The 52,360-nt window shown below is 40.4% G+C and overlaps 3 protein-coding genes across 7 annotated transcripts; 1 reads left to right on the forward strand and 2 right to left on the reverse strand.

Moving 5' to 3' along the window:
* Positions 1 to 9,261: 9,261 nt before the first annotated feature.
* Positions 9,262 to 13,341, reverse strand: CD1E (CD1e molecule). 3 transcript variants are annotated; one of them, XM_037729645.1, is made up of 6 exons: positions 12,737 to 13,341; positions 12,113 to 12,409; positions 11,219 to 11,488; positions 10,687 to 10,965; positions 10,203 to 10,296; positions 9,262 to 10,072 (listed from the first exon to the last, which is right to left on the reverse strand). In XM_037729645.1, exons 1-6 carry the CDS (start codon positions 12,792 to 12,794, stop codon positions 9,910 to 9,912), a joined length of 1,161 nt encoding a protein of 386 aa, XP_037585573.1. In that variant the 5' UTR covers positions 12,795 to 13,341; the 3' UTR covers positions 9,262 to 9,909. The 3 variants fall into 3 exon arrangements, with proteins under 3 accessions (XP_037585573.1, XP_017359201.1, XP_037585574.1); XM_037729646.1 differs by lacking the exon at positions 9,262 to 10,072 and having other exon boundaries at positions 10,224 to 10,296; positions 10,791 to 10,965; XM_017503712.2 differs by lacking the exons at positions 11,219 to 11,488; positions 12,113 to 12,409 and having other exon boundaries at positions 12,737 to 12,897.
* Positions 13,342 to 20,484: 7,143 nt separating this feature from the next.
* On the forward strand, positions 20,485 to 24,598 carry CD1B (CD1b molecule). Of its 2 annotated transcripts, XM_017503705.1 has the most exons (7): positions 20,485 to 20,587; positions 20,764 to 21,135; positions 21,453 to 21,719; positions 22,406 to 22,684; positions 22,883 to 23,161; positions 23,517 to 23,610; positions 24,292 to 24,591. In XM_017503705.1, exons 2-7 carry the CDS (start codon positions 21,075 to 21,077, stop codon positions 24,311 to 24,313), a joined length of 1,002 nt encoding a protein of 333 aa, XP_017359194.1. In that variant the 5' UTR covers positions 20,485 to 20,587; positions 20,764 to 21,074; the 3' UTR covers positions 24,314 to 24,591. The 2 variants fall into 2 exon arrangements, with proteins under 2 accessions (XP_017359194.1, XP_017359195.1); XM_017503706.2 differs by lacking the exon at positions 20,485 to 20,587 and having other exon boundaries at positions 20,969 to 21,135; positions 24,292 to 24,598.
* A 9,967-nt stretch (positions 24,599 to 34,565) lies between these two features.
* On the reverse strand, positions 34,566 to 39,191 carry CD1C (CD1c molecule). Of its 2 annotated transcripts, none has more exons than XM_017503702.2 (6): positions 38,509 to 39,191; positions 37,942 to 38,232; positions 36,964 to 37,242; positions 36,456 to 36,734; positions 36,034 to 36,127; positions 34,566 to 35,882 (listed from the first exon to the last, which is right to left on the reverse strand). In XM_017503702.2, exons 1-6 carry the CDS (start codon positions 38,567 to 38,569, stop codon positions 35,861 to 35,863), a joined length of 1,026 nt encoding a protein of 341 aa, XP_017359191.1. In that variant the 5' UTR covers positions 38,570 to 39,191; the 3' UTR covers positions 34,566 to 35,860. The 2 variants fall into 2 exon arrangements, with proteins under 2 accessions (XP_017359191.1, XP_017359190.1); XM_017503701.2 differs by having other exon boundaries at positions 34,566 to 34,981; positions 38,509 to 38,976.
* Between the last annotated feature and the right edge of the window lie 13,169 nt (positions 39,192 to 52,360).

Here is a 52,360-nt window from a genome sequence, read left to right on the forward strand (position 1 = left end):
TCCCACCAGGTCCCTCCCACAACATGTGGGAATTGGGGGAGCTACAATTCAAGATGAGATTTGGGTGGAGATACAACCAAGCCATATTAGGCTGGGACTTCAAAACCTCAAACTCAGTATTCCCAACCATTTTTTCCCCCACTTAGAGTACAAGCCTTAGAGATGGTTTGCAGTTCAGGTTGCCATTGTACCCTAAATACCACCTCTCTGACTCTAATCTGAAGACAATACTTACCGCTGGGGCCCTCCTTTTTATGGGATTGTACTGGGGTGGGTAATGGAACCCAGGAGTGTTAGGGTGCTAAGATCACTTTAGAGGCACTGGGAAATCCAATTCTTCCACTCTCATCAGTGACATTAACCAGCATGTCAAGTTTGTGTAGGGTGTGACCTTCCTTTCTGGACTGGATATTCAAGTCCAAAAGATCTGGGTTAAGTAACAAGGACAATGAGTACCCACATAGATAGTAGCCTCAGGACTGGGACAGACAGCCTGGGTTGCAATACTTGGACATCTAGAACCCCAACTAGTAGGCAGGAAGGCCTCCAGCCACTGAAAGTACCAGAGGCAGGTAGTCAGTAGGGATACTAATCTCTCTCCCTTTTGTTCCTTGGTAATACCCAGTGTGTTATGGGTATAATAATGTAGTTGGAGTGCCTGAATTGACAACACGTTGGTGAAGATCAGCCCAGCAGTAACAGCAAGTGGAGATTTGAAGGGTTGTTCGATCTGCCACTCATGTATTCAGAATGTTTTCTCTGAATTTCCTCAAATAGTCCATGTGTGGCCTATCAACAGCCTGATAGGATTTCCAATGGTCATTAAAGGTTCCAGTTCAAGAGTAACACCCTCAGTGCAGTTCAAATATGCAGGGCGCCCAATACTCCATGCATGAAGCTTACTTACCTCTTCCACAGACTTAAAATCAGAAGTTAAAAAAAATTAAAGGCAAATTAAACATCACAGATAGTATGGGAAGGTCCGTACCTTGGGCAACTTTACCCTGCTACCTAATTCATGGTTAAATCAGACAAAGCTTTGTACAGTTGGACTACTGACACTTATCACAACTTCAGACATCAATCACCACCTGAGGAGGTCTGTCCTGCAGACCCTGACTCAACGGCAGATGAATAAATGCACTTTCACATCTGGTTCAGTGATTCAAGTGGGCTAGGAATGGTCATCAGCTGCTTTCTGAGGACTACTGCTGCCAGTCGACCCAGACCCCCTGTATATCCACACATTTATTCAGTAAAGATTTCATAACAGAGGTTCTAAGTCAACATGCTTGTGTATAGTTAACATGGCTAAAAGAGTGGCTTTACGAATAATAAAAGCTTTAGTTTCGGGGACCCAGAGTAAACACCATTAATGGGTAATTCCCTTTGACCTCCCCCTGAGAAGACCATCCAGCACAAAGTTTACATGAGTAAATAGTTAGTGTAGACACAAACGGATGTGAGGTAAACAGACTTAAACTGGGAAAGTCTTTTATCATCCCTATCTTTTCCCTAACTTAATGGACTGGCCGCCTTTAGTCTGTCCCAATAAAATCTTTTAGACTTCTTCTAAAAGAGTTGAGACTAATCTATAACTTTCCCTAATACATCCCTAATATTTTTCCAGCCACCCCAAGTGAATTCCAACAACAACTGCTCTCTGACCAGTGTTACATGTGCTCCCCTGGATTGTATGTTCCTCTGTAGGGCATACTATACTTCAGAGTGCCTGCACCCTCACATGGGCATGCTGTTTGGAAATGTGAAGGTCTCAGGTGTTTTTTCAACCTGACGCTAAATTGGAAGGATCCACATTTCTGACACATCACAGGGTTGCCTGAGACACCCCTGCCAGGGGGACAAACAGACAAGCTGGCTCTATTCTACTGTCTGTGTCCTCATATCCAATATAGGCATACATATCCTGGAAAAACAATAAGCAACTTGCCATTGACTATGATGGAGTTGGTTAACACTACTGCCTGGGCCATCTAAGAACAGATTCACTAATTCACAGCCAAGGGGGTGATGAATAGCTGAATAGCCCTCAGTTATCTGCTGGCAGAACGTGGTGTTAGTTGTGTTATGGCCAACATTGCTTGCTATTTACATACCAGTATTCAGGGAGGGTAGAAACCAAGCTGAATATCCACACTCAGTGAGGTGCTTGTCAGTTATACATCCACAGTCCACCTAGACTCATTTTTTACCTCTTTGGTTACCTTAATCAAAGCACTTGGGATTTCTGACGAGAACCATTCTCCTGGTTCTGCTTCCACTATCGACTCTGGTAAAGCGCTCTTTCAAAATAAAAGAGGCTCTTCGAGCAAACTGCATCTACACAAGTTGTTCAGGGGCCTCGTGGGACACAACTACACCTCCAAATCAAGGTGGGTGATTGATATGTTTTATCTGCTGTTTCAGTGGCCAGACAAGAGTTGGGATGGGCTGTAGGGAAAGGCAGTCTTATGCATGTGGTCTTCCAACTCCACAACTTGGCCCTTGGCCACATAAGAATGGGCCAAAGGCCTGGAACATTTTCTTACCAGGAGACAACCCCCACTGCTTTTGCCAGGCTTATTTTCTTATATAGGAAAATCTTTCCCTATTTCAGACTCAATGTGTGCTCCTCCATTTTGGTTAAGTGTGTGCATAAATGGCCCAATTCTGTAGCACACTCCCAGCTTTCAGTATTTCAGACTCCAAGGGGAAGAGGAAAGAGCCCTTCTGCTGCAGCACAAGAGAGATGTGTATAGACCAATTTCCCTGTGCAGGTTGCTGGGAGGGACCCACTGGCCATGGGAGACTGACACACACTATTGAAAATGACTTTGCTCTATCTCTTCTCTATGTAAGTAAAGTGTTGTTCTATCCATGGCCTGACTGTGCTGTGTTTTCCTTGGAAACTCTGATATCAGGATACACTGGGCAGAAGTGTTTGGACTTCTGTTCCTGGTGGTTGGCATCGTGATGATTTTTGCTACCCTCCATGTAATTGGAGTCCTATTCCAACACTGGTAGCCTGTGCACAGTGGTCTTCTCAACAATGACCATCTATGACTAATTGTAGGACCCCTTTTTCACTTGAAAATTAGATAATAATTGCTGATAAACAATTTTCCTGTATTGGTTGCAATATATACATTTTTGTGATTACTGTGCTTATTATTTCCTCTGTTTAGTCTTGCCTGCTTATGCAAATATGCATATAAGTAACTCATAATTAATAGAACAATATATATACACATATATATAACACTATATATTTATTTATAATTGATAAAAATTTTTATTAGAATTGATTAAAATTGATAAAAATTAAACATACTATAACATTCAAACATCTTTTGCTTTGAAACTAAATATTTTTATTTTCTATTTTAGATCCATTGTTCTTCATTTGAAGAATGCTGGTAATCTAAAATTTTCTTGACACAAGAGATGGAGCCAACTTACCTCCCTTGATGAAATTTCTCTTTTCTTTAAATGTATAATCTTGGCACTGAGGCACATACATATGATATGTAGTAGTAAGTAAGGTGCTTACATTAAGAGTGACAGAAATTCAGAATGTTTTTAGATATTTTAACAAATGTAGTTTATGTTCATCCTTTGCCACCTGTGTAATTTAATTTACTGCTATGACTTAACTGGCTGATTTGGCCAGTCAACTGAAACTGAAAGAAAAGTTGCTAAGAGATTCTTCACTGAACCCCAAGAGATGGGTGAGAGTCAGAATCTGATGTTATTGTACATAGAGGCATTAAGAAGACAACACAAGCCAAGCAACTTCTAGAACTGGTTATCAAATGAGTCAAAGAATGGAAGCATAGCTCTACCCCATGCCTGTAATACGGAGCATCCTTCCATAAAGCCATCTGAAGATGGGCAGAAGCTTTGGAGAAATAGGAGGTAGCTACCCTTGGAATAAGTATCATCTTCTTGCCATGGATACCAGCACTTATGAAGCTGTTCCAAGCAACCCTGAGAACAGCAGACAGTTGGCAAAGGGAAGCATGAGCTGGAGAGGAATAAACAAAGCAGGTGTTACTTGGTAACTGATGCTGAAAGACTGGGTTGTGAGCACAGCTGAGGCATACTTTAGTGGGAATAAGTTCGTACTAGTGAAGGTAAGCAGATTGGGATCTCTGTAATATGCTTATAGATACAATCATGTCCCATTTTGTAACCACAGATGGCAAACCCAGGTGACACTTGCGTTTAAGAACTCATCTCCTTTTGTTAACCACTGTATTAAGGTAGAATTGACATGTAAAAAGCTGCTAATGTTTAATGTATCCAACTCAATTAATATAAAGGTAAGTACATGCCCATGATCACATCACCACCATCAAAGCCATAAGTTTTTTCACACCCCATCATTAGTAGTGGTAATGTTTTGTGCGTGTGGTAAGAACACTTAACACAATATCTCTCTCAGCAGATTTTAAGTATGCAATACAACATTGTTAGCCATAGGTTCTGTGCTGTACGCTGGATCTCCAGAACTTATTTATCTCGTGTAACTGAAATTTTGTGCCCATTGACCGCAATCTCGCCACTGACTCTTCCCCTTAGGCCCTGACAACCACAATTCTACTCTCTGCTTCTCAGAACTCATCTCCTTTTACCTAACAACCACTTTACATTCATTTAAAACCCTGCAATGTTTTTTAATCACTGTGTGGTGGCCTGTAAGTCCCCTTTGTGATCTGACTCCAACTCACTGGCCTCATTTCTTACGTTTCCTGTCACTCACTCCAGCCCATCTACACTGGAATTCTCACAGGTTTTAGAAAACGGCCATTCCAATGCTGCTTTTCTTTGTAGTTCCTTTGCCTGAAATGTTCTTTCCCCAGATACTGCATGACTTGTTGTTTGTTCTTGCTTTAGTTCCCTTCTCAAAAGCCACATTCTCAGAGTGGCCCATTCTGTCCACAAACTTGGAAATAATAAATAATTTCTCTCTGATTCCTTTCCCTCGATGCAGTTATTAATCTTAATATGCCATCACCTTAATATAATATTTTTATTTACTTATTGTCTGTCTTTCCAGCCCCTCCACTGTCAATGTAAGTTCCATAAAGACAGGGTAATAGATTTATGTGTCTTTAATGCATTTCATTACCGTAATGACATTTATCACATAACAAGCTTCCAATAGTTATTTAGTGAATGTGTATGTAGTAGTAAAGCAGGGATTTTGGAGCAAAATTGCGTACATACTTATTAATTATGTGACCTTTGTCTCTTCGTATATAAAATGGGAATAACATTATATGCTCGGGATTGATAAGAAGATTATATAAGCTAATATGTATACAGTATGGAGAAGAATCCCTGGCCTACAGCAGGCCCCATTCAAATGATTTTTATTATTCATTTAGTTTTAATCATAAAACAAATACTTCTCTTATTTGCTGTAATAAGAGCTCATGCTCAATATGTAATCATCATCACATTGTTGATAATGGGTTTGGTAATTTTCATTACATTTTTGGCAGTGGTATTCACACTTGGATCTGGATCAAGGAAGAGGAAATGGAACATAAAAGAACTTATAAAGAAAGTTCTGGTAACTTGCTATTCAGGAAGAATAATAAAGCAAACAGAAGAAAGCTTGGATCTTGAAAAACTAGTAAGATAATGGAGCCATTTACATAAGAAAATGAGAATGAGATGGTTAATGAGGAAGGATTATGAACTAGTTCTAATTCCTTAAGAGTAAAGTCTAAGTTTCAAAAATCTATAAGTACCTTCTATGGGTAACCTGAAGAAGGAGTCATGTGCCCTTAACTAGGTCTCCTCCTCTGAATACAAGCTCCAGAGCAGGTACTGCATAAACATCTTCGTTCGTTTGCAGGTGATCCACTTGGAGGCCTGGAGCCCTGTTTCAGTGTAGGTTGCTCCACTTATCAAGTCTTCCATATCCTCAGCTTGCCTCATTCATTAGATAGAAGATAGCAGAGTGTTAGGTCATGGTTGATCCAGGGCATGTGGCTTCTGCACTCTTTGGAGCTTTGGCCACAGCATATTCTGATTCCACCAGTCCCACTGCATCCTTCCCCAGTTAACACTATTTCTGGAGAAATTTAGCAACCACCAAGAATACCCCCTCCATCACTTTTTCCAAAACTACCTACTCTCATTCCTACTGTATTTGTGTTTACAACAGAACACAGAAAGCTCCAGATGTGTACTGTCAGCAAAGCAGATTACCTACTTGGTTTTATACCTGGTAGGAATGGAAATTGGTATCCCTAACTATTGAAAAAAAAACTATCCTTGTCCTCTAAAATAAGTCCCATGTCCCCGAGTTTCAGCCAGAATGAAGTGGTTAATAGTACTAGGTAACACCTCTGTCTTTAGCAACATATTTTGCTCTTAAGTACTCCATCATCCAGGATTTATAATAAAATTACCCAGCCCAAATGTTCACCAAACTACAGGGATGACCCAGAGCTTTCCTGACACTATTATGGACTGATATTTAAACTTCTTCAAGTCCTGTTGAGCTGACATTTCTTAAATATGATTCTTTGTCCTGAGGCTCTTTTTTAACCCTTTTATGTCAATTTATGGGGAAAAGGGATGTTTTGTGCAGGCAGCCGAGATCTATTGTCTACAAAAGGTATAGCTTGTGCCTCACCCAAATATATGCCCATTTCTCAACTAAAGGGCCTTGTGAAAAAATGACTGAATGCATAAGGTATTTTGTTCAAGAACCCAGAGCTTCTTTAAAATCACTGTACACAACAGTCATCTGTCCCTAAGAGATTCCATGGGGATCACCAAAGTACAACAGAAGGAAAAAACAAAGTGGTATTTGTGGTTAACTGCGGTTGCTACTCATAGTACAGAGAATTCTGATAAATTGCTCTGGGGTCTTCTCCCTTCCTTCTGGGTATGAAATGAGTCAAAGTAAGAGTCCTTTCTTACTAAGCTTTATCTGTATCTTAGGATGTTGGCAGACTTGTAAAGGGAATGACTTGAAGGAAAGATAGAATTGGGCTCTTTCCTTCAAAGAGTGACCATTTTACCATCTTTGCGCAATATCCATGATTCACCTGTTTTTTTAGTGACACCAGTGCTTTGGACACCTACCAATACCTACAAATCTATGGCCTATCAGATAGATACTAGTAAACTCTTTTCCGACAAGACAAAGTTTAATCCCATTTTTTCACTCAACAAAACTTTTTAAAATCACCCACTACATGACAGGCTATAATCTAGGCACAGAGATACAGACGTGGTCAAGACGGATAAAATCCAGGATGTTACAGTGCTTACATTTCAGATGAAAAAGTCCATGAATACATAAAAGAGTAATTTTAACTAAATTAAGTATTTGAAATAAATTGAACTCGTATATGACTAAGATGGAGTGCTCTGCCTAGGCTAATCAGGGTGTGACACTTGAACTGAGAAGTCTGACATAATTAAGAGACAGAAAAAATAGTATCACAGAAGCACAATGTGCAGTGGAGAAAATATTGAACAGAGGACCAGAGAAACTGTCCTGATCCAGATCAGGAGTTCAAAAATTACTGAAACTCAAACACTAGAGTCATGGGGGGAAATCTATTTAAGCAGTTATCATCAGAAATGCATTTTCACTACATACCTTGTGCCCAAAACAGAAAGGTTCCTACTTGAACCTCTTCATTTTACTAGAGGTCTTCCCCTGTAGAGCTATACCACATAGTGGAACCCTGACTTTTCATCATTTGTTACTCCAAGTACCCCTTTAAAATTCCACCTTCCTTTCTGGACTCCAGTGACCTGACTCTAGATAGACTGACTGGATATGCCATAGGGAAGGTGACGGATTCTCAACAGTGAAAAGGCTGCCCTCAATACCTTGTTTATGAGTAAGAGTGCAGCTCGGATGTGTAATCATGGGACCCTTGCTGATTACTTGAAAATGCCCAGCATGAAGCTTATAACTTTCACTAAGAAATCTGCATAACCTGCTCAATTATTCCATCCAAGGGAGGGATTGACTGGACATGTATACAAACACTGCACCTCTACCAGCTTCCTGCTTTCCAGTAGGCTCAATCAAATGTATCTCAATTAAAGTAAGTAGATAAATATAAGAATACATATGAAAACAAACTGTAAATAATAATAATAAGCCAAGCTAATAAATAAAAACAAACATGTAGCTTAACTGGCATCCAATCGCTAGTTTGCTTCATCACCTTAGCTCTGCCTCAAACCCTACGTGCTCTTTCTAATTGCTCAAAATATGAATTTATCCCATGAATATGCACATCCACGAAGATACACATATATACACGGCTCAGGGAAGTAGGAATGCCAGTTCAAACCTGTCCTCACTTTGGCAGGAGATAGCCCTTATGTTATTATTTTTTAAATATCCCTGAAGATTCATTAACATCCCAATCACTATGGAATCTGAGGCACTCATCTGCCTCCTTCACCTCTGGTGAGAGGCAAAGGGAGAGAGGAAGATTTTATATATATATATATATATATATATATATATATATATATATATAATTGCATTTTAGGTTTTGGGGTACATGTGAAGAACATGCAACATTGTGGTATAGGTACGTACATGGCAATGTGGTTTGCTGCCTTCCTCCCCATTGCCTATATTTGGCATTTCTCCCCATGTTATCCCTCCCCAACTCCCCACCCCCCGCTGTCCCTCCTCCAGTTCCCCCCCCACAGACCCCAGTGTGTGATGCTCCCCTCCCTGTGTCCATGTGTTCTCATTGTTCAACACCCACCTATGAGTGAGAACATGCGGTGTTTGATTTTCTGTTCTTGTGTCAGTTTGCTGACAATGATGGTTTCCAGATTCATCCATGTCCCTACAAAGGACACGAACTCATCGTTTTTTATGGCTGCATAGTATTCCATGATGTATATGTGCCACGTTTTCCCTGTCCAGTCTATCATCGATGGGCATTTGGATTGGTTCCAGGTCTTTGCTAATGTAAGCAGTGCTGCAATGAACATTTGTGTGCATGTGTCCTTATAACAGAATGATTTATAATCCTTTGGATATATACCCAGTAATGGGATTGCTGGGTCAAATGGAATTTCCATTTCTAGGTCCTTGAGGAATTGCCACACTGTCTTCCACAATGGTTGAACTAATTTGCACTCCCGCCAACAGTGTAAAAGTGTTCCTATTTCTCCACATGAGAGGAAGAGTTTTAATAAGAGCACCATCAAATGATGCCGAGATCTCAGAGAAGGAATGGAGTAAGACATCACTTGATCTGACAACAAATTTATTTCAGTCAGCATTTATTGAGAAATATTACATTCAGACAGAATCAGCGATACAATTTGTGGGGTCAGTGAAAAATGAAAATGCAGTATCTCTTGTTTGAAAATGATTAAAGATTCCAAGATGACAACAGCAGAGCATTAAATCTAGCATAGTTTCCTTCAGAGCATACGATTCCATGTGTCTGCATAGGTCACATGCTTATGAAGCTGGCCCTGAATTCAGATAAGGTTTTTGGTCATGAATACAGACACAAATGCCTAAATCCTACTTTCAAGCAACTGAGATTTAAAAAAAAAAAAAAAACCAAATAACTATTATTCCGAGTAGGAAGAGATGAATGTGCCTGTGAAGATCAGTTCAATTTGGGGAGTATGGAAGAGCTCTCAATTGGATGATCCTGGGAGTCCATAAAAAAGAAGCGTCTAGATTATACTTTGAAAAATCAACAATGATGGATATGTAGCCAAAGCAGGAAAAAAAATATCACTGGAAGACAGGGAAAAAAATATTTTTAAAGGGATCAATATCTTTGCTAGTACAAGCTGTTTAAAAGTGTGCTTCCCTTACGGGACATGCACTACGTGTAAGAAGATGCAGGCAAGGATTTTACGTATAAGGTAAAACAAACATCACCAGAGTTGATTTATGCGAGTCTTCCACTTCTCCAAGAGTCTGTTTCTGATCCACAATACTTGTGCCAAGCAGAACTGATGTCTTGAATTCTTGGTGTCCTGGGTGTTGTCTCCCATGGGAAAGACAGGGCTGGGTGTCTGGGGAATGTTCTTATTTGAACTGTGGAAAAAGAGGACGATATTAATCTCAAAGAAGGGAAAAAAAGGGGAAAGGCAGAAAGAAAAAAGATGGAGGAAAAAATAATGAGTTGATTAGAGGCTGAAGAAACAAAGAACAAGAAAAGTCTCACCTCTGTTTTTTAAACCATGAGTCAAGTACAACCAGTATGACCAGGGTAACTATCACAGTCAAATAGATCAGGATGAGAAAGATGGAATATCCACCTAATTAGGGATAGAATGAGAACATCAACCCCAAAATACTCTCTTCCCCCAAGCTGAGATTGCTCATTTCACAAGGGTGGGACCTTCCTAGAGTTTTCATCTGTGTTTTCCAGAGCCCTCATTTCAATTCCTCCTGATCCTTTGTCTGTGATCTCCTCCCAACCCTCTCCCAACAAATCACTAGTTCCTCCCCCTTTTTTTGTTAGTATCTTTAATTCCCAACTTTTATTTTCTTGAAATTTAACTACTGTCATACTCTATCCTTTATTTTGATTCTCCCAGTTTTACCCTTCTTGTGCCTAGCATTCCTACCCATTTCCACAGCCCCTCACTCAAAAGCCCCAGGGCTCTCTTTCATTATTTCCCAGCAGAGCCTCAGCTTTTTCTCACCCCAGTGGATGATTAGATCATGGCCCTCTAGACTGCTGTGCTTCACCCGACAGGATAGGCCAGCGGCCTCCCCAGTCGCCACCTCCAGGGTTGCTTGGAGATACCATGTCTCATCAGCATTGGGCAGGACGTCCCCTCGCTGAGTGCCCCGCTGCTCCTGCTCACCCCGCATCCACATCACCCACACGGGCTTTGGGTAGAATCCTGAGACATGGCACACCAGCAGCAGACGACCAGGCCTGGCACTGGGGCCACGGGACAGCCAGGCCTCTGGCTTCACTAGGCAGAAGAAGACAGGAAAAATGGAATTTTGAAGGGTACCCCGGGCCAGAGCTCAGGGACTCAGGTGCCTTAATAATAATACTAAGAATGACTTAATAATCACTTCTTTCTCTGGTCTAAGAAATAGTCCTAAACCCACACATCTCACCTCCCAGCCTGTCACTATGTCTTTCAAAATGATGATGAGTGGCAAATTCAAATACGAGAGTTATAGTACTAGGAACAAGAGGGGAGAGAGAGTTAGGCTCACCTTTTCGTTTCAGTTCTGACTCCCCTCCTTCCATGAGCCCCGCCAGAAATCGAGGACAGGTGTGACCCAGAAGGCTTTGCAGTATTTCTTTAAAATCTAGGTAGCGATTGAGCTCTTTACAGACGTTCTGGGCCCGGATCCCTGCTCCTGGAGATGGCTCCCAGGAAATTCCTTGGAGACTCAGGAAATCTAATCCTTGATATGCCACGTTTAAGAAGATTTGTGGGGCATTCATTCTACAGCCAGCTGATATCTGGATCTCGAAGGGGTCTGAGAGTGGACAGAGACGAGAGATCAATATGGAAAGAACCACAAGGAAGGAAAACAATTTAAAGAGTAAAGAGATTCAAGGGAAGAAAATTTTGTTGGGAAATCATATGGAGACTAGAGCTTAATGGGAAAGGGGAAGAAAATTTGTGGGAAGAAAATTTGAAGATAATGAAGATACTTTGAAATAATTAATGGGAAAGTGATAGATGGGAAGGCTATCAGGAAGATAGAAGACTGGTCATAAAGAATTCACGTGAAAGTTGGTTAGGCCAGTCCATGTGAACACTCAGGCCAAGGAGAAAGAAGGGCAGAAACTGGGTTGAGAAAGGCTGAGTTGGAGGGCAGGAATGAAGGGCAGAAGATCCAGAGGAGACAATCATTCCAAAGAGCCAGAACAGGAAGGTATATTCGGGGGTATGTTGAGATATGCACATGCAGGCCCTTTTGTGTATATGGTGGAGTGTGGGTTGTGGTGAAGGGTGAAGCAGAGGAGGGCGAGGGAGCCAGAGAGTGACGAGTAAGGTTAGTAAGGTTAAATGATGGTCAGAGTCTATATACTATCTTCTGCTTTGGAAAATAGTTGATGTTCTCAAGCAAATTATCAGCTTAGAGCAATAAACTTACATTCAAACTGAAAATGACCAGCATAAGCTTGCACTACCCGGGTAAAACCGTGGAAGTACAACTGGAGCAGTGACTGTAAGTTTTTCAGCTCCTGCTGGCTGAAGTTTCCATGGGACCAGGGCTTCAGATAGCGGATGGTGCCCAAGGCAGTGTCCCAGCCATGAGTCTGCAGGTCGCCCAGCCATCCTGAGCCCTCACTGTGTGCCCAGCTGTGGTTGGCAAAGGAGGAAGTTTGGAGCATGCGGAAGGCCAGGGGTTCCTCTGCTGCTAGACGATAGGATTGTAGAGCCTGGGGAACTGAGAGAGAGAGAGATGACAAGTGGAGATAATGTAAAGGGACAGGAGAAGTGATGCCAAAGGAAGAAAAGGGACCCAGAGAAGAGAGATAGTTATGCAGGTTGCACATACTCCGATACGCTTTTCCCCTGGGGCCAGCTACCTTTCTCCAAAATCGGAGACAAAAACTGAGACTGTGGGTGAGAATTCTCTGCTGGGAACTAGCCTGAAAGGCATACTCCGAGAACATCCTAGAGGAGTACTGCTCCCTCCCCCGGTTCTCCCCAGAGCTTCCTCTCAGCCTCCGGTGCCCTACCATAAGTAACTTTCCACCTGTACTCTTCTTACCTGCTGTATTTTCCCCAGGACAGCAGAGTCCTTCGAAGAGGAGGAGTAGGAGCAGCATTGAAGCTCTGGTAAAGGAATGATGACTTGGCAGGACACCTGCCCTCAGAACTCAGATATCAGTACCCCTCTCCACATGCACTTGCACTGTCATCTGACTTCTCTTGCTGCACAGACAGACAAATCTCCCTGCTGACTTCGCTGTCAGAGAAACCCCCTGCCTCCCTTTGCCACAGCCTCCCACGGGGTTTTTCATTTCCCCTGTTTCTCCCACTATCTGGCTCCAGATTTTCTCACTGCCCTTGTCTACATCCTCCCAGCCTACCTAATTGCACTAACCGCTGGAAAACAGATCCTGGCTTAAAACAAAGTCTGTGGTCTGGCTAGAAAATTTGGTAGCTTTTGGCCTTGGAGAAATCAAATCCATACTTGGGCTGTTGATTATCTAATCTGTGAGAAGTGATGGTAGTCACTCCATGGTGCCTAGTGGCCCATCCACCAGTTTCCCATTTCTACCTCTCTGTGATCCTCTCCTCCACCTGTGTCTCTTCACTCTTCTCTTGATCATGATCAGAAGACAGTCGGCATCCTGGATGTAGCTGCATAATCCACAGGCAACTCTCCATAATCCAACTCTCCATGCTGCCGAAAAAGCAGAAGCAATGGCAATGCAGATTATCAGATAATCTAAAGAAAGCTCCCTCTTGTTCAGTTTCCCCAGTCAAAAACTTTCATAGTTAAAGTGGCTCATGACTGAGCTTGACCTGGAAGTGGTGAGCTAGAGGGCAGGTAGATTTCACCCATGTTTTATGAGCAAGTCTGGAGGAAATACATAGGGGCTTTGGATCCCCATCCGTACCCAAATGAAGAGAGCATGTTGGAAGTCAGTGGGCCAGCTTCGCCCTAGGTATGAAGAAAGAGTGAGGGCAGGTATGAGGCTTCCCATCACCGTTCATGGCCTGAGAGCACTGGCATCCCCTGCTTGCGTCTGGTTAGAGAGCACTTTTGGGGGACACAGGGAAGTAGCTCTAGAGGACTGGAGTGTTCACTGGAGAATTATTACTGTATTGAGCCTTTATTTTGTTTCTTTTTCATTGGCATTTGTTGTGACACCCTGTAGGCAGTTGAAATAACACCCCTTTGCTTGGTTTTTACACATTTATTCAACCGACATTTATTCAGAGCCCACCTACTACCAAAAACAATTGCCAGACACTAAGATATCAGAGACAGAAGTCTTTGGGAAAAAAATAAAACAAAATTCAACCCCAAATCTCTACTTTTTTTATAGATTGAATTTACAGAACAGTGGTCAGAATTATTGAAAAAGGTCCAAACCTAGTTTCATCTTAGTATCGCTTCTAAATTCTAAGGTTAAAGAAAGATAAAAAGTTTCCTTGTTTCCTGAGTTGAATGTCTACCTTTATTTTCAATAGTATTTCTTTTCTACAAATGCATTCAAAGCTGTAAGTTGCTATGTAAATTTATTTATAAATCTCTATGTAAATCCAAAATTGGTTGCATAATAAACTTGTGAAGAGTAAACAAAGATAAATATTTAAGAGAATACATACTAACCTGCAAAAAACGTAATACATAGTAAAAAGATTGGAATGACCTTTGCCAAATATCAATGCTACAAGTAACTGTATTCATAAGAATTTTTAAATCAGGCCAGGCGCGGTGGCTCGCACCTGTAATCCCAGCACTTTGGGAGGCTGAGGCAGGCAGATCTGAGACCAGCCTGGCCAACATGCCAAAACCCTGTCTCTACTAAAAACACAAAAATTAGCCAGGTGCTGTGGTGTGTGCCTGTAACTCCAGCTACTCGGGAGGCTGGGGCAGGAGAATTGCTTGAGCCTGGGAGGTGGAAGTTGCAGTGAGCTGAAATTGTGCCACCGCACTCCAGCCTGGACAAGAAAGTGAGACTCTATTTCAAAACAAAAAAAAAAAAAGAAGAAGAATTTTTAAATCATTTGCAAAATAAAATAAAGCAAAGCATGATTAGAGAACAAAGAAATTTTGTTATTCCACAAAAAAAATTGCACTATTGTGTAAGTAAAGATAACCACACCCTAGTTTTTAATTTTGAGATGACGAAATTCCCAGATAACTGCAAAATACTGGGCAAAGTAGAAATAAAGAATGTGTAATAGCAACCCAATAATCATTAACAAAATATTTAATGGCATTCCTTCTAAATTAAAATTATCTAGAAGATAAATTCCGAAGAAAAATATATATATTCATTCTAATTTTTGGAACATTATGTGGCACAATGATTTCCTTCTTGATTTACAAAATTCCATCAGTGCCTAACCACATTTTTTTCTAAAAATACTTACTGTTTGTGGCCAGGTCTCTTTTAAAAAGAAATTCCCCCTCCTATGTTTTCCCAGGGGTGCCTCACAGTAACATTCACAGATCCCCTTTTTCCAAAACTAGAAAATTCTCTCAAAACATATTACAAGATGTGACCTTGGACAAGTTAATCTCTCTATGTAAGAAATTTATGGGAGATAAATCACTAAAATTGAGTTAAAATAAAATTTTTGAGTACATTTGTACAAATGTAATAAAATGTTCCATCTGCTAATTATTTTTCAAAGAATTTGGATAATATTTTTATTCTTTTGGCTTATTTTTATGAAAGACAGAATTTCTACATACTTATTTTCTTGTTTGTGCATACTTAAATTTCTTTAACATTTATTTAAATATATTTTTTAGCTTTATTGAGGTAGAACCAGCAAATACAAATTAAGTATAAAAATAAATGTATTTATTGTCACTGAGCTGTACATTTTAAAATGGTAAAGATGATAAATTATATATTTATAGTCTGCCTTAATTTTTAAAAAATAGAGTATACTTAAGGTCCATAACATGATGTTGTGATATATGTATATACTGTGAAGTAATCACCACAATCACGTTATTAACGTATCCATCACTTCACATAGTTTCATTTTTCTCTCATTTTTTATAGTGAGAACATCTAAGATCCTCTCAGTTAGCAATTAAAATACTGTACAATAGACCACCACCAAAATGGCCAAATAGGAACAGCTCCGGAGCACAGCTCCCAGCAAGAGAGACGCAGAAGAGGAGTGATCTCTGCATTTCCAACCAAGGTACCAAGTTCATTTCAAAGGGACCGGTTGGACAGTGGGTGAAACCCAGGGAGGGAGAACTGAGGCAGAGTGGGGCGCTGACTTTGAAAAAGGAAGGCAAAATTTTTAAAGAAAAAAGAAATGAAGAGGATTACATATTTGTTTTGAAATAATTATCCTTGCCTACAAATATCAGTAACAAGGCTCACACCAGTCAGAGGTTAAACAGACAGTTGCTGGCAGAGAAGATGTCTTTGAACCATTTTGTGTGTGTGTGTGCGTGTGTGTGTGTGTGTGTGTGTGGCTGTGATGGCCTTTTCAAGGCTGTGTTTTTTGTGGAGTCTTGTGGTAGTTGTTCTAATTAGGTATACAAGCGTGAGAACCCTCTCAGTATAGTCTTCCCTAGCTCTGCCAGTTTTTTTTTTTTTTTAATTGTTGTTTGTTTAAACTTAGTGACTCCATTTTGATTCTGGCAACTTTTGCAAGAAGATGACTATAAATTTAAACTTAGTTAAGAAAATTGCCAGACAAAATCAAAATTTTGGAATTCTTCAAATGCCATATTTGAGAGAAAAATTTACCTTATGCACTATCTTTTCCCTGAAAAGTGCAGCAATTGAGATCGTTTGAAAGGCCTAGAAATTAACAAGGTTTCCAAGTTATATTCTTTCCCACATATCATATCCAGTATTTCATATTTCCTTTCTGTTTCAAAAGTACAGACATGGACATGGCAGTGTCCACAGTGTCCACATGGCAGTGTCACATATTTCCACACTACGCTGTGACAATGCTCATTCAGTTCCGTGGCATGGTTTCTATTTCTACTGTGCATTGGTACCCTTGTTCCTTGGCCTAGGAAACCTGTCTTCTAGGGAAAGATTATCTGTAGTCCCAATATTTGTTTCAAATTAAAAAATCAACACGTGCACACTTCTAAATTGAAGTTTTAATCGATGCTTCTGACTCATGTACTCCTATGGGCCTAAAGACCATTTATACTACTGATAAGCTCCTCAAGACATAGGCTTTTCTCAGATATTGATTGCATAATCTCGCTTATATGTGAAATCTTAAAAGAGGTGAGTACACAGAAACAGAGAATAAAACAGTGATTTCCAGGGGCAGGAAGCAGGTGGTGGTGGGCAGACATGAGGAGATGTAGGTCAAAGAATACAAAGTAGCAGGTAAGTATTCCCCTCTGAATTGCTGAGGATTCATTCCAAGACCCCTAGTGGATGCCCAGATTGCTGAATCTGAGTATTGTCAACTGGAACCCCTTTCTGTTCATGTCCTCCACCCACAAATTTGATGGATTTTTAAAATGTTAACTAAGTACTTATCACACACTCTGGTAAAAACTTTTGCTATTTGAGGTGTGACAGTAAAATTAGTGCAAATTCCCTTTTTCCTCATCACAATTTTATGGAAAGAAGATTCCTTTTTAATGTAGATCATAGCAACCTCAGCATATTTTTTTTTTCATTTTTAGGTCAAGAACTTTCACCTTTTCATTTAAAAGAAGCACTTTATGGCTTCTCTTTGGCATATTTGAATTATAAGCATCAATATTTCTGTGTTTTGGGGCTGTAATTAAGTAAAATAAAGGTTACTTTAACGCAAGCACTGCAAGAGCAGGACAGTTGGATAACTGAGCCAGCTATTAAGTGGCTAATGGTTGGGAAGCGTATACAGTGTAGACATGTTGGATTAAGGGGTGATCTGCATCCTTGTCAGGATGAAGTAGGCTGACATGAAATTTCCTCATACTACTTAGAATGGTGCACAATTAAAAATTTATGGATAGTTGATTTCTGGAATTGTCCATTTAATATTTTCAGACTGCCATTGACCATGGGTAATTAAAACTGTGGAAAACAAAACCACAAATAAGGAGATGCCTACAGTATGTTATACATAAAAAAAAATTGACCTTGCAACCAGTATCCATGTTAAATTAACTTAATAAGTTTAATGTTTTATCTATAGATCCTTTTGGATTTTCTAATGATAGCTCTAAATACGAAAGTTTCATTAGTTTTGTTTCAATTATTACACCTTTTATATTTCTTATCAGTAAAATGATAAATAGAATTATTGAAAACTTTCTTGTCTTTTTTACTTCTATCAGATAATTTTTTGTCTTTATTTATTTATTTATTATACTTTAAGTTCTGGGGTACATGTGCAGATCATGCAGGTTTGTTATATAGGTATACGCATGTCGTGGTGGTGATTTGCTGCATCCATTGCCCTGTCATCTGCATTAGGTATTTCTCCTAATGCTATCCCTCCCCAATCCCCCCACCCCCCTGCTATCTCTTCCCTAGATCCTCCAACCCCCATAGGCCCCAGTGTGTGATGTTCCCCTCCATGTGTCCATGTGTTTTCATTGTTCAACACCCACTTATGAGTGAGAACATGTGGTGTTTGGTTTTCCGTTCTTGTGTCAGTTTGCTGAGAATGATGATTTCCAGCTTCATCCATGTCCCTGCAAAAGACATGAACTCATCCTTTTTTATGGCTGCATGGTATTCCATGGTGTGTATGTGCCATATTTTCTTTAATCCAGTCTATCATTGATGGGTATTTGGGTTGGTTCCAAGTCTTTGCCATTGTGAACAGTGCCACAATAAACATAACGTGTGCATGTGTCTTTATAATAGAAAAATTTATAATCCTTTGGGTATATACCCAGTAATGGTATTTCTGGGTCAAATGGAATTTCTATTTCTAGATCCTCGAGGAATTGCCACACTGTCTTCCACAATGGTTGAACTAATTTACACTCCCACCAACAGTGTAAAAGTGTTCCTATTTCTCCACATCCTCTCTAGCATCTGTTGTCTCCAGATTTTTTAATGATCTCCATCCATTCTTAATGGCATTAGATGGTATCTCAATGTGGTTTTGATTTGCATTTCTCTAATGACCAGTGATGATGAGCATTTCTTCATACGTTTGTTGGCTATATAAATGTCTTCTTTTGAAAAGTGTCTGTTCATATCCTTCATCCACTTTTTAATGGGGTTGTTTGTTTTTTTTCTTGTAAATTTGTTTGAGTTCCTTGTAGATTCTGAATATTAGCCCTTTGTCAGCTGGATAGCTTGCAAAAAATTTTTCCCATTCTGTTGGTTGCTGGTTCACTGTAATGATTGTTCCTTTGCTGTGCAGAAGCTTTTAAGATCCCTTTTAGCTATTTTGGCTTTTGTTGCCATTGCTTTTGATGTTTTAGTCATGAAGTCCTTGCCTATGCCTATGTCCTAATGGTATTGCTTGGGTTTTCTTCTAGAGTTTCTATGGTATTAGGTCTTATGTTTAAATCTTTAATCCATCTGGAGTTAATTTTTGTCTAAAGTGTAAAGAAGGGGTCCAGTTTCAGCTTTCTGCACATGTTACCTACTAACTCTTTTGGATTATTTTTTTAAATGAGGAACACTTCAGATGTAGTTTGTATCAATTCAATTCTGGAAGTCTTGCAAGAATTCACTCATTTTAATGGAAAATAGCTCAGGTTGTCTACCAGCTTTTTCTGAATTCTGTATTGGGCGTTCTACCCAAAATAAAAAGCTTATAAGACAAAAATAATAATGTTCATGTCAGTGACAGCCAATGTTGAGTCTCTGCTGTTGTCTGGCTGTTATCCAAAAAGTGGATTCAATTCTGTTACGTACTGGAGTCCGGAAATATTGTAAGAGAGACATAGATTGAAATTTGGAGAGCTACCCTGTATTTACCAATTAGGCAGTGATAATCTTGGATGAAGGCTAGTCTTATTAATGTTGTGAACCATTTGTTCCCAGGAATAGAGAACACTACATTACTTACTCTGCATTTTCTTATCCACATGATAGAATTAGTGACAAACCTCTACATTTGGAATTGTTTGCCACTACATTTCTGCATGATATTATAGATCTATGCAAATATGTGACTTTTTCCTAATTGGAGAAAATTCAAAAATTCTTCTTAAAATTTTTCATGGGCATACAAGAAGATAGGAAGTGACATCTTAAAACAAACATCTCTGAACGTTTTGTATAAAAAAAATAGCGACCTCTTTATTATTAATACCTCATGTGGTGATATGAAGGTCCAAATGTAGACAGCCGTTATGAGATATTATAAAAGAAGAAAAAAGGTCTACCACTAAACCAAAAAGTTGTCTTTGGCTTAGGCTGGAGGTGCACATAGCATAGCTCCTAGAGTTCTGTTTATCTCATGAATATTTTTTACTCAAAACCCCATAGGTCAAAGCTCCTGAAGAGAAGGTCATATACTAGTAGCAATTGTCATATTTTTTCCCAGAAAAAAATAATATAATTTTGTTTGAATTATAAACTGCAGTCTTTATGTTATTTGATTCTGGCATTTGGGTTGTAGTTCTATAGTACAGGCAATGTTTTAAATGTTTTGCCCTTATGTAAGTGAATATTCTCTCCTCTCTCTCTCTCTCTCTCTCTCTCACACACACACACACACACACACACACACACACACACACACACAGTCAGCTTAGAATGTGAGGTCAGGAACACCAGACAATGAGGACACTATAAGAAAGACATTGAGAACATTGGGAAAGGCAGTAACAGATTGCCAGGGAAGATAAGACAGCTGGGAAGCGGAAAGACTAAGTGGATAATCCGAAAGCATCCCTAGGTTAAAGCAGACTAAAAGCTTAGCAGTTGTTTAATATCGCCGTCTTATTCTACAGATGTGGGAATAAAGGCTAAGGAAGGTGATCGGGCACTGCCATATTCCTGAAGCCTTGGTCTAAAGGTAACTTCAGCGATAAGGAGGTCGCTGAGATAGAGGAGATATTCCGAGTGTACTCCTTTGGATTTGCTCGAGAAGTACAAGACTTTGCTGGTGATTTCCAGATGAAATGTGAGTCCAGTCCACTGAACTGGGAAGGTGAAATGAAAATTCAGAGTCATATGGGGGCTTTTCTAAAGAGCTTTGAAGGAAGCTGAGGACAGGGAGAGCAGCTGGAAATCAGGGAGGTCAGAGAGAGTCTAAAAGTCAGGGCTTGAGAGAAATAAAAGGAGGGGTAAGAGGCTCAGAGCTGTGGGAGGCACATTTTTCTCTGAAAAGCAATTTGGATGAGGAAGAGATTTGTCAGTTGGAAGAGAGAAGAAGTCACTACAGGGCACTGAGGAAAAGGTTTGCTGAAATTAGAGATCAAATACCAGCTCTGCCAGTAAGAAGTTGCATCTCCCAGTGAAATGCTGCTGCTGCCATTTCAACTGTTAGCTGTTCTCCTTCCCGGTGGTGACAGTGAACATGGTAAGATAACTCTGGCAGCTCCCAGCACTGCTGCAGGGGTCTGGATTTTTAAAAAAAAAAAAAAAAAAAAAAAGCATACAGCACTTTCCTAGGTGCAATTGGACACTAAGGGTCTGGGTCTTTCTGTCTCCAGCCCTCTTCAACCATTCTCGTGGTTGAGACTGTAGCCTGAAGCCCTGAGGCAGTCAAATGTGTCAGACTTTATGTGTTCTTTAGATTCCAAGTTCTTGTTTTCTGAATCATTTTCATTTCCATTCTTCCTAATTGACTCCTGCTTCTCCATTTATCTTTACCATCTGCTTTTCCACTCTTCACAGCGTTCCAGGGGCCAACCACCTTTCACGTCATCCAGACCTCGTCCTTTACCAACAGTACCTGGGCACAAACTCAAGGCTCAGGCTGGTTGGATGATTTGCAGATTCATGGCTGGGATAGTGACTCAGGCACTGCCATATTCCTGAAGCCTTGGTCTAAAGGTAACTTTAGTGATACGGAGGTTGCTGAGATAGTGGAGATATTCCGAGTCTACCTCTTTGGATTCGCTCGAGAAGTACAGGACTTTGCCGGTGATTTCCAGATGAAATGTGAGTCCAGTCCACTGAACTGAGAAGATTCTCAAGCGCTCTCTTTTCTCTCTTTTTTGCAAGGTGTTGCTCTCTCTGATCCTTCTCCCTTCCTTTCTATTTTACCCAACTCCATGCATACACTTTTCTAGAATAGTCTCTCACTCCAGCTTCACACCTTCACACCTCGTATTTTAGATTCTTGCTACCTCTGCACTCTTCTCTTACTCTCGGAATAAGGCTCCCACTTTATAACCAGCTGCTGGTTTGTCTTGTGTGGACTTCTCCTCAAGGGCCCTTACTTCTCCTATCCTGTGCCTCAGTCATCTAATGTGTGGCTTTCTCCCCTAATCCATCTCTTCAATAATCTCCTCCATGCATCCTCCTCTTGCTGGGAACCTCAGGCTCACTCTGGAATGCCACACTCCTGACTGCGCCACACTCCTGACTGCACCACACTCTGCCTCTCCTCTCCCCTCTTGCTCACTGTACACCTTTATCACATACCTTTGTTTTCATAGCATGCATATTTTCCCCAATGCTCTTGTTTCTGAAAATGTCTAAATGTTATAATTAGTTTTTAGCTCGTTATCAGTTTACACCCAAGAACTTTATCCCCACCAAAATCTAAAATCCTAGGTTCTTTTCTCATGCCTTTCTTTCTTATTTATGTTTAATAACTTGCTCTCTGTTTTCCTTCTGCATAGACCCCTTTGAGATCCAGGGCATAGCAGGCTGTGGACTACATTCTGGAGGAGCCATAGTAAGCTTCCTAAGGGGAGCTTTAGGAGGACGGGATTTCCTGAGTGTCAAGAATGGTTCATGTGTGCCTTCCCCAGAAGGTGGCAGCAGGGCACAGAAGATCTGCGCACTAATCATGCAATATCAAGGTATCATGGAAATTGTGAGACTTCTCCTCTATAAAACCTGCCCCCGATACCTCTTGGGCGTCCTCAATGCAGGAAAAGCAGATCTGCAAAGAAAAGGTGAGTTCTGCTCTTATTTCACTTCCCACCACCTCCTCTAAGATCAAGAGTAGGAAGATATCAGGAGCTTAATTAACAAGTTATTTGGTTCCCAAAGGAGTCAGTGGGGTCGCTGTTCAAGTTTGTAGGTTTCTAAGTCCATAACCTTAGAACTCGAGTTATAACATGACACACTTTCTTTGCCCCTTCCTGCCTTAGTGAAGCCTGAGGCCTGGCTGTCCAGTGGCCCCAGTCCTGGCCCTGGCCGTCTGCTGCTGGTGTGCCATGTCTCAGGATTCTACCCAAAGCCCGTGTGGGTGATGTGGATGCGGGGTGAGCAGGAGCAGCCGGGCACTCAGCAAGGGGACGTCCTGCCCAATGCTAACTGGACATGGTATCTCCGAGCAACCCTGGATGTACCAGCTGGGGAAGCAGCTGGCCTGTCTTGTCGAGTAAAGCACAGCAGTTTAGAGGGCCAGGACATCATCCTCTACTGGAGTAAGAAAGAGTGGGGACCCAAGCCGGAAATGCCAGGAAGTGATCCTTAGGCATAGAGGGAGGCACTGGGGAAGGATAGAGCTTGAGAGGTGAAAGAGGGAGAGAAAGAGGTTGATTGATTTCCAGGACCCCAATCCCAACAGAAGTAAAAATAGATAATCCAAGTTATCAAAAAGGTAGGAATTAAGGACCTGTAAACTGGGTAGAGAAGATCAAAGGATGGATCTATGGTGTCCAGGAATATGAGAGAGAAGTTGGAGATGACCATACATTGGAAGGAGGTGGGCAAAGGAGGGCCAAGCGATCTGTGTATAGGATGTGAAGTGGTATCCTTTTGTTGTCTCTCAATTGCCAGGAAACCCCACCTCCATTGGCTCGATCATCGGGGCAATAATGGTGCCTTCCTTGATCGTTTTGCTATGCCTTGCATTATGGTATATAAGGCGCCGGTGAGTTGTGGGTGTGGTTTTTTTTTTCCTAATATTTCTTCTCTGTCCACCCTTCCATTCTTTTTTACCATTTTATCTATTTAAATAGTTTATCCTCAATATTTTTACCATGCCCTCTCCCCAAACTCCCATCTCTTTTATGTGAACATTTTTTTTTAATTCTGTTAAAATACACATAACATAAGGTTTACCATCTTTACCATTTTTAAGTGTACAGTTCAGTGGTGTTAAGTGTATTCACATTGTTGTGCAAGCAATCTTCAAAACTCTTCCGTCTTGCAAGACTGAAACTGTATTCTCATTATACAGCAAGTTCCCATTTCCCCCTCTTCTCTAGGCCCTGGTTAAGACTCTTCTACTTTCTGTCTCTATGAATGCAACTACTCTAGGTACCTTATATAAGTGGAATCTCAAAGCATTTGTCTTTTCGTGAATGTCATATTTCATTTAGTTTAATGTCCTCGAGGTTTATCCATGTTGTAGCATGTGACAGGGTTTCCTTCCTTTTTTAAAACTGAGTAATATTCCACCATATGCATATAACATATTTTGTTCATCCGTTCATCTGTCTATGGACACGTGGGTTGCTTTCACTTTTAACTATCATGAATAATATTGCTATGAACGTGGATGTACAAATATCTCTTATGTAGAGCTCTTTTGTTCTTCTGTTTTTAACAGGTCATATCAGAATATCCCATGAGCCCTCATCATGTCTCCTCTCCCATTTGGAATAAGTACCAAGAAGCCCAAGATACGAGCCCGAGTCAATCTTATCACATTTCATCAAATGATTATCAAATTTGATGAAATCAGAGTTTTCCTATATTTTTAAATAAATTATAATTTAAAACATCAGCAGAAAAAAGTACTTAAGACTGTAAATTTATTGTGAGACTGTATTAACAGTATGATCCACACAGATTTTACATACATTAAAATGTTGGAAAGAGTGTGTCTCAAAATAAATGAAATATAATATGTATGACTTAGCAGTGACTTAACCTTGTCTTCCTATTTTAAAACTTCTTTTTTTGCTTCTGGTTAAATATCATTTGTCAAAGTAAACCAAATATAATTATGCCAGGATCACTGTATTTGTAGAGATGTAGAGCTTTTTTGATGTAATTTCTTCTCTGTCTCTGCCTGGATGACTTTCTAGCCCTCAAGGCTCAGCTGAGATGTTTCTTCCTCCAGCGAGCCCTTTCTAGTGCTATAATAAAAGGAACCATGCAGAGACCCACTTGCTCTGTACCCATAGCATTGGAGTTATTTTTGTTTTACCTCTCCTTCTATCTGTAAGTTCCTTGAGGACAGTGTTTCCTATTTGTGGATCTCTGGCAAGATCTCTTAGCTGCAAATTCATTTTCTCAGTAAAAGTAATCTGAGTTGCTGTAACTGCCAAGTTAAGTGTTTTCTTTCAGAGTCATCTAACTTCTTCCTTTTTCTCTCTTTAGTTGACATAGTAGTTCCTCCTCCTCTTGCTGAAATAGTTTACACTGAGCCAAAAAATGTTATGCTTTCTTTGTTTCTGCTCCAAACTCCTTTGAAGAAAACCACCTTTGGCTTACTACTCTTACTCTTTTTCTTCCCAAATTAATAGCCCTCAACAGTGGTTTTTTGGGACCTTAAGATTTTCCTCTAAAGGTCCTTACCTTGGTAAACCTTAAATCACTCATGATTATAACTTCTGAATGAACGACTTTCAGAAAAAGATCTTCAGCCTCGAATTATGAGGGCTTCCCAACTGTTTCTGTGAGAGTGTGTGCATGTGTTTGTGTTTGTGCTATTTTGGCCAATATATTAAAATACAGTCATTCCCCCTTATTCACAGGGGACACATTTCAAGACTCCCAGTGGTGCCTAAAACCTGCAGATAGGGCTAAACCTAATTGTCATCAGTTGGAACACATTTCTGTTTGTGTTTTCTACCCTCAAGTTTAATGTCTTAATTATCTCAACTAAGCACTTACATGCATGCACTCTGTCGTAGCTTTTGCAGTGTGAGGTGTGCAACAGCAAAATTAGAAACATTTCTTTTTCCTTCTTCACAATTTCACGGATAGAAAATTCATCCTTACTGAAAATTTTAGCAACCTCAGCATACAATTTTTTTTTCTTTGCTTATAAAGTAGGGGACTTTCACCTTTTCACTTGAAGGAAGCACTTTACGGCTTCTCTTTGGCATATCAAAATTGCCAGCATCCACCACTCCTGTACTTTGGAGCCATTAATAAGTAAAATAAGAGTTACTTGAACTGTGCTTGTAGTAATTCTACAAGCACTATGACCCTGCAGCAGTTAATCTGATAACCAAACCAGCTACCAAGTGGCTTAAGACCATGAGGCAAAGAATGACTCCTTTTCAGCTTTTTAATTAACAATTTTGTATATAAAAAGATAAAGAAAGCAGTATAAAAACAACCCTTTGCTCATTAGACAGTTTTGAAATAATTATCAACTCGTGATTAAAATAAATTTCAGATATTCTATCATTTCTTCCTTAAGTATTTCAACTTGTCTTTCTGTAATATATAGACTTTTTTAACATGCGCCAAAATGACATTATGAAATCTCAAAATTAAAGGTTTCTTAATATCATTGAATATCTAGTTTGTCAGCATTCAAATTTTTTCCAACTGTCTCATAATTGCTTTTAAACATTTTATTCATTAAATTGCAATAAAAATAAGATTCATGCATTAAAATTAGTTGGTATGTTCCATAAATCTGTAATCTGTAGGTTTCTTCTCTCATTTTTATCCTAGAAATAGCTTCATTCTTCTTGTAAAATCATCCAGTTTGGATTTTGCTGATTACATAGCTATAATGCCATTTAACATGACCCTTTGTCCTCTTTATTTACTCTATATCAGTTGACATGTGATGTGATCAGATTCAGGTTTTATTATACTATGTATATATCACAAGAGGTGTATAATGTTTGGTGGTCTTCATTCATTACTAGATTAATAGGTCTCAACTTTTAAACATTTTACACATGTGAAAGTTATTGAGAATGGCATAACAGTGTGAATGTACTTAAGAACACAGAATTGTACATTTAAAAAATTGCAAAAATGGTAAATCTTATGTATTTGAATTTCACCACAATAAAAAAAATAATTGAGATTACCAGAAAAAATTTTGTTTACATGGAGATTGTGTGTGTGTGTGTATAGATATACATACATATATATATATGTGTATATATATATGTGTGTGTATACATATATATATATAGTTTGTCCAGATTGCTAGATATATCCTAGAAGTAAAAACTAATAATTAAAATATTTATAAACGTCTCTACAATTAAACATGGATTACATATCAACAAAAGTTACATCTTTATTCTTAATTTTTTTCCAATTCTGTAGTCAGAAGTGTGGCTTTATAGCTGCAATTATTTATTTATTTATTTTGTATTTTGGCAATTCTCTTTCATTTCTGGCTTAATAAGAAAACACCTACATTTTCATTTCTGCTTTGGCATCCAACCTGATGCAATATTATATTCCACATAGTCTCTAGAGAACAACTTACAATCATGAGAGCAATACAACTAAAAATTTAAATAGCCTGTTTAAGAATTGTTGTTAAGAATTATTGTGAACTATGGTTCCTCTGAAAATGAGTCAGGGACCTCAAGGTGCCCTGGGTCACATCTTATAGCCTAGGGGTTAAAGAAAAAAAGTATTAAACATTCTTCAATTATTTGTTAGAATATTCCTAAAGAGACATTATCCTCAGTAACTATCTTATTACCTTGAGGAAATCAAAGAACAAATAATTTATTCTTTCTCTTTATTTGCCAGTTCTCAAGAGAATGAATGCTTTATATGGCATTCTCCCCAAGTGACCAATACTTTTTTGCATAATTACATACCCATGAATTTCAGCGTATTTGAAATGCTTGGATCTATCACAGTAATTGTTTTATTGAAGCTCAAATTGTCCTGTCTGTGACAGTGAGATCCTTTTCAAGTCAACTCTTCCTGAACTTCATCAGTACACCTCTGTCATTAAAGACTCTTATTACTTTCTGATGTGGCAAAATTGCTCAAGGCTCTTGCTGAAACTTCTTGCCCTACACTGGAAATTAGCAAGGATCTCTGGTCCTTTTTAGTGGATATGGAAATTACTAGGTTATTCCTGATTTCTAGGCCTTCTAAGGGGGCAAACCTAAAAAAATAAAATAGGCTGTAGGAATTTTTTAAGGATAAATATCATCAGGAGTTCACATTTATACTTCCACTTCAAATTCAGAACTACATGTTTTACTCAGCAGTCTCACTTCTACTTCACTTTTCTCCTACACAGAAAATCTTGGTTTCCAATGAGTCATTGTAATTATATATTCACCTGATTCCACAATATACATGTTACAGTCAGAATAGAAATACAAACACTATGTCAGAAAGATGGTGGAACAGGAGGTAACCCACTCATATCCCCCAACTCCGATAGTCGTTTACTTATCCACAGACAAAATTCTCTCTTTGGAAGACTCAGGAATCAGGGTGGACCCTGTGAAAACTCAGTGGAACCTAAGCCCTATGTAGGCAGTTTTGAGATTGCGGACCAGTACCTAGATAACAGACCTGCCAATGATACAAACGTGGAAACATTCCCATTAACCAAAGGCTTGCCTACAGCCCCATTTGGCCTTGAGTCTTGAACCAAAAACATCTACCAATGTGTCTAGGAGGAATCACTCACACTAGTGCCTTGGCAGAAAAACTCGTCTGCCTGTGAAATATTGGCAGTGAATCTGAAACTTGCTCTGTAATTTGGCTCCAGACCCACTCAGCTGTGATCTTAGTTTATTACTGCTCACACAACCCAGAGAAAGACTTACCCTTATCTCACAGCCAGGCAATTACCCATTTTTTCTGAACCTCCTTGATGGGACCACCAACCTTCGTCCCAAAGCAGATCAGACACAGTCTCAGCTCCAGCTCCTCTCACCGCAGTTGAGAAATTCTCTTGCACATACATGGAACTATTGGAGATTATGTAACCACCTGAGCTACTAGGGAGGGCTGCCAGCATCCATCCCACAGTGGATCCTGAGGATGCATGGTCTTAGCTCCAGCCCTTCCCATTGTACTCAGGGAATTCCTCTGCCCATGTAGCAAACTGCTGGGAAGTACACACATCTGGACCACTGAGGTGAGATTGTCAGCCACCCTTCCACAGCAGATCCTGATGGGACAGTCTCAGAACCATCACCTCTGAATTCAACTGGGGAATTGTCCTAAATGTACAATGATCTACCAGAAAATGTGCACCCATCTGAGCCAATTAGAGGCATCTGGACTTAGGTCCCTGGCCAGCTTCCTCACACAGATTGGGTACTTTTCTTGGGTCTTCCCCAGTCCTTCAACATAAGGACTTCATGCCAATCTGACAGCCCTCATGAGACTCACAGTGAACCTGGGCTTAGAGTTCCCTCTAGTGCTGAAATGACCGCAGAAGTCATGGACTCTGACAGGTTTGCTTAAATTCTGGACAGGCCCAGTAAAGAAAAACAGGCACAAACAAAGCCAGACTGTGAAGACTGAAAGAAATGCCTCTCTTCAAAGCAAACACATCAATGTACCTCCACAAGCATCAAGAACAACTAGGGAATTATGAACTCACCAAACAGACAAAACAAGATACCAGTGACAAACGTTAAAGTGAAGAGAAGTATTATCTCTCAAGGAATTCAAAATAGCTTGTTAAGGAAACTTAGTGAATTTCAGTAAAACACAGAGGCTGCTGTTCTGCAGCCTTTGCTGGTGATATAGGCAGACAGGGTCTGGAGTAGACCCTGTCTACTCCAGGAGAACAGCAGCAGAGTCTTCTGACTGTTAGAAGCAAAATGAATAGAAGAAAAACAATTCAGAAATTTATCAGAGAAGTTTAACAGAGACAAAAGTAATGAAAAATCAAATAGAAATCTTAGGGCTAAAAAATACAATGAATGAAATAAGAAATGCAATACAGAGAATTAACAGCAGAATTAACCAAGCAGAAGAAAAAAAAATTAGTGAAATCAAAGAGAGACTATTTGAAATACAGCCAAAGAAGGAAAAAGAATAAAAAAATAAAAAGAAACAAGTGAGGGATCTGGGCAAGATGGCCAAATAGGAACAGCTTCAGTCTCCAGCTCCCAGCGAGATCAACTCAAAAGATGGGTGATTTCTGCATTTCCAACGGAGGTACCTCGTTCATCTCATGGACACTGAGTGTAGCCCACAGAGAGTGAGTTGAAGTAGGGTGGGGTATCCCCTCATCTGGGAAGCACAAGGGGTCAGGGACGTCCCTCCCCTAACCATGAGGGACTGTGACAAGAGGAATGATGGACTGTGACCCAGATACTACACTTTTCCCACGGTCTTCACCACCCACAGACCAGGAGATTCCCTCCAGTGTCTATGCCACCAGGGTCCTGGGTTCCAAGTACAAAACTTGGTGGCCTTTTGGGCAGACACCAAGCTAGCTACAGGAGTTTTTTTTCAAACCCCAGAAGTGCTTGGAACGCTGGCAAGACAGGACCATTTAGTCCCCTGAAAAGCGGGCTGAACCCAAGAAGCCAAGTGATCTAGCTCAGTGGATCCTACCCCCATGGAGCCCAGAAAGCTAAGATCCACTGGCTTGAAATTCATGATGCCAGCACAGCAGTCTGAAGGCAACCTGGGATGCTTCAGCGTGGTGGGAGGAAGGGTGTCCATCATTACTGAGGATTCAGTAGGCAGCTTCCCCACCCCCAGTGTAAATAATGCTGCTGGGAAGTTCAAACTGGGCAGAGCCCACCACAGCTCACCAAAATCACTATAGCCAGACTGCCTCTCTAGATTCCTCTTCTCTGGTCAAGGCATCTCTAAAAGAAAAGCAGCAGCCCCAGTCAGGGACTTACAAATCAAACTCCCATCTCAAAACACCTGGGGGAACAAAGCACCTGGGGAAAGGGGCGGCTGTGGGCACAGCTTCAGTAGATTTAAGTGTTCCTGCCAGTCAGCGCTGAAGAGAGCAGTGGATCTCCCAGCACTGCTCACAAGCTCTGCTAAAAGACAGACTGCCTCCTCAGGTGAGTTTCTGACCCCCATGCCTCCTGACTGGGAGACACCTCCCAACAGGGGTCGACAGACATCTCATACAGGAGAGCTCCAGCTGGCATCTGGCAGGTGCCCCTCTGGGATGAAGCTTCCAGAAGAAGGAAGAGGCAGCAATCTTTGCAGTTCTGCAGCCTCTGCTGGTGATACAGGCAAACAGGGTCTGGAGTGGACCTCCAGCAAACTCCAAAAGAACTGTAGCAGAGGGGTCTGACTGTTAGAAGGAAAACTAACAAACAGAAAGAAATAGCAACCCCTGCTCTTTTTACTTTTCTGTATGCTTGACAGATTTTTTTGCCATCTCTTTACTTTTGGACTATGGGTGTCCTTGCACGTGAGATGGGTCTCTTGAAGACAACATACAGTTGGGTCTTGTTTCTTTTTCTCCTTTTTTTTTTTTTTGACAGAGTCTCACTTTGTCACTTAGGCTGAAGTGCAGTGCAGTGTCATGATCACAACTTACTGCAGCCTGCACCTCCCCAGGCTCAGGTGATCCTCCTACCTCAGCCTCCTCAGTAGCTGGGACTACAGGCATGTACCACCACTCTTGGCTAATTTTCTTATATTCTTTGTAGAGATAGGGTTTTGCCATGTTGCCTACATTCATCTCAAACTCATAGGATCAAGCAATCTGCCTGCCTCAGCTTCAAAGTGTTAGGATTACAGGCATGAGCCAGGGTCTCATTTCTTTATCCAACTCGCCATTCTGTGCCTTGTAAGTGGGGTGTTTTGCTCATTTATCTTCAAGGTAAATATTCGTAAGTGTAAAGTTGATTTTGTCATCATTGTTAGCTGATTGTTATGGAGACTTGATTGTGTAGTTCCTTTATAGCATCACTGGTCTGTTAAGTGCATTTATGTGGTGGTTGGTAAGGGTCTTTTATTTTCATGTTTAGCACCCGCTTAATGACTTCTTGTAAGGCAGGTCTGCTGGGAATAAATTTCCTTAGCATTTCCTTGGCTGAAAAGGATTTTATTTCTTTTTCACATATAAATCTTATTTTGGCTGGATATGAAATTTTTGGTGAGAATTTCTTTTCTTTAAGAATGCTGAGGCCGGGTACGGTAGCTCACGCCTTGGTAATCCCAGCACTTTGGGAGGCCGAGGCGGGTGGATCACAAGGTGAAAAGATCGAGACCATCCTGGTCAACATGGTGAAACCCCGTCTCTACTGAAAATACAAAAAATTAGCTGGGCATGGTGGCGCATGCCTGTAATCCCAGCTACTCAGGAGGCTGAGGCAGGAGAACTACCTGAACCCAGGAAGTGGAGGTTGCGGTGAGCTGAGATCATGCCATTGCACTCCAGCCTGGGTAACAAGAGCAAAACTCCGTCTCAAAAAAAAAAAATGCTGAATATAGGCCCCCAATGTCTTCTAGCTTCTAAGGTTTCTGCTGAAAGGTCTGCAGGTTGCCTTTGTAGGTGACCTGCTCCTCTTCTCTGGCTGCCATTAATGTTTTTTCTTTCACATTGACCTTAGATAATCTGATTATTACGTATCTTGGGGATGGTTGTCTTTTATAGTATCTTGCAGGGGTTCTCTGAACTTCTTGAATTTGAATGTTGATCTCTATAGTAAAGTTGAGAAAACTGTCATGGACAATATCCTCAAATATGTTATCAAGTTGTTTGCATTCTCAATCTCTCTCTCTCTCTCTCTCTCTCTTTCAGGGACATTAGTGAGTATAGATTTTGTCTCTTTACATAATCTTATATTACTCAGAGGTTTTGTTTATCCTTCTATATTATTTTTTCTTTCTTTTGTATGACTGAGTTAATTAGAAGAACTGGTTTTTGAGCTGTGAGATTCTTCCCTCATTATGGTCTATTATGCTTTTTATATTCCAATTGTATTATAAAACTATTTAGTGATTTTTTTAGCTCTATCAAATCAGTTTATTTCTTTCTTAAAATGGCAATTCTGTCTTTCAGTTATTGTATCATTTTACTGGATTCCTTAGATTCTTTGGATTGGGTTTCAACTTTCTTCTAAATCTCATGATTTTCATTACCATCCAGATTCTAAAATCCATGTTTCTTATCTCAGACATTGCAGTCTTGTTAGCAATCACTGTTGGGGAACTAGTATGTTGATCTGGAAGTAAGAAGACACTCCGGCTTTTAGAGCTGCCTGAGTTCTTCCACTGGTTCTTTCTCATCTATGCGGGCTGACTTTCCTTTAACCTTTAAAGTTGCTGTCCTTTGGATGGGGATTTTTGCTTTTATATTCTTTGATGCCCTCAAAGGTTTAGTTATGGTGTAAGTTTGGTTCAATCAGCTAGCTTTATTTCTTGATGATTTCAGGTGGGCATGGCTCAGCTCAGCACTCCTGGGCTATGTGCTCTAACCCTGAGGGCCTGGGACCAGGCCCAGAGCCTTGTTCTTTGGCCTCTTGAGATTCAGCCCCTGCTTCACCAGAGGGGCCAAGGTGTTCCCGGTTCACTAAAACAATACTCCCATGGTTGGGGTGGGGGTGCTGCCAGCAAAAGAGTAGTGGCAGTGGGGTCCCCTCTCACATGCATGTACTGGCAGCAGTGGGTATGGTGGGGTACAAACTCACATACATGCTGGTGGTGGCAGGGCAGCAGGGTAGCACATTCCATGCACCTGTACACCAGGAATGGTAGCGTGGCAGGGTACATGCACGCATGTGGGCTAGTGTAGACAGGGGAGCAGTGGTGAGGTCTTCATGCATGTGTGCACACCAGTGGTGGCAAATCAGCGAGGTCTGTGTGTGCATGCCAGCAAAGCAGTTGGGGTTGCTGCAAGCAGGTGCATACTGATGTGAGGCCAGCAGCAGAAGCTCTCTGGTGGTTTGTTGGGGTGAGCCAGTGAAAGAGCTATGGCAGTGGCCTCTGAGAATTGCCTCAGTTGAGCATCTGAAGCTGTGCTACAAGCAGATATGGACAGACAGGGATCCTGGGAGAGGCCAGCAGACATGGGGGTGATCAGATCAGGCTAGCCCCATTCAACTAGCAAGGTAGCCCTGTTCTGTCCAGGTCTGATAGTCAACAACGTGGTCAAAGCCACCTAGAGGAGCATGGCAAGCCTTGGGAAATGGATATTCCTAACCATGCTCCACTGTAGCTGCTCTCACACCAAACCCTCTGGCTTACACAGAAGCTGGAGTCCTGTCCCTGCCAACTCTGCAAGCAGCTCTCCCTGCCAACTCAAATGTCTGTGTGGATCACAGGGTCTCCTGCAGCTAGGATTCCAGAGGTTCATGGTGAGAGCGGATGACTTCATGCCTATTTAGCTCACCCTTTCCCTAGAAGCCACTGAGGACCAGGAACGAGTCCTAGTGTTTGGCAACCCTGTGTTGGGTTCACAGCTTCTTCCCCCCTTCAGCCCAGGGCCTGCATTCTCCCTCCATCCACTTTCAATGCCTTCTTTCCAATGATCTGCTCAAAGTATACTGCTCTTCTTGATGGTCTTATCTCTTGGTGGGAGAAGCTCTTCCTGGCTGCGTCTAGTCAAACATTTTGTCTCTCCTCCCAAAAATAAGTTTAATTGTATATACTTTTGGCTTTATTTCCATTTCCTGGGTGTCCTAGCATCATCTCTAGTGATCTCTCAGTATCTGCAGATCACAGGGTGACTATGGGTGCAGCAGAGTCACTTAGGGCCTTCTGGAGCCGAGGACATGAGCAGTGGAGGCAGAACCCAAGCTGGGTGAGTGGGCACAAGGAGACAAAGACCTTGCCAGATCTGGGAAGCCACCTCCTCCTCCAAAAAAAGTTATATCCATACATGGAATTCTATTCAGAAGTAAAAAGGAATGGTTACTAATACACTGAGTGGCATGAATTACTTACAACCATATGCCAAATTGAAGGCAAAAAAAGACAATATGAAGTATATATATTTATTTCCATCTTAATAAAATCATAGAAAATACACATTTATGCTTAAGTGGCATAAAGTATATCAGTATTTGCAAGAACGCCAGGTTGGTGGTGTGCTTGACTACAGACAGGTATGAGGGGTTATGAAATTTTACATCTTGATTGTGATTTTGTTTACATGAGCTTATAAAATTGTCAAAGTTAACGGAACTTTGTTTTATACACTTAAAAAGACTGAAATTTTACTGTAAATTATACATCAATAAAATTTATTTTAATATTTTTAAAGAAACAAAAACAATGAAAAGGAAACATTGACAGATTGGGGAAGCAAACACTGCAGCTTCTGGAGAGTGGACACCATCTCATTTTTTTATCCTCCACCAGTTTAGCGGCTGTATGTGCCTGTCTCAAATCGGTACCTAAAAAATATTAGTTGAATAGGTGAATGAAACCTAAAGGGACTAAAGTTTAGCTAAGGCTATCTCAGATGGCACACTCCTTTAGGAAATTTGTCTTCCATATACAGTGCAACAGTTGCCCTGACCCCACTCCAACCCTGAGGCCCAACTCTCTTGCTCCTCTTTCTTAAGCATTCTGTGACATATCTGCACCACTAATCATCAAGCATAACTTGCATACTCTCTCTCTATTTGTATTTGTAACTCTCTGTGTTTAGAAAATAAGCGTATCAAGGGGCAAGCCTGCACATTTCCTTGAAAGTTTAGGGAGAAAATGAGGGAGCTAAAGGAAAGTAGAATTTCTCTTCTAGGTATGAAGCATTTACACAAAAAGAGAAGTATCAATATTTCAAATGCCACAACAACATCGGGAAGGAATATAATGAGAAAAATTGCCAACATGACAGTTAATCCAACTTAGATATGGCGTTTTGTTTTGTGTTTCGCTGAGCACATCATATGCAAGAAAGGCACATTTATCATGATTCTTGCCTCCAAAAATCTTAAAAATGTGAGGAGAAAGACCCAAGTAGCTGCAACACAGGGTGGGAACTGTTGCATGCACGTAACAGTTGAAGTGTTCTCTGTGTTCAGTATGGGTCAAGGAAGATCGTTGGAGGAAATGGCATCAGAAATGGGCTCTGAAGGTTGAGTGCTATTAAAAACATGGAGATTCCAAGAAAGCCATTCTAAACTCTAACTTGGTTTATATTAACAAATGTTTATTGGGCAGAAAGAGAAACAATTTAAGTGGATAGTAGAAGGGATAGCATTACTGTGTTGTCTTAGGCTCTTGAGCTGCTGGGTTCTTATTACAATGGGGGAGTCGGGGGAAGAGTCTCATAGTATGTCCTGATATGAGCTGTGAAGGAACAGAAATGGGAGAAACCCTGAATAAGTTGGAGGTGATAACTGAAGATAAGGTGGTGTAGCCAATAGATAAAAGCAAAGAGAGATAAAAATGGAATGTGAAATAGGAAACTGGGAGGAGAGGAGGAAATACAAAAACTCACCAGTGCTTCTTAAACCGTAATACAAGGACTATTAGAATCACCAAGATCACCACCACTACTACCAAGGCAATCCAATTCATGGAAAAGTGGTGTCCTGCGTGAAAGATACATGGATGCCATTTTAAACTCGCTGCTGATCCTACTCCCTCTATTGATTGCCTTACTTAACCTGTGCATGGGATGAGTTGCATCAATTATCCTACTTCAGTCACTCTGTTCCCAAACTTACTCAAGGACGGATTCCTCACTTCCCCTTAAACCTATAGTATTGGTGTGCCCTTAGGTCCTACTCCTCTATTTTTAAATTACCCTATTCATTTCTTTCTACAATCCCTCACCTAAGTCTACTATCCTCAGAATTTCCTCTCCCCAACCCTCTAAGCTCAAGAACCACTACTCACACTTCCGATCTTCAATCTTACCCCAGTAGAGGATGATGTCCTGGCCTCCTAGGCTGCTGTGTCTCACTCGACAAGACAGGCTAGCAGCCTCCTCAGATGCCACATCCAGGGTCACCTGAAGGTACCATGTCCCATCAGCATTAGGAAGAATATCACTATATTCAGTGCCCAGTTGCTCCTCTTCATTTCGCATCCATGTCGCCCAAACAGGCTTTGGGTAGAAGCCGGAGACATGACAAACCAGCAATAGCCGGCCAGACCCAAGGCTGGGGCGACTGGACAGCCAGGCCTCTGGCCTCACTGCAGAGAGCAGAAAAAGTATTCTGATGAAGAAACTTACACACAGCTTACATCCACATCCACACATCCACATTAATATGCACAGTTATCTTTTTCCTGCTGCTAAGAAACTATCACCCAGCAAACCCTCTGTTCTTGTCTTCTTTTTTGTCCTAAGTTTGAAGGGTGGGAGGGTCAGAGGCAGGACTTGAACAGAAAAATCTTAGATGAAGGAGCTGAAACTACTGACCTTGCCTATGTAGATACATCTTCCCTGAGTCCAGGAGACCCAAGAGAAATCGGGGGCAGGTGCTTCTTAGGAGAGTATGTACTGTTTCCTTAATGCCTTCGTACTGATTCAGTAGATCACAGACACTTTGGGCCCAACTCCCACAGTCTGGAGATGGCACCCATGTTGTATTTTGGAAACTCAGTAAATCTGCTCCTTCGAAAGCTACCTGAAAAAAGCTTTTGGGGCTCTCTCCAGAATGCAGCTCACAGCCTGCATTCATCTGTACCTCGAAGGGATCTGGAGGAAGGGAGGAATGAGAAAAGTAGTTCAAACAAAAAAGTGAAAACAACAATAACAAAATCGAGGGCTGTATCAGGAAGTGAAGCAAGAAGGTTTTATATGGGTGTGAGAGTGAGCCAAAGACATATTTGATCAGAAACGAGAGAGAAAAATTGTTGGGGATAGGGAAGGGGGACAATAAGAGATAAATGCCTTGAATTAACAACAACAACAACAAAAAAGTGGCAGAGGAAGGTGTGGAAAAATGATAGGTGAGCCACATAATATAGGATATAGGGTGAAGGGGGAGCCCGTGTGAGGGAGGTGTGAGGATAGCAGTTCATGCATGAAGCATGAAATTAGTCAGAAGGGTTGTTGAACTGTGGACATAGATCTTTGAATAAAGTGAATGAGGGAAAAGATTTTATTTTAAGGAAGTCGAGCACAGAGTGGGACAACTGCGTACTTCTGGATCATAGTACACAGAGGAAGACCACAGGAGGAAGATAACAAAGCACAAGAAAAAAATATTCCAAAAGTAGCAAAAGCCTAGGAAATTTGAAGGAGTCAACATCTGGAATATTCCCTAAAAGGTTCATGTATGCAGAATTTTATGGTGGGATGGGATAATGGGAAATGGTCCAGAAATTAGGAGAGAATATTTCCCAGAAATAGAACATTCTGAAGAACTCCCATAATTTAGTTGATTGAACTTACATTCTACGGAATATTGACTAGCACGGGCTTGAATGTCCTGTATTAATCCAATGCTGTAGGCACGAAATAACACGTTTAGGTATAAGAACTCCTTATTGCTGAAGTTGCCCTTGGACCAGGTATGCAGAAAACTTATTGTGTTTGATTCATGATCCCAGCCATGAGTTTGCAACTCATCCAGCCATCCTGAGCCATGACATTGTGCCCAGGATTGGTTGGCAAATGATGCGGTCTGGATAACATGGAATGAGACGTGTTCCGGGGCTGCTCTTGGTGGAAGAAGGCCAAATTCTATAAGGAAAAAAAAAAAGAGAGGAAAGGAAAATGGAGAGGAAATGGAAAGTGAACCAGTTACCATGGAGAAATGTTAATGACTACTTTTGCTATAACACGTTCCTTACACAGAGCCCGATGCTCTGCCACCATCCTTCAAAACAGTAAACTGCACCGGGAGATAGGTATGCTCAGATGGCAAGCATTCTGGCATCTTCACTGATCCACCGTGGGAAAGCCCGCCACACTCTACCCAGACACATGTAACCCTGCAGCTGACAGAGATGTTCTTACCGTCTGCATTGTCACCACCTGGGAGGAGAACAGCTAGCAACAGAAACTGCAGAAACAGCATGTCATTTGCAGATGTTCCTTTCTCTCAGCAAAGCTGTTTGCTGATCTCTGTTCTTAGCAAACTTACCCCTCTATATATATATTCTGACTTCCTTCTACCAACAGACGATCTTCCCTACAAGCCACTAACAGCAGCTAAGAAAGTCTGCTTCCCTCCACCTTGGGCCTCCTACTCAGCCTCTCATTTCCTCACCTGCTCTGAACTGAAGTTATTCTCCTGTCTCAGGATTTCAGCTGCTCTCCCACTAAGCTCCTTCATATCTACTTTCTTTCCCCAACCACCTTAGACAAGGTGGTGTGTGGCATTGAAAAATCACTTCATCCCTCTGAAACTTGCATATCATTTGTAAGATAAAAAGGAGACACCGCATTCTTTTTCCAGTTCCTGTTTTAACAGATCACATTTCTTCCAGCTTCTCCCCTTAACTTTGCCTCCGCTCTCCATAGTGTCCCCTCTTCTTATCACTCCATTCTTTGTTTTCCCCTTCTGGATGTCCTCAAAGTTTTCTCTTTCCAATTTCACCCCTTTTTGATCCATCTTTCTTATTTCCTTATTCTCACTGATTCTTTTATAAATTTGAGATCTTGCTTTATCTTCCAGGATTTCCCTGTGCGGCTGTATAAACTACAATCTACTCTTTATTATCCTTAGAGATAAAATTGTAGTCATTCAGATTGCAAAGGTCCTTAACAAACATGAAGAAGTCCTTCTACTGCTCTTAATCTGTATAGTAACTCTAAAAAATTACACAGTACATGGTTGGTACCAGTGTCTTACTAGGCATATAAACATACAGAGATTAACACTGTAATCTCTTCTATCAAAGAGCTTTAAACTGCAGAAGACATTTAAACAAAAAATTAAAATGCATTGTGATTTTCATTTCAATGTGTAGAATACCAGATATAAATCTACTTAGAATTATATTCTCTAGAGAAGCATTTGACTGCCTAACCACCTGGGAAATTCATAATTTGAAGTCCTGGAAGAATAGTAGGCATTTCAACTGAGGACTAAATTCTATACTGTATGGAATTGTATAGGATTATGGTAGTCAGAACATGCAGCTTTTTCAAGAGGACTCATACATGGGGAGACCACAGAAATCTATATTTAAGTTAAATTTTGTGATCTGATCAAAATGCATTGTATATAAAGGGCAGCATTTGTCAATATTTGATTTAAATAATTTATATGAAGTATTCAGTGATTCGTCAGTGACCCTGGCTGGTTAATATGTGTAAATACATGAACACACAATCTTTCTGAGATCCAGGAAGTATATTTATTATTATACTGTTTCTTAAATCACATTAATTATTCACTGAATGTATTGGAGCAGACACTTAAAATGTGGGCATGAATTTGTGCTGCACACAGTGGCTCATGCCTGTAATCTCAGCACTTTGGGAGACCAAGCTGGGAAGACCACTTGAGCCCAGGGGTTTGAGACCAGCCTGGGCAACAAAGTGAGACCTCGTCTCGACAAAAATTAAAAAGTTAGCTGAATGTGGTGGCATGCATGTATAGTCCCAGCTACATGGGAGACAGAGAGGTAGGAGGATCTTTTGAGCCCTGAAGGTCAAGGCTGCAGTGAGCCATGTTCATGCCACTGTGTTCCAGCCTGGGTAACAGATCAAGACCCTGTTTCAAAAAGAAAAATCCCATATGTAACATTGTTTCTTTTTCAGATTTATTTTTATTCTACGTATTTACTGTGTAAACAAGATGCTTTGATATATATATGATTTCTTACTTAGATTTGTCCATGTTAACAGTAAGGCTGGAAGTCATTCTCAATGAGCTCTTCCTATCATGGCCACAAATATTTGGCAATTTCTATGGGCTACAAAATCTTTAAGAGCAATACCCAGTTCAAGCCCTACCCTAATCATTCATAAGCACCAGGTGCCATCTTTGTCCATCTTGTGCTATTAATGGCAAATACTTGGTTTGTGATTTTAGAAAACAATAGCAGATACCATACTATGTGTTTATCACATTTTTCCCCCATGGACCTACAGGAAATATGCAAACCTATTTCCTAATGGTTGGGTTAAGGTCATGGACTGGGTTCCGGGCAATGGAATGTGTGGTGCTGGAAGCATAGGCCAGCTCCAATCCTGACCAGTGAAAATATCACATCTGATCATCTTGCCCTGCAGTATCAGCTTGGTGGTCAAATTTCCAAATGGCAAGGCTATGAGATGAAGAAGAGCAGCCTGATCTACATGCAGTTTACCTATATGAGAAATAAATCTCGTTGTGTTAAGCCTCCAGGTTCTAAAGTTTATGTGTAACTGCAACATAACCTACCTATATTGGATAATATTATAAAAACCCAGTAAGTATCATCCTTTTTGCCCTCTTGAATTCAGAATAAAACAAGATGAAAATAACACAAGATAGATGGATCTAGTGGTCAATCTTGACTTCTGATAATGCCACTAGATAATTTGCTTTAAGTGTGTAATCCAAGTGATCTTGTTCATACCGGGCCCTAAACGGAGTAGCCTTCTCACTGTTATGGACTGAAAGTTTGCAAACCCTCCCAAAGAAAAAAACTTCACATGTTGAAGCCCTAACTCTCAGTGTGATTATATCTGGCGATGTAGCATCTAAGAAGTAATGTCAATCTCATGTCTATAGGATAGGGCGCTGATCTAATAGGGTTGGTGTCCTTATAAGAAGAGGCACTGGAGTGCTCTTCCAATTTCCTTCTGTCTCTGCCTGTGTGTGTGTGTGTGTGCGTGTGTGTGTGTGTGTGCGTGTGCGCGTGCACGTGTATGTATGTCTGTGTCCATATAACATGGAAAGGCCGTGTGAGCACACAGTGAGAAGGCAGTTGTCTGTACAAACCAGGAAGAGAGCCCTCACTAGAAATTGAGTCTTCCAGATGGAGATTGTGAACTTCTAGCCTCTAGAGCTGTGAGAAAATAACTTCCTGTTGTTTAAGCCACCCAGGTTATTGCTTTGTGTTAGAGCAGTCCAGGAAAACTAATACACTACTTAGTTTAGGCAATCCTGAAAAAACCCTAAGTTTCCGCATCTGAGCGGCTATTCCCGTGAGAGCTAGGGCCTGGAGGAGAGCAAGACTGAGCCATCGGGGAGCAACCTGCCCACAGAGGTAAAGGGCAGGAGGAGGTGCTGACATAAACGTGCCCAGTTTCCCTCCTGAATTTATCAGTGAGATAAATCACTCTGTTTTCAGAGGAAAGATTCAGGGGTGAGGCAAGAAACAAAGTATTTAGGGGAAATTCCCCCTCATGGAACCTAGAGGAGTAAGTACCACCCCCACCTTTGTCATGGCAATACCCATCCAAATAGACACCTAGAAACGTGTCTTCTCTAGAAGCTTCCCTCTCTTTTGCTCCCCACAGTCACCGCATCATTTCTCTCCACCCACCTGGTGTTTCCTCTCTGACCTGACTGATATGCAGTCCTGCCTTCATCATGTGGGACACTTGATGAGAAATCACGGCCACAGTCCCAGCCTGTGTGCCACAGTGCATGATGCTACACACAGCACTCTGCCCCAGAGTTGCCACGAGAAATGTGATCCTGAGAACATCTATCTCATGCCTAAAATAGTCCAATTGCTTTCATGAAAAATAATCCAGACTCCTAAGTATGACAGTTTTATACACAAGAGTTTACATATATCAATCCCCAAAAAGGAAGGGTGGAGGAAGTGTAAGAAGGAAAACTGGCAGACTCTTCATACTGGTGAATACTTATAAATATAGATGCAAGAATCTGAAATTGATATAAAATGCAATGGGGAGAAGAGTAAGTGGTTATTAAGCTCTCTGAGCACACAAAATCCTAAAAGAATAATCTGAAGTGGGTGGGACACCCTGTGATTAGAACCCCGCCTGAACAGAGGGGCTGGGCTGTTCTGAAGGAGCCCAGTACTTTTCCTGTCACCAGCCTTCCTCAACTTCCCTTTTCTTGTCCTTTTGCTCAGACCAGAAATGTGGCTGTGTTTGCCTTTGCCTGGGCTCTTCTTGCCTGTCACTTCCCTAAGACCACTCCAGTGGATGACTTTTGCACCCCAAGAGAGAGAGCGTTCCTCAGAACTCTGAAGTCATGTCCCCACCCAACACAGTCTCACACTGCTCTGTCGTCCCCTTCCCCTCCAGCACAAACCTTGCCCTCTGACTACTTCCCTACTAGAGAAACCCCACAAGCCTTCCACAACCACATGACTCTTAGAAAGCCTTTCATTTCCTCCTCAACTCTTATTCAAATGATTCACTCTCTCTTTCTGGCCTCCAAGCATATTTCCTGTGGCTAGCCTATATCCTCCACCTACTTCCACCTTCAACAGCAAAATGGTCTCAGTCTGAGAGCTATGAAAACTCCTAAGTGGACCACTTACTAGAACCACCAATCCCCCACTGTAAAATGACAAAATTGGAAAAAATTGATATTTTCTAATTCCATTTCAACTTTATTATTCTTTGACTTGGCCGGTGCTTCTGTTCATTTCTGTTTACATAGAATTTTCTTTCTCTTCTCTGCTTCTTTGTCTTAATGTCATACTTTTCTGTGATCTCATACTGCTTTCTACTTACTTTTGTTTGAATTCCCTGGGTCTCCTCTCTATCTTATCACCAATTCTACCCTAAACTCCCTACCCATTCATTCTAAGCAGTGCCCTCACTAAATTTTAAATCCTAAAGTATTGCCTTTCACCTGATTCTTAGATTTCTGTGTGTAAATCTATGAACCACAGACAAAGCATTAATATCTCAAGAGAAAAGACAAGAAACAAATAAATTACAAAACACATAGATATACCGGGTAAGGTATACTTTTAAAAATTATTTATACTTGCCTACATTAAACTCAAGATAAGAAAATCTGCAAGAAACAAAAAAGTAAGAAATTAAAAACTAGATAGGAAAATAGAAGCTAACAGTTGAGCTTCGCAAGACATTGACAAGAGTTAGTTCCTGAGGGCTTTGACTACAGCATACACATAGGTCATGAAATCATGTTGAGACCATCAAATAAGAGTGCAAGTTGAAGGAGAAATCTTCTACTGTATCCTCAGTAAAGCTGGCCCGGGGAAAAAAAACTGAACCAAAAGACAAGAAGGAATCTTGTGGTCGCCTTACGCTCTGGCTAATTTTTTTTTCTTTCTGTCCTCACAAAAATTTGTAATCACAGGTTTGCTCTCACATGGGTTTAGAGATTAAAAGTATTCTATTGTCTTGTAATGCCCAATCCAAGAAATTAACAATAAAAAATGATTCCAAGCTTGTAGTAGTACTATATCACTCAGAAGCACACAAAACTGATTTCTGGCACTCTATCACTCCAAAGTGAACACAAAAATAGTCAACACAATCAACACAGTCTTCTTTTTTGTGATATAGGCAGTCTGTGTTTTGTCCAGTTTCAAAATGCACAAATTTTAGTCAGCAAGGTTTTAGTTAACTAACACAAATTTCCCAAAAACAAATTAGAAATTTGTGGCACAAATTTCAGTTGTCACAGTATATTAACTCTTAGTAACTGCATGAAGTATAAACTACCACTAGGTCTTTAGTCCATGAATCACCATGGAAACAACAAACCCACATTATAATCAGTGGCCAATTGCTTTACATATGTCAAAGTTTGTCAGTTTTACTACTGTTCTGTGCAAAATCACCAAAACGTATAAGCATGTAGTCTTGTGGTTTCACTGTATCCCAGTAATAAACCCACACAACATCTGACATGAATGAATGATAGAAAGAGGAAATTAGACAACAAAGATGAATGTGTAAAGAAGAAAAGGGCCAATGCTAGAAGCAAGATTTGAATTAAATATAAAAGAAGCTATAGAGCAAATAGCTGACCATGGGAATGTGAGAATGCCACTGTTTGAGACTATAGAGGTGAAGCTAGAGGAACCTGGTGAAGGCAAACTTAACCTGTGAGGAAAGTGATTGTGGTGAAAAGAATGAAGGTATATTAAATGAAGTGACACTGGCAGAAGACTTCCCATTAAAGGAACTCTCAGAGATATCCCCCAAGAGGGAAAACGTGAAGTATAAAATATCAGAAGCTGACCCAAACATTAAAAGGAGTATGAAAACTCACCAAAGAATAAAAGGTAATCCATATCTTTAAGTTATAGAAGAAAAAGGCAAACATTGTTCAAAACATTCTTGGGTAAGTTCATACAAGGGAAAAAATGACTTGATTTCTGAATGTTTTAATGTTTTAAATTATAATGTGCCAAATCGACCAAGTAGAAGAAAGGATATCAGAGATTGAAGATCAACTCAATGAAATAAAATGAGAAGGCAAGATCAGAGAAAAAAGAGTGAAAAGAAATGAACAAAGCCTCCAAAAAATATGGGATTATGTGAAAAGACCTAATCTACGTTTAATAGGTGTACCTGAATGTGACAGAGAGAATGAATCCAGCTGGAAAACACTCTTCAGGATATTATCTAGGAGAACTTCCCCAACCTAGCAAGGCAAGCCACTGTTCAAGTCCAGGGAATACAGAGAACACCACAAAGAAATTCCTCAGGAAGAGCAACCCCAAGGCACCTAATCATCAGATTCACCAGGGTTGAAATGAAGGAAAAAATGCTAAGGGCAGCCAGAGAGAAAGGTCGAGTTACCCACAAAGAGAAGCCCATCGGATTCACAGCAGATCTCTTGGCAGAAACCCTACAAGGCAGAAGAAAGTGAGGGCCAATACTCAACATCCTTAAAGAAAAGAACTTTCAACCAAGAATTTCAAATCCAGCCAAACTAAGCTTCATAAACGAAGGATAAATAAAATCCTTTATGAACAAGCAACTACTGAGAGATTTCATCACCACAAGGCCTGCCTTACAAGAGTTCCTGAAAGAAGCACTAAACATAGAAAGGAACAACCAGTACCAGCCACTCCAAAAACGTGCCAAATGGTAAAAAGCATCAACACAATGAAGAAACTGCATCAACTACTGGGCAAAACAACCAGCTAGAATCAAAATGGCAGGATCGAATTCACACATAACAATATTAACCCTAAATATAAATGGGCTAAATGCCCCAATCAAAAGACACAGGCTGGCAAATTGGATAAAAACTCAAAACCCATTAGTGTGCTGTATCCAGGAAACCCATCTCACATGCACATAGGTTCAAAATAAAGGGATGGAGGAAGATTTATCAAGCAAATAGAGAGAAAGAGAAAAAAACAGGAGTTGGAATCCTACTCTCTGATAAAATAGACTTTAAACCAACAAAGATCAAAAGATACAAAGAAGGGCATTACATAATGGTAAAAGGATCAATGCAACAAGAAGAGCTAAGGATCCTAAATATATACGCATCCAATACAGGAGCAGCCAGATACATAAAGCAAGTTCTTAACAACCTGCAAAGAGAGTTAGACTCCCACACAATAATAGTTGGAGACTTTAACATTCCACTGTCAATATTAGACAGATCAACGAGAAAGAAAACTAACAAGGATATTCAGGACTTGAACTCAGATCTGGACCAAGCAAACCTAATAGACATTTACAGAACTCTCCACCCCAAATCCACAGAATATACATTCTTCTCAGCACCACATCACACCTACTCTAAATTGACCACATAATTGGAAGTAAATCACTCCTCAGCAAATGCAAAAGAACAGAAATCATAACAAACAGTCTCTCCGACCATAGTGCAATCAAATTGGAAATCAGGATTAAGAAACTAACTCAGAAGCATATAACATCATGGAAACTGAACAACTTGCTCTTGAATGTTGACTGGATAAACAATGCAATAAAGGCAGAAATAAAGATGTTCTTCTAAACCAATGAGAACGAAGACACAACGTATCAGAATCTCTGGGACACATTTAAAGCAATGTCTAGAGGAAAATTTACAGCAATAAATGCCCACATGGGAAGCATGGAAAGATCGAAAATCGACACCCTGTCATCAAAATTGAAAGACTTAGAGGTGCAAGATCAAAAAAACTCAAACACTAGCAGAAGACAAGAAATAACTAAGATCAGAGCAGAACTGATGGAGATAGACACACACACCTTCAAAAAATTAATAAATCCAGGAGCTGGTTTTTCAAAAGATCAAGGAAATACACAGACCACTAGCCAAATTGATAAAAAAGAAAAGAGGAAGAATCAAACCCTTAATAAACCAATAACAAGGGCTGACGTTGAGGCAGCTATTAATAGCCTACCCACCAAAAAAAGCCCAGGTCCAGATGGGTTCACAGCCAAATTCTACCAGACATACAAAGAAGAGCTGGTACCACTCCTTCTGAAACTATTCCGAACAATCCAAAAAAGGGAATCCTTTAAATATTCTTTTATGAGATCAACATCATCCTGATACCAAAATCCGGCAGAGACTCAACAAGAAAAGAAAACTTCAGGCTCAACAAGAAAGGAAAACAAAAATCTTCAATAAAATACTGGCAAACCAATTGCAACAGCACATCAAAAAGCTTATCCATTAAGATCAAGTAGGCTTCATCCTGGGGATGCAAGGCTGGTTCAACCTACACAAGTCTACAAACATAATTCACCACATAAACAGAATCAAAGACAAAAACCACATGATTATATCAATAGATGCAGAGAAGGCCTTTGACAAAATTCAACAGCCCTTTATGCTAAGAACTCTCAATAAACTAGGTATCAACGGAACGTATCTCAAAATAATAAAAGCTATTTACTACAAAACCACAGACAATCTGATATGGAATGGGCAAAAACTGGAAGCATTCCCTTTGAAATCTGGCACTAGACAAGGATACCCTCTCTCACCACTCCTATTCAATATAGTATTGGAAGTTCTAGCCAGAGCAATTAGGCAAGAAAAAGAAATAAAGTGCTTCAATTAGGAAAGGAGGACGTCAAATTGTCTCTATTTGCAGATGACATGATTGTATACTTATAAGACCCCATCGTCTCAGCCCAAAATCTCCTGAAACTGATAAGCAACTTCAGCAAAGTCTCAGGATACAAAATTGGTGTGCAGAAATCACAAGCATTTCTATACACCAATAACAGACTTAAAGAGAGCCAAATCAAGAATGAACTGCCATTCACAATTGCTACAAAGAGAATAAAATATCTAGGAATACAACTAACAAAGGATGTAAAGGACCTCTTTATGGAGAACTACAAACCACTGCTCAACGAAATAAGAGAGGAACCAAACAGATGGAGAAACATTCCATGCTTATGGTTAGGAAGAATCAGTATTATGAAAATGGCCATACTGCCCAAAGTAATTTATAGATTCAATGCTATCCCCATCAAGCTACCTATGACCCTCTTCACAGAACTGCAAAAAACCACCTTAAACTTCATATGGAACCAAAAGAGAGCCCACATAGCCAAGAAAATCCTAAGCAAAAAGAACAAAGCTGGAGGCATCACGTTACCTGACTTCAAACTATACTACAAGTCTACAGTAATTGAAACAGCATGGTACTGGTACCAAAACAGAGATATAAACCAATGTAACAGAAGAGAGACCTTGGAGGCAATGCCACACATCTACAACCATCTAATCTTTGACAGACCTGACAAAACAAGCAATGGGGAAAGGATTCCCTGTTTAATAAATGGTGTTGGGAAAACTGGCTCGCATATGCAGAAAGCAGAAACTGGACCCCTTCCTGACACCTTACACTAAAATTAACTTCAGATGGATTAAAGACTTAAACATAATACCTAACACCATAAAAACCCTCCAGGAAAACCTAAGCTAAACCATTCAGGCCATAGGCATAGGCAAGGACTTCATGACTAAAACACCAAAAGCATTGGCAACAAAAGCCAAAAGAGACAAATGGTATCTAATTAAACTCCAGAGCTTCCGCACAGCAAAAGAAACAATCATTAGAGTGAACCAGCAACCAAAGGAATGGGAAAAAATTTTTGCAATCTACCCATCTGACAAAGGGCTAATATCCAGAATCTACAAAGAACTAAAACAGATTTACAAGAAAAAAAAGAAACAAACAAACCCATTCACATTGAGATTCTCACGCCAGTTAGAATTTCAATCATTATAAAATCTGGAGACAACAGATGCTGGAGAGGATGTGGAGAAATAGGAACAATTTTACACTGTTGGTGGGAATGTAAATTAGTTCAAACATTGTGGAAGACAGTGTGGCGATTCCTCAAGGACCTAGACATAGAAATTCCATTTGACCCAGCAATCCCATTACTGGGTATATATCCAAAGGATTATAAATCGTTCTATTATAAGGACACATGCACACGAATGTTCATTGCAGCACAGTTTACAATAGCAAATACCTGGAACCAACCCAAATGCCCATTGATGATAGACTGGACAGGGAAAATGTAGCACATATACACCATGGAATACTATGCAGCCATAAAAAATGATGAGTTCGTGTCCTTTGTAGGGACATGGATGAACCTGGAAACCATCATTCTCAGGAAACTGACACAAGAACAGAAAATCAAACACCACATGTTCTCACTCATAGCTGGGTGTTGAACAATGAGAACACATGGACACAGGGAGGAGAGCATCACACACTGCAGTCTGTGGGGAGGAACTAGGGGAGGGACAGTGGGGGGTGAGGAGTTGGGGAGGGATAACAAGGGGAGAAATGCCAGATATAGGTGATGGGGAGGAAGGCAGCAAACCACATCGCCATGTATGTACCTATGCAACAATCCTGCATGTTCTTCACATGTACTCCAAAACCTAAAACACAATTAAATATATATTAAAAAAAGATCTGGAGACAACAGATACTGGAGAGGATGTGGAGAAATAGGAACAATTTTACACCGTTTTGGGGAATGTAAATTAGTTCAACCATTGTGGAAGACAGTGTGGTGATTCCTCAAGGACCTAGAAATAGAAATTCCATTTGACCCAGCAATCCCACTATTGGGTATATACCCAAAGGATTATAAATCATTCTATTATAAAGACACATGAACACGTATGTTCATTGAGGCACTGTTTATAATAGCAAAGACCTGGAACCAACCCAAATGTATACCCAAAGGATTATAAATCATTCTATTATAAAGATGCATGCACATGTATGTTCATTGTGGCACTGTTTACAATAGCAAAGACCTGAAACCAACCCAAATGCCCATCGATGATATACTGAACAAGAAAAATATGGCACATATACACCATGGAATACTATACAGCCATAAAAAAACAATGAGCTCATGTCCTTTGTAAGGACATGGATGAATCTGGAAATCATCATTCTTAGCAAACTGACACAAGAACAGAAAATCAAACACAGCATGTTCTCACTTATAGGCGTGTGTTAAACTATGAGAACACATGGACACAGGGAGGGGAGCATCACAGACTGGGGTCTGTTGGAGGGGCGCCAAGGGAGGGACAGCAAGGGGGTGGTGAGGTCGGGGAGGGATAACATGGGGAGAAATACGAGATGTAGGTGAAAGGTAGATAGAGGCAGCAAACCACATTGCCAAGTGTGTACCTATGCAAAATCCTGCATGATCTGCACATGTACCCCAGAACCTAAAGTACAATTAAAAAAACAAAAGATGAGAATCATGGTGAAGAAAGATTGGTAAGGGAATGATGTCGATTTTGAACTCAACTTGACTCCCATTCAAGACAACTGTGTTGCACACGCCTCTGGAGGTAGCATGCACGTTGCACATAGTGTTAAAGGCAGCCTGGCTGCAAAGAATAACATGACAATGTTAATAGCGCCTCCTAGAGTTGTGCAACATGGCCCAAATATTCTTCCTCTTCTAAGCTTACATTTTAGTGAAAGATGCAGAAATGGGTAGGCAAGATATTTTTAAATGGTGTTTGTTGCCATAAAGAAAATAAACTCTCAACTCTGCAAAAAAAAAAAAGGAACCAAGGTCTAAGAGGTCTCTGGTTCCACTGATAGAATTTTCGCCTTAGCCATCATGCTGAGGCAGCCTAGTTGAAAGTTACTGCTTGTAGAATCCCAGCATATTTCCCAAGATTTGTTCTGGCCTTGGCCTGCGTTTACAATATTGACACTGTCTGTGAGTCCTGGGCATTTATTTAAGGTCCAGCAAGTGAAAGCCTACTTCCATAAAGACATATCTTTGCTCTAGTGGATGCTGTGGTCAGCCAGCAATACACCCTCTTCAGGACAAATATGCTTATTCCTCAGCTTCAGGGAGTGTTGGCTGCTGGCCAATCACAAATGTGTCACTCTAAAGATAGCCTTATGCAGAAGGGAGTCACTTTGCCTAAGGGGGCAGTCTTTCCCTAGAGAAAGCCCACATCAAATATAGATGTACAATGGTATGAGCCCATTACTTCATTTTAGAAAAGCTTTGAAGGGCTATCTTAGCTCCATAACTCTCCATGAGGTTGTTAGATCACAGGTCCATGTCTCTCTGCTCAGTCCTGCTTTCCTCTCTCTTTTGCTAGTGCTGATCCATAGAGTATTCCCCAGCACGCATTCTGCAGGCAGAGGCTCATCTGAGTTTTCCTCAGAAACTGACCTGGGACACTCACCTACTCTCTACATAGAACCACTTGATACTCATCTTAAGGAAACCCATCTTAAGCAGTCACAACCAACCACAATGAAAACCTCAAATGGCCACTAGAAGCAAAGTCCTACAACTGCCCGTTCAGTCCACAGCAGTAAAACGGCAGCTGCATGGTGTATAAAAAACAGTCATGGTCAACCACATAGGCCACTGCACATTAACAAGGTCAAAGACTCATGGCCACAGCCTGCTTACCAAAACCAAAGGCCACTTACGTTGGTTCCACCAAAAGATTCTTAACAAATTATTCCATTCTCCATTTTCATAACACTTTATTCCCTGTAGTTGTCTCCTAACAAAGGTCCTAGTTGCTTTGTTGACTCTCTCCTGAATTGAACTTTTTCTATTTAACTGTAGATATCAAGCTTTCATCATACTTAAAATTAGAAAAACGTGTGCTAAAAATTTATACCAACTTTTGTTGTATCTTTCTTTTCAATAATAAGCGTTATTTTATTTGTTGATGTTGTTACAGAAACTAATTATACTAGCCACAAAAAAAGCGTTTTCCTGAGTTGAAGAGGGAGGCAGTTACTCTCCAAAATGTTATATAAAACAGTGTATAACATCAGTATTAAAATATTAAGTTTTACATTGTGTTTACCACTTTGATTTTCTGCAATTTTGTTGAACAAAATAACATAAAAGATTACATGTTTATTTTCTCTTCAGGAATGTAAAGGTCTAATTATTCAAACAGTTTTTAATGATAAAACTAAACTCTGAAGGTGTCTACAAATTTGGCATTTTTTTTCTCTCTTCCTCTTTTAAAATCAGAAGTCTAACAAGGATTAGAAAAGACAAAACTCTGTTCAGTATTTCTGACAAAGTAGAAAGGGTAAAAATATAAAAACCAGATACTCCTGGGCTTTTGTTGTAAGCAAACCCATCTTAAGCAGATCATTGTTATACTGTAGCTCTTTACTAGATTCGATATAGATGTAGTTTCTTTCTCTACTTGGGATTTACCTCAGTAAAATGGGTTATGAAATATTTCACTCTATCATTTTCCCAGAAGTCGTCTCTGATTTCTAACATGTTTATTTTCATATAAATTTTGGAATTCTAGTTGCATTTTCTCCCTTGCTTTAAGAAATATATAGACAATAGTGAAAGTGAACTTAAATACAAATAATTTAGGTGCTGGCCGGGCGCGGTGGCTCAAGCCTGTAATCCCAGCACTTTGGGAGGCCAAGGCGGGTGGATCACGAGGTCAAGAGATCGAGACCATCCTGGTCAA

This window comes from Cebus imitator, unplaced genomic scaffold, assembly GCF_001604975.1.
Source record: "Cebus imitator isolate Cc_AM_T3 unplaced genomic scaffold, Cebus_imitator-1.0 Scaffold313, whole genome shotgun sequence".
Taxonomy (NCBI): domain Eukaryota; kingdom Metazoa; phylum Chordata; class Mammalia; order Primates; family Cebidae; genus Cebus; species Cebus imitator.

What these genes read in the sequence shown, in the direction of transcription:
- CD1E (XM_037729645.1), bottom strand. Translation starts at nt 12,794, where the DNA reads ATGCTGCTCCTACTCCTCCTCTTCGAAGGACTCTGCTGTCCTGGGGAA. An exon ending in TGATCTAATCATCCACTGGG is followed by an intron (nt 10,297 to 10,686) that starts GTGAGAAAAAGC and finishes ATCCCTAATTAG; the next exon opens with GTGGATATTCCATCTTTCTC. An exon ending in TCATGGTTTAAAAAACAGAG is followed by an intron (nt 10,073 to 10,202) that starts GTGAGACTTTTC and finishes CTTTTTCCACAG; the next exon opens with TTCAAATAAGAACATTCCCC.
- CD1B (XM_017503705.1), top strand. Translation starts at nt 21,075, where the DNA reads ATGCTGCTGCTGCCATTTCAACTGTTAGCTGTTCTCCTTCCCGGTGGT. An exon ending in CGGTGGTGACAGTGAACATG is followed by an intron (nt 21,136 to 21,452) that starts GTAAGATAACTC and finishes CACTCTTCACAG; the next exon opens with CGTTCCAGGGGCCAACCACC. An exon ending in AGCAGATCTGCAAAGAAAAG is followed by an intron (nt 22,685 to 22,882) that starts GTGAGTTCTGCT and finishes TTCCTGCCTTAG; the next exon opens with TGAAGCCTGAGGCCTGGCTG.
- CD1C (XM_017503701.2), bottom strand. Translation starts at nt 38,569, where the DNA reads ATGCTGTTTCTGCAGTTTCTGTTGCTAGCTGTTCTCCTCCCAGGTGGT. An exon ending in GATGTATCTACATAGGCAAG is followed by an intron (nt 36,735 to 36,963) that starts GTCAGTAGTTTC and finishes TGCTCTCTGCAG; the next exon opens with TGAGGCCAGAGGCCTGGCTG. An exon ending in TTACGGTTTAAGAAGCACTG is followed by an intron (nt 34,982 to 36,033) that starts GTGAGTTTTTGT and finishes AATATTTTTTAG; the next exon opens with GTACCGATTTGAGACAGGCA.